General features: G+C 44.1%; 1 protein-coding gene across 1 annotated transcript; it reads left to right on the top strand.

Annotated features, from left to right (window-relative positions):
- Window positions 1-25,926: 25,926 nt before the first annotated feature.
- LOC311244835 (histone acetyltransferase p300-like) lies at window positions 25,927-48,541 on the top strand (the record flags this gene model as incomplete). Its single annotated transcript, XM_084334518.1, has 9 exons — window positions 25,927-25,971; window positions 30,190-30,277; window positions 31,700-31,855; window positions 33,817-33,972; window positions 34,209-34,412; window positions 36,920-37,013; window positions 40,025-40,153; window positions 46,480-46,600; window positions 46,818-48,541. 9 exons carry the CDS (start codon window positions 25,927-25,929, stop codon window positions 46,956-46,958), a joined length of 1,134 nt encoding a protein of 377 aa, XP_084190644.1. The 3' UTR covers window positions 46,959-48,541.
- Between the last annotated feature and the right edge of the window lie 18,231 nt (window positions 48,542-66,772).

Raw genomic sequence — 66,772 nt, 5'->3', positions numbered from 1 at the left:
GTACTAATACTACTGTACTACTAATACTATTACCAATAGTACTGTACTAATATGACTACTGTACTACTATTACCAATAGTACTGTACTAATACTATACTACTATTACTAATACTACTGTACTTATAATACTACTATTACCAATAGTACTGTACTATTACTACTACTGTACTTATAATACTACTATTACTACTGTACTACCAACACTAATAATACTACTGTACTACTAATACTACTATTACTGTACTACTACTACTAATACGACTACTACTACTGTACTACTATTACTACTACTGCTGGTACTACCATTACTGTACTATTACTACTACTGCTACTACTACTACTGAACTATGAATACTACTACTAATACTACTATTACTGCTGCCTGCTACTACTACTACTGTACTACTTCAACTGGACTTTGAGGAAGTTTGTACACGTTGACAATGTCGTCATGCAGTGACACACACATCCCGTCGTAATTCGCTAAATATATTCCATCAGATTATAGTGTTGGGTGTCTGAAGGAGAGTCTCAGTCTTGCATAAAGTGCATATCTGGCATTATACAATGTATGTAGACAGGCCATCATGCACACACTGCTTCATAAGGGTTTATTGTAGACAACGTCATTTCACTTGCTGGTCGGCGGGCTGTTGGAAAACACTTAAGACTCATTGCTTGGAAAAAAGGTCAAATTTGTGTTTTTGTCACGTCCACGCAATCTCCATTTGCACAACCTGAAAGTAGGCACTTCCGGCTGACTTCCGGTTGCCAATGGTACTTCCTGTCCCATCCAAATACATTGGTTTTAGCTACTTTTCTCCCCTTATTTAAACAACTTTGTCGTCACAGAGAGGCAATGAAACGTTTGTATTATTATAGTATAGAATGTATTTAATAAGCAAACGTTTGTCAGCAGGGTTTTTGGGCTGTATTTCATGTAAAAACGTTTACTGTTAGTTTCCTTGCTCAGCCAGCATTAGCCTTCATTAGCTAACAGAAGCTAGTGGTTAAACAGGCCGGATTAGCTTTGAGCTAACTATCTTTCCCGACCCATGTATTCATTCCATTCTAAACATAACGTTAGTTTACAAAACATGACCTGTCTATATAACGTTGAGGAACAAATTATAAGTGTGTGGGTGTGTGTTTTGGTGAACATTGGACTGCAAACAGAAAATGCATCACAGTTACAGACAGTAGCTACTGTTAGCTGCACTCAGACTGGCTGCACTCAGGCGGCGCGATCAGCCTGTTGGACAGGGAATGAAGATCTCCAGCGAACACTTCATTGCCTCGGATTATGTTGTTGGGGGTGGAAGGTTTGTCCAGAAGACCACTAATCAGCTGAAGCCTGATGCGGTTCCCTCGGTCTTCGACAGACAGACCGGCGCAGGCTCCCGGGAGCGATGGCTAGCTAGTTAGCACCAGCCGGGGACCTGGAGCCCCCGACTGGTGCTAACTAGCTAGCCATCGCTCCCGGGAGCTGACGCCGGTCCCCGGCTGGTGCTAACTAGCTAGCCATCGCTCCCGGCAGCTAACGCCGGTCCCCGACTGGTGCTAACTAGCTAGCCATCGCTCCAGGTCCCCGGCTGGTGCTAACTAGCTAGCCATCGCTCCCGGCAGCTGACGCCGGTCCCCGACTGGTGCTAACAAGCTAGCCATCGCTCCCGGGAGCTGACGCCGGTCCCCGACTGGTGCTAACTAGCTAGCCATCGCTCCCGGCAGCTGACGCCGGTCCCCGACTGGTGCTAACTAGCTAGCCATCGCTCCAGGTCCCCAGCTGGTGCTAACTAGCTAGCCATCGCTCCCGGCAGCTAACGCCGGTCCTCGGCTGGTGCTAACTAGCTAGCCATCGCTCCCGGGAGCCTGCGCCGGTCTGTCTGTCGAAGACCGAGGGAACCGCATCAGGCTTCAGCTGATTAGTGGTCTTCTGGACAAACCTTCCACCCCCAACAACATAATCCGAGGCAATGAAGTGTTCGCTGGAGATCTTCATTCCCTGTCCAACAGGCTGATCGCGCCGCCTGAGTGCAGCCAGCCTGAGTGCAGCTAACAGTAGCTACTGTCTGTAACTGTGTTGCATTTTCTGTTTGCAGTCCAATGTTCACCAAAACACACACCCACACACTTATAATTTGTTCCTCAACGTTATATAGACAGGTCATGTTTTGTAAACTAACGTTATGTTTAGAATGGAATGAATACATGGGTCGGGAAAGATAGTTAGCTCAAAACTAATCCGGCCTGTTTAACCACTAGCTTCTGTTAGCTAATGAAGGCTAATGCTGGCTGAGCAAGGAAACTAACAGTAAACGTTTTTACATGAAATACAGCCCAAAAACCCTGCTGACAAACGTTTACTTATTAAATACATTCTATACTATAATACAAACGTTTCATTGCCTCTCTGTGACGACAAAGTTGTTTAAATAAGGGGAGAAAAGTAGCTAAAACCAATGTATTTGGATGGGACAGGAAGTACCATTGGCAACCGGAAGTCAGCCGGAAGTGCCTACTTTCAGGTTGTGCAAGTGGAGAATAGGAAGTGTGTGTGAGAGAAAATAGAGTACAGTATATCCTGTGCTTATTGTGAGTCTACTACTGCTACTACTACTACGACTACTGCTACTACTAATACTATTACTACTACTACTGTACTACCAATAGTACAGTATATCCTGTGCTTATTGTGAGTCTACTGCTACTAGTACTATGACTACTGCTGCTACTACTACTATTATTACTATGACTACTATTATTATTATTATTACTACTACTATTATTACTACTACTATTACTAAGACTACTACTATTATTACTACTACTACTATTACTGCTACTACTATTACCGCTACTATTACTACTATTACTACTACTACCATATCTGTCTGAATATACCTCAAGTTTCAAGTTTCTTTAATAGTTGTCATACAGTACAGAATACTTTTATACAAAATGCTTCTTACTGTTACGCTCCAGAGACTGTGCAAGACAAGATAAGTATGAAATAAAATAACATAGTATAGCATGTAAATTAGAAGTAAAAAAATGAGGTCACAGTGTTCAGTATAGACATATGTACAATGTTCGATGCAGAATAGACGTAACTGAGTTACCATATAATATACAATACTGTGCAGTGTACTAATATACAATACTATATAGTGCAAGGCAGAAATGGGATGAGGTGCAATTTAGGTACAATTTACAGTAGGTGTACGAGTTGTAGTGCAAATGTTATGGTTTGTAACCGACCCCAATCGCACAACACAAGACAGGTATGATGGTTTGCCAAGAAACAGATATTTATTGAACAACAGGGAAATACAGGGAAAAGGGCACTGTCCCTTTAAGGGAGAATCACAAAATACAGGAATATAATATGAGGGGAAGGAAAGGTGCCTTTAAGAGGCGGGCAGGAAAAGGGAACACTAAGGGAAAGTAAGGGAACGCCTAAGGGAAGGTTAAGGGAACGCCTTGGGACAGAGGAACTAGAGACTAGGTAAACCAGGGACAAGGAGAACTAGGGAGAGAGGACTAGGGACTAGGAGAACTAGGGAACAGGAGAAACGGGGACTAGGGGAACTAGGGACAAGGAACTAGGTGGAACTAGTAGGGGAGAACTTGGGACCAGGAACTAGGTGGAACTAGAAAGGGGAGAACTAGGGAACAGGAACTAGGTGGAACTAGAAGGGGAGAACTAGGGAACAGGTACTAGGTGGAACTAGAAGGGGAGAACTTGGGACCAGGAACTAGGTGGAACTAGAAGGGGAGAACTAGGGAACAGGTACTAGGTGGAACTAGAAGGGGAGAACTTGGGACCAGGAACTAGGTGGAACTAGAAGGGGACTGAGGCCCGCGGAGGCGGGCTGGGAAACAGGGAGGAACTGGGAGGACTGGTGGAAATCATCTGGGCCGCTCTGCAGGACAGAGGAGATAGTTAATGCACAAAAGGGAAAAAACAGAGCAAGTGCAGAACAGTCCAAATAACAAAGTGAACAAAGTAATAATATCTTCGTGTGACAAACACACAGGGGGAGATGTAAAGTCCAAAAATACTATTCTAAGTGAGAACCAAAAACAGAGGCATTACGCTGGGAGATGAAATGTCCAAACTAACTAACAGAGGCAATACGCTGGGAGATGAAATGTCCAAACTAACTAACAGAGGCAATACGCTGGGAGAGTGACATCACAATCAAAACTCACCCAGGCGTATGCGTAAAGGTAAAGGGGCAGCAGCGGGAACGGGGGCAAGGGCACTACGCTGAGTGAGTGACATCACAATCAAAACTCACCCAGGCGTATGCGTAAAGGTACGGGGACAGCAGCGGGAACGGGGGCAAGGGCACTACGCTGAGTGAGTGACATCACAATCAAAACTCACCCAGGCGTATGCGTAAAGGTACGGGGACAGCAGCGGGAACGGGGGCAAGGGCACTACGCTGAGTGAGTGACATCACAATCAAAACTCACCCAGGCGTATGCGTAAAGGTACGGGGACAGCAGCGGGAACGGGGGCAAGGGCACTACGCTGGGTGAGTGACATCACAATCAAAACTCACCCAGGCGCATGCGTAATGGTACAGGGACAGCAACGGGAACGAAGGCATCGCCACCGGGGCGGCTGGCTGTCCGAGCCGAGGGAGAGAGTGCTGGAACAGTGGCGGTGACGAGGGCATCGTCCACCGGGTAGCCGCTGTCGGAGCCGAGGAACAGAGTGCTGGAACAGTGGCGGTGACGAGGGCATCGTCCACCGGGTAGCCGCTGTCGGAGCCGAGGAACAGAGTGCGCGCCACACCTTGGTGTGCGCGTCGGAACAGGGAGCTGGAACAGTGGCGGTGGCGAGGATGTCGTCCACCGGGTAGCCACTGTCGGAGCCGAGGAACAGAGTGCGCGCCACACCTTGGTGTGCGCGTCGGAAACAGGGAGCTGGAACAGTGGCGGTGGCGAGGATGTCGTCCACCGGGTAGCCACTGTCGGAGCCGAGGAACAGAGTGGCGCGCCACACCTTGGTGTGCGCGTCGGAACAGAGAGACGCATCGGGGTGCGTCTGCCAGGAGGAGTGTGCCAAGCACGAAGGTCTGGAAGATGCGCGTCTGTGCGCCGGTACGGAGGAGCGTGCCAAGCTCGAAGGTCTGGAAGATGCGCGTCAGAGCGCTGGTACGGAGGAGCGTGCCAAGCTCGAAGGTCTGGAAGATGCGCGTCAGTGCGCTGGTACGGAGGAGCGTGCCAAGCTCGAAGGTCTGGAAGATGCGCGTTGCGCGCTGGTCTGGAGAGCGTGCCAAGCTCGAGCGTCCTTGGAAGATGCGCGTTGCGCGCTGGTACGGAGGAGCGTGCCAAGCTCGAAGGTCTGGAAGATGCGCGTTGCGCGCTGGTCTGGAGAGCGTGCCAAGCTCGAGCGTCCTTGGAAGATGCGCGTTGCGCGCTGTGGACTGGAGAGCGTCTGCGCTGGTCTGGATGTGCGTCAGGACGACAGCTGCGCGGGGGGTCTGAAGTGGATGACTGGGATGCCTCCCGTGGAAGTCTAGGGAGCGCAGACCAGTCCCACTCTCAGGCAACGGCGACAGCAGGCGAAGGCTGGAGCAAACATCTCGACGCCGGAGAATGGAACAGCATAGGCAGACAGAGGATCTCCCGAAAGAGTCTAGATGTTTAGAGAATATGACTCGGCAAGTATACAACACGACCCCACGCCAAAACGAGGGGAAGCGCCCTGGTATTTAAAGCCCACAGGGGGACTAATTAGCCTGCCACCACAGGTGCGAGAGATAATAGAATATCAAACAGGTGTGGCCACTAAGGGTAAGGAACGAGAGGGTGGGGGCTAGAGAGAGTGAGTAGGGAATTCCTAACAGTAGGCTTAAAGAAGACAGAGAATAGGGAATTCCTAACAGTAGGCTTAAAGAAGACAGAGAAAGGTAGTGAGCAGCGGGCAAAACCTCACAGCAAATCCTTTATCAATAAATATAAAGTGTGTTTGTGTGATCTAAAGTGTGGAGAGTGGGTGCTGCAGTGTGTTGTTTGTTTAAGTGAGTGTGTGGGTGTGTGTGCTGTGTGCATTTGATGGTTGTTGCATAGTGTTTATTGTTCGTTTAGCAGCCTGATGGCCTGGGGATAGAAGCTTCTTCTGAGTCTTTCTGTGCTCGCCTTAAGACTCCGGTATCGCTTGCCTGACCGCAGCAGTTCAAAGAGGCAGTTGTTCGGGTGGCTCGAGTCCTTAATAATTCTCTTAGCCTTCCCCCTGCACCGCTTGTTGTAAATGTTCTGGAGGGTGGGAAGCCCCCCTCCAATTGTGCGTTCGGCTGAACGTGTCACTCTTTGTAGTCTGCTACGGTCTTGTGCAGTGCTATTCCCAAACCAGGAGGTGATGTTGCCAGTCAGGATGCTCTCTATTGTACATGAGTAGAAGTTCCTAAGGATCTTCTGACTGACTTGGAACTTCCTTAGGCGCCTGAGGAAGTAGAGGCGTTGTCGTGCCTTCTTCACAACACTGTCAATGTGTGTGGTCCATGTCAAATCCTCGGATATGTGGGCTCCGAGGTACTTGAAACTGTTCACTCTCTCAACCGGTGCCCCGTCGATGCTGAGGGGGCTGTAGTCCTTGACCCCCGACCTCCTGAAGTCCACAATCATCTCTTTTGTTTTGCTGACGTTCAGGGAGAGGCAGTTCTCCTGACACCACTGTGACAGATTCTCTACCTCTTCCAGGTAGGCCCTCTTGTCGTTGGCAGAGATCAGGCCCACCACTACTGTGTCATCAGCAAATTTGATGATTGTGTTGTTGTTCCGCTGTGCTACGCAGTCATGTGTGTACAGGGAGTAGAGGAGGGGGCTCAGAACACAGCCCTGGGGGGCCCCTATGTTGAGCGTGATGGATGAGGAGGTGCAGTTGCCTGCTCTTACCACCTGGGGTCTGCCCGTCAGGAAGTCCAAGACCCACTGGCAGAGGTCATAGTTCAAGCCCAGGTCCCTGAGCTTGGCTATGAGTTTGGAGGGGACTATGGTATTGAATTGAATTAGCAAATAGTTGTTTATTCAATTAATGCATGGAGCTGTTCCATTTTATACTAACTTCATTCATTCATTTGGTACTAACTACTCAGTTCATACAGATTTCAAGTATCCAAATATCAATGATGAATATTGCATAAGGTTTACACAGTTAATAGATCACCTGTTTGTTTTATATTCATGCTCAGAGAGGAGTAATAGTTAGATCTTTGTGTGATTTCAATGGTGTGCTTGTTTGTTACAGCCGGCCACTAGGGGGCAGCGTCTCATTAGTAGTGCTGATCAGCTTAGATGTGACGGTCACTCTGGGCTTATTTTAGCCAACGCGATGCTGACCAAATAACGTTATCATTCATATTATTATCGACATCACCATGGCAGAGATGGCACACACAAACGACCTCAGGTCCCTCCCTCCTCGGCCCTTCTGCCTGGCTGGCTACCTGAGGCTGTGTTGAACTTGTTGCTGCACTAGTATTATTGTGGATGACGACGTTGAAGCAGCAAACATGTCTGTGATTTTATTATATTTTTCAGCATCCACCTCTAGTTTTCTGATTTTTTCCGCCGGCAATTTCTCCGCACCCCCTTTACGTTTGTTCTGTTTCTCCATTTTTTCCTGTTTCCGCATCTGTTCTTCTCACACGAGAAACAGGTGAGAGAGGGGGGGGGGCTTATTAAGAGATGTGATTGGGCCGCAGCATAATGGGCCGCTGTTCCCAGCCTAGTGGGGGAGGGGCTTAGTAAGAGAGGTGATTATTGGGCCGGCCCAGTGTCAGTCAGTACCAAATGGGCCGGTCGTTGACCAAACGGCCCACGCGCAAATAGTTACCGAGGTCCGGACCTCGGTGACCTCATAGCTGGCTACGGCCATGCCTCTACTGTATTTAACTATGAGTGAACACAGCACTCTAACTTACCATGTTTAGATAAGTACAGTTGACAGCTGCGTTAACGTTACAATGTGTTGTGTTCACTCATAGTTAAAGACAGCCGAGGTTGAGTAGTTTCTTCTGATATCACTTTCAAACTCCAAGTGATTCGTTGCAACTTCCGGCTCTCGACATGAACGGTCGCAGAATATCCAGCTCTTGCTGTTCCCATGGAAACCAACAACAAAAATCAGCAAAAAGAAGATATACAGGAATATTTGCGCATTTCTTGCTCGCCATACTTTGGATTACAGACGTGTGCCTGAATTCAGCACAGAATCGTCAGGAAACGGCGGTGGAAGGCAACAAACGCGAAAATCTACAGTCCCATTGTGACTTTTACCTGTTGAATGGCTCGGAGAGTAAACATCCGGCTATTGGAGCGGCAACTATTCACAGACTGTTGACGGCGAATCCCGAAAGAAAGAGACTACCCCCGACAGGCAAGTTTGATAGAAAATCAATGTTTTTATTGTATTTGCTCCTGTCTGGAGACATTCATCAGAACCCAGGACCTGTTTTAACGCGCCAACAGGCGAAGAATCAACGGCCCATCCTCACACCGTCGCCGGCCGAGGACACAACGGCCAGCGGATGCACCAACCGACCAGCAGGCGGCGACATCCCCTCACCGAAGCCCAAGCAGAGGAGCCCAGAGGCAAGAGGGAGAGAGCTTGCAATCAGGGGACTCATATCAGCGCGGGACGTGAGCACCAGGGACCTGCCGGTTGACTCGGCTAGCCCCGCCAGGACAGCTAGACTAACCGGGCCAGCACATAGGGCTGACCCACCCCCCCTCCCCCACAACGGAGGGCCTCCAGACACATGATGACAGCAACCAGCTCCCCCCCCCCACGTCGCGGGCTTTCACACTGACCAAATACACCAGCAGAGGACAAAGGATCATCCCCACCCCCCCTCCTAACATCAATGAACACAGGACCCCATCCCCCCCTCCCCACCTACCGCCACAAGATCAACCACACACCACAGTGGAAAAACACTTTGAACTAGACGACATTAATGAAATAACAAACTCAAATGGACTTCACATATTTCACTTAAACATAAACAGCTTGAAACCCAAACTGGCTGAAATCAGACATTTGTTTTTAAACGGTAAGGCTAATATATTATGTTTCACAGAAACAAAACTTGACTCATCTGTTCAGGATCCAGAGATAGAAATCGAGGACTATTCAATCGTCAGGAGGGATAGGAACCAGTATGGAGGTGGTGTCTGTGTGTATATACACAAAGATACCAAATTCAGCAACCGTACTGACCTTAACCATGACGAGATTGAAACTGTATGGATTGAAATCTTATTTGAAAGGGCAAAATCAGTACTAATAGGCACAATCTATAGACCACCAGAACAGAGTGGCTTTTATGACACACTTGATGGGTGCTTAACTGGGGTGGAGGGCGTAGAAAAAATCCTTATTGGGGACTGGAACACGGACATGCTACGTAAAGCAGCACCCGTCTTCAAGGCCTTCAATAGGCTTTGTGATCTGCACAGCCTCAGCCAGCTAATCACCCAACCCACAAGGGTGTGTGAATCAACCCAGACTACCATTGACCTCATCCTGACCTCCGACAAGTCCATGATGACTAGATTACTGCAACAGCATCCTCTACGGCTCACCAAACACTATTCTCAATAAACTCCAATATGTCCAAAACTCTGCTGCCCACATGCTCACCTCCACCCGTCGCTCTGATCACATCACCCCTGTTACAAAGGATCAGATTAAACCGAATATATATATTTATTTATTGATATATATTGCATAGTATTTGTATATCGTTTGATATCCCCTGTATATTCCTTGTACATATACACGGAATATCCCTTTAGCCCAGACCATAATAGTTCATTCTCCTATTGGACAGCGGTCCACCGGCGCCAGGGACCGGCCTCCGGAGCCAGGTTCAAAGTCACCGTCAAGATGTGTCTGGACATGCCCGGCCTTGCCCAGGGATACGCGACAGAAATGAGAGTGGAACTAGTTTTGTGCACCGTGCGTATAAATACGGCGCAGGTGAATGTAGAAGCCCCTTAGCCCTTTACCTCCGTACCCTTACCTTCCTTAGCATGTTACCGATAAGTTGAAGCCTCACCCACGATACAACGTGCGGTGAAGTATGGCCTGTTTGGCCTCAGAATAGAGCATCGAGACCGCGTGCGAATTAGTAACTGAATTGTCAGAGTTTGGCGCTATACCGTCGAGTGCGACATATTTCTATTGAGTCTTTAATAGTCTATTTGTGTATAGTGTATCGTGCGGTTAGAATTCTATAGTGACCAGCATCTCCAACGCTTTCTCGTATTAGCTAGAGTTCTTATCCAGGCTGGGCCAACCGCATGGCGCTTTCACCCGAGGAGACCTAGGCGAGAGCCGTATGGACATGTACACTGGATTAATCTACCCGACGACTACATAGCCCTTTGCGGCTGGAATATATTTGCTTTGGTACTGTGATTTATGGAGCGGATAATCGCCGACGCCTGCACGTGTTGGATTTACCCCGAGAGGAGTCAAGTCGAGTCGGCGCTCAGAGAGCCTGAGGCCGCCTAGCTTTCTTCCCTGTGGAGCTACAGTCTACAAGAGAACCAAGCTGTATTCGTCTGTGGATCAAGAGGCTACTGCACCGGCTTCTGTACCTGAAGTCTCCCTAGTCATCGTTGACCAGACGTCCTACTACCGACAGATCTTCTACCCCCCCTGCTGGCTTACAACCAGTGGGAACCCCTTCCAGTGTCTCCCGCTATCACTAGTGTACCATAGATATAATTCCCTAAGATTCAGGTTGTATAATTACCTCCTGCGTAACCAGAGAATGGACATTCGTTATTGATTTGCCTACGCATACTCCTTTGCCTTACAAGTGCATTCAAAGAATAATGTAAAGTATCCTATGTACCTTTTGCTCCATTAAATACTTGATTAATACCTTTGACTGGAACCGATTTCATTGTGGGAAGTGTTCATCATATTCATATATCGTGTACTGTATGGCCAGTAATTAAAGTACATAAAGCGGTAGTGGTTTAATGATACCATACTTATCAATACAGTCAGGGAATTGTACCCCTCAGTTACAATTGGTCCTTCGAACCGGATGGTAACTAGTGTAATATTAATATAGTGGTATTAATATTGACATGGCCTATGATGAACACTCCACAAAACGGTTCTCCTAAAGTAGATCGCCCGCAGCGTAGACGGCAGACACCTCAGTACTTAGAGGATTACGTTGCCAGTATACTACCTAGCCTTCTACAGACGGCAAACGCGGAAAAAGTAGATAGTAAAATTATGTCCGACCCTATCGCCCAGGTTACCCCGCCAATAGAGGCCCTAGTGGGTTCTAATGTAACTGACCAAGCTCACGGTAGGGACCAGGAGGGACCTGACACGACTTTACCCCCCGCCAAGACCGAAGAAGTAGTCCCCGGAGAGCTCCAGGATAAAGACAGCTCTCCAGGGATGGAACTCTACCCACTACAAGAAGAGGAGAGCACCCAGGAGATGGATCTCCAGGACTCGCCACAGGAGAGCAGATCTCCAACGAGTACTGCCAGGAGCGGATCACCTCAACCAGCGTCTTCCCCCAGCGGGGCGGACAAGATGCTGGCACAGGCATTCCTCGCCAGCCTAGCAGCCTCTACAGAGCGCGATCGACTCCAAGCACAGATGCTTAGCGAGCGCGAACATTCTTCCATGGAAAGAGAACGCATTCAAGCGCAGCAACGGAGCGACGAAGATCGTATACGTCTAGAGATTAGACGCCTTCAAACGGAAGAGAATATGGTAAGAGACCGGGCCGAAGCAGAGCGCGCCGCCGCCGAAGCCCAAAGAGAAGCAGAGCGCGACATCGCTCTCACCAAGCGCGAAGCCGAGCGCGACCGATTACAAGCGCAGATAATGGAGCAGCTGATCGCCAGGGCGACACCCCCTCCCTCCGCACGGGGTTCCAGGGCCTCGTCAAGACACGGGTCAAGGGCACCCTCCCCTACCCGATCAAGCGACCCTGAGCCCGACCACCAGAGAGAGCCTATACCCCCCTCCGAACTCCTTCCCCGACCGGTCCACGCGAGGACCAGCTACAAGGAAGAAACGGTCTACACCGCGGAGAGGCTAAATAGACGACTACAGGATCTAGAGGACCTGCCAGAGCAAGAAGAAGAGGGAGAGGAGGAGAGTCAAGCCCGACAGCAGCACAGAACTCCACAGGACCAGGAGGTCCAGTACAGCCCAGGCTCTACCCCCGCGGCTCTGCGCTACAGACCCCCGACTCAATTCACGGGTGAGCTTGACGCACGACCAGCCCCGAGGAATAGCACCTGGATACACGGGCCATGGTACCCAGCAGGTACCAGCCCACCAAGAGGCGTAAGAGGAGACTCGCCTAGGAGGCCTCTCTTCCAACGCTCACCGATGTGCCAGCCATCCATGGCATCATACATTGGCACACCGACGTTTCCGGACTTCACCCACGAGAACAGAGCACAGTACACCGAGCTACGAATGTGCCTAGAGACAATGATGTCCGATGTAACTGACGAACCGTACAAGTATGCTATCCTACTGAAGCACCTCAAGGTGCCCCGAGCGCACAATATAGCGCTGGCCTATGCCACCTCTACTACCCCATACACAGCGGCTCTAGCAGCACTCGACCAAAGATATGGACGTATATGGGATTACGTAATACAAGAGATAAGGCATATTGATCGCCTACCCCCAGCCACAGACAATCGCTCACTAGATGACCTGTCTATCAAGGTACAATCCCTGGTAGGGATGCTGGGGGCGCAAAGAGAAAAGGGTATGCACGAACTGTACGCAAACTCTAATGTCGAGAGGATTTTAGAGAAGCTTCCGCCCGCCCGACAAGAGCGCTTCAGGCGGCAAAGAGACCACCGTGATCCTAACGGTCCCGAGCCATCCCTCCTAGACCTAGCCGACTTCCTAGCGAGAGAAGTCAACAGCCTACGGTTGGATACGTTCATGCGGAGCACCCCAAGCTCCAGAGAGGGACCTAGGAGAACAAACGATGGCCGAAGATTGGTGACCGTCATGCACCAATCAGAACCAGTACCGAGCAGCAAGAACCACAGTACCCCCTCGATGAAAGAGAAGTGGAAGATGGTGTGCCCGTACTGCGAGAAAGAACACTGGTTGTCACAATGTGACACATTCAAGAAGATGACCGCCGACGAGGTGGGTCAATGGATAAAGTCCAACCGACGCTGTTACCGATGTGCGCGCAGTCACATGGCAGCCGAGTGCCGCTTAAAGAAGAGGTGTAGTCGGTGTGACGGAGCCCACCTAGATGTCCTACACGACAGTAACAGAAGAAAGCCCGCACCCTCAAGCAGCACAAAGGCAAGTGTTATGTACATTGACCCCGCCAGCAGCGGGGTCGCCCGAGTGCTCTTAAAGGTGGTCCGCGTAACACTGAGTTACCAAGACAAGGTCATGGACACTTACGCCGTCCTTGACGACGGGTCAGAGAAGACCCTTCTCCTCGCATCCGCTGCGGCCCAGCTGGGGCTGCGGGGGAGCGAAAACCAGATGACGATTCGGACAATAAGAAGAGATCTAAAGACGATAAAGGCCGAGAATGTCTCCTTCACTATCGCAGCAAGCGGGCAGCCAGAGAGACGGTATAGGATTACTAATGCTTTCACCAGCCAAGAAATAGGCCTGTCGCAGTACACCTACCCCATCGCCAAGCTGATGGATAAATATGTGCACCTGCGTCAACTACCTATCCCGCTCATAGACGGTGCCACCCCGACCCTGCTGATAGGCTCCGACCACGCAGACCTCATAGTCCCGATAGACCGGGTCCACACAGGGCCCAGAGGCTGTCCTGCAGCAGTCGAGACCCGCCTAGGATGGACATTACAAGGCCCCCTCGCTAAGTCTCTTAACCGAACAGCAGCCACTAGCTGCCTCCACTCCAGAGTGACAGAAGAAGACACCACCCTCCTACAGCATGTCGAGAGGCTATGGACACTAGAGACAATGCCCTTTAAGAACGAAAAGAAAGACATTCGTTCCAAGGAAGACATTTACGCTATAGCCCTCCTCGAGCAAGGGACAAAGTGAGTCAAAGTCAACGGAGTGATGAGATACGCAACTCCACTCCTGAGGCGAGAGGGTATGCCTACCTTCCACGCCCCAAAAGAAGCGACGGAGCGGTATCTATTGAACACAGAGCGGCGCCTAGCCAGAGACCCCGCTCAAGAGACTGTGTACCGCGCTGAGATTAACAAGCGAATCACAGCGGGACACATAAAGAAAATTGACTGGCGACGTCGTGCGCTGCTCCGCGCCTCCCTGATCAAAGACGGCTTTGATCTCCGGCAGCGGGCCAGCAGCGACCCCCCAGTATTGCGCAGCCTCTCCCCAGAGGACAAGCCCCTGCTGCGGTTCCTATGGAGAGAGAGGATCAGGGATGAGCAACCAGCCATCTATCAATGGGAAGTCCTCCCTTTCGGAACCACATGCAGCCCATGCTGTGCTACGCTTGCACTGCAAAAACACGTCGCAGAGGACCCAGCAGCTGATGAAGAGGTCCGAAAAAGTGTAGAAAATAGTTTCTACGTGGACAACTGTCTGCAAAGCGTCTCGACGCCAGAAGAAGCCGAGGCCCTTCTACTCAAGCTCCGCGCCTCCCTGATCAAAGGCGGCTTTGATCTCAGGCAGTGGGCCAGCAGCGACCCGCAAATATTGCGCAGCCTCTCCCCCGAGGACAAGGCAGCAAGCAGCGAGACCTGGATGGCGACCATCCCAGGAGAAGCCCAAGAAATGACATTAGGACTAGTCTGGCGCTTCAAAACAGACTCGCTCCATTATAAAAACACACCCCTGACCAAGGAGCAGGGAAGGTCGACTGCACTACCGACCACCAGACGGAGTGTATACAGAACACTCGCCAGACAATATGACCCGTTGGGATGTATTCTACCTTACACCACCAGGGCAAAGATGATTGTAAGAGCGTTATGGGACAAGGACCAGGGCTGGGACGACCCCATACCCGAACACCTTGCATCCACATGGAGAGAGTGGGAGACGGAACTCAGCTCACTCCCAGGTGTTAACATACGCCGCAGCTACTTCCCACCCACAGTGAGGCCGGAGACGTGCCAGATGGACCTGCACGTCTTCAGCGACGCCTCCGAAGTAGCCTACGGCTCGGTGGCCTACTTGCGTGCCCGAGAGGAGGGAGGAGAAATACATACTGCCTTCATCCTGGCCCGCTCAAGAATAGCCCCACGAAAGCAACAATCTATCCCGCGTCTAGAGCTCTGCGCAGCCCTAGCAGGAGCGCAACTCGCCACGTTAATCCAACGTGAACTCACCATTCCGGTGCAAAGAACAATCTTGTGGTCAGACTCCACGACAGTACTCACATGGATCCGGTCTGATTCGTGCAGATACAAGGTCTTCGTGGGAGTCAGAGTCACAGAGATTCAAGATTTAACAGAAGTAGCAAGCTGGAGGTATGTGGACACAAAACACAACCCAGCTGACGTCATCACCCGGGGAATGTCCCTGGATGACCTCACCCGTCACAACCTATACAGTGACGGGCCAGAGTTCCTCAAGCTCCCGGAAGAAGAGTGGCCTACACCCACCCCACGGGAAGCGAGTAAAGAGGAGGCAGAAAACAAGAAATCTATGTTCTGTGGATTGAACACACTCGTCTCCACAGACCCCGACATAGACAATTGCCTCACCCTAGAGAGTGCGCAGCTAAAGACATTCCTGTGGCACCACCCAGAGGTTCAGCTCACTACTGACATTACTGCAGCTGACTACGAAGAAGCGGAACTTCTTCTACTACAACGAGCCCAAAGAGACTCGTTCCCCGATGAGCTAGACTGTCTACAGGGAGCAAAGCCCGTCCCATCAGACAGCAGACTGCTCCACCTAGCCCCCGAGAGCGACGCCCATGGTCTCATCAGAGTGGGTGGTCGTCTGCGGAGAGCTCCAGACTTACCGGATGACGTCAAGTACCCGATAGTCTTAAACAGCCGACACAAGGTCACAGAGCTGATCATAAAGAAATACGACGAGGATGTGCATCACGCCGGGGCAGAGAGAGTCTTCGCGGAGATCAGACGTCTTTATTGGATACTGCAAGGGAGAGAAGCAGTGCGGCGCTTCCAGCGAACCTGTCTAGACTGTCGTAAGTGGCGAGCGCAGCCCAGTATACCCCGGATGGCTGACCTACCTCCCTGTCGCCTCCGACTCGGCGACAAGCCTTTTCACTCCACCGGTATGGACTGTTTCGGCCCGCTGTATATAAAGAAAGGAAGAGGCACCGAGAAGCGGTGGGGTATTGTATTCAAATGCATGACCACCCGAGCGATGCATATAGAACTCCTTCCAACCATGAGCACAGACTCATTCCTTATGGCCTTCCGAAGATTCACATCGCGGAAAGGCAAACCGTCTATATTGTTGTCTGATCACGGGACAAACTTCAAAGGCGGAGAAAGAGAGCTGAGAGAGAGCTTCCAAGCTATGGGCCCAGAACTTAAGACCCACCTCGCTCCATACCAGATTGACTTCCAGTTTAATCCCCCGAACGCACCTCACTTCGGTGGAACTTGGGAACGAGAAGTACGTTCAATAAAGACAGCCCTGTACGCCGTGCTTGGGGCCCAGACCGTGGCGGAAGAAGTCTTAATGACAGTCCTCACGGAGATCGAGGGAGTATTGAACTCAAAGCCCCTCGGTTACGTCTCAAGTGATGTAGCAGATGTCGACCCAGTCACCCCCAACACACTCTTGATGGGGCGGCTGGACCCCGCGCTACCACAGACAATGTACAGGCCTGAAGAAGCGAACGGCCGAAGAATGTGGAGGTACAGTCAAGTACTGGCTGACAAGTTTTGGAACAGCTTCCTACTCCACTACCTACCGTCTCTACAGACCCGCCAGAAATGGGTGAAAGAGAGAGACAATTTGACAGAAGGAACAGTCGTCATGATTATCGACCAGTCACTACCCCGAGCTATGTGGCCGGCCGGCCGCGTAAGCAAAGTGATCACCGGTGCCGACGGAAAGGTCCGAGCAGCCGAAGTGCTCGTCCAAGGGCGGACCTACACCCGACCCGTGGCGAGGCTAATAGAACTGCCAAGGCTCCCCGATACCATCGATGACGACCATGACCCCATGACTTTGTGAACTGACAGACCCCTCACAGCAGACATTGAGTAGTGGACAGTGCGGTTAATCTGTCTCTGCTTAGCTAATTAGGTGGGACTAATTAGGGGGCGGCTGTTACAAAGGATCAGATTAAACCGAATATATATATTTATTTATTGATATATATTGCATAGTATTTGTATATCGTTTGATATCCCCTGTATATTCCTTGTACATATACACGGAATATCCCTTTAGCCCAGACCATAATAGTTCATTCTCCTATTGGACAGCGGTCCACCGGCGCCAGGGACCGGCCTCCGGAGCCAGGTTCAAAGTCACCGTCAAGATGTGTCTGGACATGCCCGGCCTTGCCCAGGGATACGCGACAGAAATGAGAGTGGAACTAGTTTTGTGCACCGTGCGAATAAATACGGCGCAGGTGAATGTAGAAGCCCCTTAGCCCTTTACCTCCGTACCCTTACCTTCCTTAGCATGTTACCGATAAGTTGAAGCCTCACCCACGATACAACGTGCGGTGAAGTATGGCCTGTTTGGCCTCAGAATAGAGCATCGAGACCGCGTGCGAATTAGTAACTGAAATGTCAGAGTTTGGCGCTATACCGTCGAGTGCGACATATTTCTATTGAGTCTTTAATAGTCTATTTGTGTATAGTGTATCGTGCGGTTAGAATTCTATAGTGACCAGCATCTCCAACGCTTTCTCGTATTAGCTAGAGTTCTTATCCAGGCTGGGCCGACCGCATGGCGCTTTCACCCGAGGAGACCTAGGCGAGAGCCGTATGGACATGTACACTGGATTAATCTACCCGACGACTACATAGCCCTTTGCGGCTGGAATATATTTGCTTTGGTACTGTGATTTATGGAGCGGATAATCGCCGACGCCTGCACGTGTTGGATTTACCCCGAGAGGAGTCAAGTCGAGTCGGCGCTCAGAGAGCCTGAGGCCGCCTAGCTTTCTTCCCTGTGGAGCTACAGTCTACAAGAGAACCAAGCTGTATTCGTCTGTGGATCAAGAGGCTACTGCACCGGCTTCTGTACCTGAAGTCTCCCTAGTCATCGTTGACCAGACGTCCTACTACCGACAGATCTTCTACCCCCCCTGCTGGCTTACAACCAGTGGGAACCCCTTCCAGTATCTCCCGCTATCACTAGTGTACCATAGATATAATTCCCTAAGATTCAGGTTGTATAATTACCTCCTGCGTAACCAGAGAATGGACATTCGTTATTGATTTGCCTACGCATACTCCTTTGCCTTACAAGTGCATTCAAAGAATAATGTAAAGTATCCTATGTACCTTTTGCTCCATTAAATACTTGATTAATACCTTTGACTGGAACCGATTTCATTGTGGGAAGTGTTCATCATATTCATATATCGTGTACTGTATGGCCAGTAATTAAAGTACATAAAGCGGTAGTGGTTTAATGATACCATACTTATCAATACAGTCAGGGAATTGTACCCCTCAGTTACAACCCCTATCCTCCACGACCTCCACTGGCTTCCAATCAAATACAGGATACATTTTAAAATACTACTCATCACATTTAAAGCCCTCAACAACCTTGCCCCTCCCTACCTGTCCGACCTCCTCCACCGTCACACGCCCACCCGTCGCCTTAGGTCTGCAGATGCCAACCTCCTAACACCTCCCACGACCAAGCTCCGGACCTGGGGCGACAGGGCCTTTGCTGCTGCTACCCCCTCCCTCTGGAATGCCCTCCCCAGCCATATCCGTGATGCAAACACCCTGACATCTTTTAAATCAGCCCTCAAAACCCACCTTTTCAATCTTGCTTTTGACCTCTAATTCTGTCGATTTTATTTTGTCATGTATTATTTTTGTTCTGTTTTGTTCTGTTTTTGTTTTTGTTTTGCCATAGTTTGTCTCTCCTGCCCATGTGAAGCGTCTTTGAGCACCTGGAAAAGCGCTATATAAAATAGATGTATTATTATTATTATTATTATTATTATTATCTCCAATAAAGGGGTTATAGCATGCGGGTTAAGTGATCATTATATGATATTCTGTTCCCGCAAAAAGCTAAAGCAAAAGGCTGGCTGTCACAAAACGGTCACATCTAGAGACCTCAAAACCTACTCTAGCGAGGCCTTTAACCTTGAACTGAAGAGCCTGGACTGGTCAGATGAACTCAATGGTACACTGGTTGAAGAAACCTGGCTTGGCTTCAAAACCAAATTCTCAACAATACTAAACAACATGGCCCCCCTAAGAACCACCAGGGTAAATAATCGCGCTGAGCCGTGGATGCACACTGAAATACTGACCGCTATGAAAGCCAGAGACAAAAAATGCTCTGAATTTCATAAAAGTCAGTCAAAGCTTACCAAAAGCACGAGCAGTGAACTCCAAGCCCACGTGACTGAACTCAAACTAGAAAGAAACAGACTAAGAAATGACGTAAACTCCATGATAAAAACTGCAAAAAAAATTTTCATCAATGACAAAACTGAGGAAAACTAAAATAAACCATGTGAACTTTGGAAATGACTCAATAATCAACTAGGCTGCAGTAAAAAACTTAAAACCAGGTTCTCAAACATAAACATAAAGACGGACAACACGCTCATCACAGACAAACTGGATGTAGCCAATTACTTAAACACTTTCTTCACAAACATAGCCACAACACTGGTAAACAAACTACCCTCCCACTCAGGGCAGTATGGGGTAGAACACATAGTAGCATACTACAAGAACCTAGGCGTCCACAAAGACGATTTCAAACTGGAAATGGTAACTACAGATGAGGTACTCAATAAACTGAGCGCCCTCCAACCGAACAAGGCCACTGGCCATGACAACATCCCCTCCAAATTCCTCAGAGACTCAGCAGCCGCCATCACCCCAGTCATCACACACATAATAAACCTCTCCATAAAACAGGGACACGTCCCCAAGGACTTCAAAATAGCGAGAGTAACACCCCTGCACAAAAAGGGCAGCAAATTAGACCCAGGCAACTACCGCCCTGTTTCTATCCTTACATCCATCTCGAAAGTCATGGAAAAAATAGTATACGAACAGGTCGAAAAGTACCTTACGGATAAAAATCTAATCTACGAATTCCAATCTGGCTTCAGAACATCCCACTCCACTGACACATGCCTTCTCTATTTGAACGACCACATCAAGCAAGAGGTGGACGCGGGCAAATACTGCGGCATGGTCATGCTAGACCTACAAAAGGCCTTCGACACTGTCAATCACACCATTCTGATTGACAAGCTAAAAGCAATTGGTTTTGATAGTTTATCAGTGAGCTGGATACAATCCTACTTGGAGGGGAGAGAACAGATGGTGGAGGTAAACGGTACCCTATCCCCCCCCTCACAGTGAACTGTGGTGTTCCACAAGGAAGCATACTAGGACCACTACTGTTCCTAATTTATGCAAATGACATGTCGTCAGCTTGTGACTGCAACTTGTTCCTGTTTGCGGACGACTCAGCCCTGCTGGTCTCTGACAAGAACAAGTTACAGGTTGAAAAAACCCTCAGCTCGGAACTAGGCAAAATCTGCATATGGCTCGCCGACAACAAACTATCATTACACATGGGCAAAACAGAGTCCATTCTCTTCGGTTCAAATAACAAACTCAGCAAAACCGACGGCTTCTCAGTTACAGTGGGTGACAATATTGTCACCTGGGTTCCATCCTAGAGGCTAATCTTTCCTGTGACAAAATGGCATCCAATGTAATAAAAAAAGTCAATCAACGAACTCGATTCTTGTACCGGATCTCCTCCCTGGTAAACAAGAATACCCTGAAGACTCTGGCAGGAGCACTCATTCAAGGGTACTACGACTATGCTTGCACCTCATGGTACCAAAGCACCTCAAAGGCACTAAACCAAATTACAAACATCTCAAAACAAACTAGTCAGACTACTGCTTGACCTGACTCCTAGAACCCACCTCACCCCTGCACACTTTGCCAACCTAGGATGGCTTAGAGTAGACGACAGAGTACAGCAACTTGCAATGGGCCTGGTCTACAAGATACACTACACGACCAAGGTACCCATGTACATGACAAAATACTTCCCAAAGGTCAGTGAATACCACGATCACAACACCAGAGGGAGCTCCACAAATCATGTAAAACCCAGATTCGGCTCAAACAAGGGACTAAACACGTTTCGCAATTATGCCACAACAATGTGGAACGCCCTACCCAAAGCTGTAAAGGAATGTGAATCACTACCCACCTTCAAAAACACTCTCAAAGAACACCTACGGGAGACTGCAATTCAAAACTGGCCCCTACAAATGTCCTAACCCAGTTGTACAATAAAGACCAAGCATGGCTTTGTCAGTATTCCAATGTACAGCCCCACCCAACCCCACCCCACCTACCCAACCTCCTCCAATGTACAGTTTCTATGTCAAATGTATGTCAGTATTCCAATGTACAGTGTCCCCCCCCCCCACCTCCAATGTGCAGCCCCACCCCACCTACCCAACCTCCCCCAATGCACAGTTTCTATGTCAAATGTATATACACTCTTTTTCTGGATTTTTTTAGTATCACAAACAGTACTGTATTTGAAAATCTGGTATGTCATAAATGTATAGATGTAGCAGTACTGTCTATCTGTATGTCGTGTGTGTCATATGATGAATTGAAAATGGGGGACCCTGATGGAAACAAGACGAAAGTCTTTCTCAGGTCTGCATCCTCTTAACAATTGTATGTATTGAGCTGTACTGTACTGTACCCATTCTGCAATCTGTTAATAAACTTTTCAATCAATCAATCAATCAATCAAGCAATGTACGCGGAAATGCTGCGTTGTGTTGCAATCAGGGGCGGACCTAGCACATTTGGCGCCCTAGGCGAGATTCACCACAGTTCTCTAACGTTAGTCTTTCTTTCCTCAATGCTCAATTCTATAAACACTTGACCGATACCCATCAATGCACAGCGCTCTAGCATGTTCTGACTGTGAACACCTAAAGCTGAGGCTCAGACCGACCGACCGTTTTAGATTTTTGGCTCATTTTCCCTTATGTTAGAATTTCTTTTATGTAAAAATAATGGTTGCCGATATAGAGGGGGCGCCAAAACTGCACAGAGAAAAAAAAATAACGGTTTGCGTACGGTTTGATTGATTGATTGAAAAGTTTATTAACAGATTGCAGAATGGGTACAGTACAGTACAGCTCAATACATACAATTGTTAAGGGGATGCAGACCAGAGAAAGACTTTCGTCTTGTTTACATCAGGGTCCCCCATTTTCAATTCATCATAACATATATGACATACATGACATACAGATAGACAGTACTGCTACATCTAGTATACATTTATGACATATCAGATTTGCAAATACAGTACTGTTTGTGATACAAAAGTGTCCAGAAAAAGAGTGTACATACATTTGGCGTAGAAACTGTACATTGGAGGAGGTTGGGTGTGGTTGGGTGGGTGGGTGAGGGCTGTACATTGGAGGTGGGGGGGTTGGGTAGGGGACACACACACATTTTACACTGTACATTGGAATACTGACAAAGCCTTACTTGGTCATTTACTGTACAACTAGGTTAGGACTAGGTTAACGGCGGCCGACCACTTGTTAGGGTATGTGCCGCCATCTACTGGTATCCTTTACCTCCTACAAAACCCAATTCCCCTCACCTTCTTGGAGTGCAACTAACGCTGCTACTTCCCAATTGAGCCCCCCTCTGCGAGACACTCCTTGCCCCCTGCTGCCTGACTCTGTACACCTTGGTCCGTTAGGACATTTGTAGGGGCCAGTTTCGAATTGCAGTCTCACGTAGGTGTTTTTTGAGAGTGTTTTTGAAAGTGGGTAGTGATTCACATTCCTTTACAGCTTTAGGTAGGGCGTTCCACATTGATGTGGCATAATTGCGAAACGTGTTTAGTCCCTTGTTTGTGACGAATGCGGAAGCATTCTTGCACTCTTCCGCTGGCAATAAGCAGTTAGTGTTGTGTTCATTCATAGTTAAAGACAGTAGAGGTACATTGCATAGTATATTGTATGGTACAGTAACAGTCTCTGGAGCGCAACAGTAAGAAGCATTTAGTTCACTTCCCCTTTCACACTAAGCGGACCCTGTTATTAACGTCACGACTCACGACGTCACGACGCGCCACGGAAGAATGTGCCACAGAGGGACCGGAAGCAGTCGGTTAAACCGCCGGATGTCGCTGTTGTTGTTGATCATCGCATCAACATCATAACCAGAGCCGTATAATTAGAGTTGCGCCACTCTCCCACCCGCTTGTGTTGTTATCGTGGAATGCGGAAGTAAAGCGCCTCAGGGGGGTACGTACATAGATATCTATGGATACGTAGTTCAAGCTTTCAGGAACGGTTCAACATCTGGGTATGGAAGGTCTGACATTGGAGGAGGTGGTTAGGGAATTGAATAAGGGGGCAGCGGGTGACCAAGGTGTGCAGGGGTGTCAAACTCATTTTCACAGAGGGCCACATCAGCATTATGGTTGCCCTCAAAGGGCCAAAGACCGTATAAATGTTAATGTAATGTAAAATAAATGTAGCTACACATTTACATATTGTTAAACATGGTGTTTCTGTATTTATTACTTATTCAAGTTATACATATTGCATATTCATTTGCATAAATGTAAAAATATATGTTAGCTTATGTTATTTTAACAAATAATTTTAGTTTATCAGTACCCCATATTACTCCATCAATCAATGATCAAACCATTCAAGTAAATAACAAAGAAGAATATCATCAAATACAAGCTATGACATTAAGTTTGTTCAAAACCTTTTTGTCACAGTCAAGAGGGGCAGAACTAACAACTGTGAGCTGCAAAGAACACGTGGGACAGATGTAGCAGATGTTACAAAAACAAATGGCTGCACACAACCTTGCAGAGGCCATACAGTACATCCAACTAATGGAAGATAGTTTAATTAACTTTAATTAACAGATTGCAGAATGGGTACAGTACAGTACAGCTCAATACACACAATTGTTAAGGGGATGCAGACCAGAGAAAGACTTTCGACTTGTTTACATCAGGGTCCCCCATTTTCAATTCGTAATGAAATTGCTATTATGTGTTTGCATGAACACACAACTGTAACTGTACTCAAAAATAACAAAATAAGGGTTGTCTCAGTTCACAACTATATTGGTCAAGTTTTGGGTGGGACTTGTTTGCGTCCCTACAGCTTCTTATTCAATTGAGCGAGATGCTCGGTTATGTCACACAGCCAGTTTGCATCTGACAGTTCAGACAATATTTCTTCAACCCTTTGTTACCTATTCCGCCTGGATATTTTTTGTATTTTGGGCTGTAAAATTGTCAAAGAATGTCTGAGGAGTAAGTGCTTTTGGCTTTTTTCCTTTGTTACCTCAGATGTTCAACATACATGTATGTGTAAGAATGTGTAATAACTAAGGCTGTCAAAGTTAAAGCTTTATTAACGCATTAACCCACAATTATTTTAACACTGCTATTTTTTAACCCAATATTAATCTAAAAAAAAAAAAAAAAAAATTTTTTTTTACCTGAGCTCTTGGGGGGCCACATCAAATGACGTGGCGGGCCGGATTTGGCCCGCGGGCCGTGAGTTTGACACCTATGGTACAGAGTCAGGCAGCAGGGGGCAAGGAGTGTCTCGCAGAGGGGGGCTCAATTGGGAAGTAGCAGCGTTAGTTGCACTCCAAGAAGGTGAGGGGAATTGGGTTTTGTAGGAGGTAAAGGATACCAGTAGATGGCGGCACATACCCTAACAAGTGGTCGGCCGCCGTTAAACCTCAATAAGAAGAAGAAGAAGAAGAGCTTTCAGGAAGTTTCAGCTCATCGCCATTCATTTCATTGTTGCCGAGGCGCCACTCGCTCGTAAGTTTACTTTACTTTACTTACTTACTGCATTTTTTTTTTACATTTTAACGCATTAGCAGACCACTCATGGATGTAGTCAATATTGGTATTTTATGTAGCAATCTTTAGTTTATGTTTATCATAAGTTAATAGCTTGTTAGATTCTAAATGCAGTTAGATAACGTTACTATGTAACGTTAAATGTATATACACTCCTTTTCTGGACACTTTTTGTATCACAAACAGTACTGTATTTGCAAATCTGGTATGTCATAGATGTAGCAGTACTGTTAGCCCCTTTCGTGACTTTCGGTTTGCAAGCCTGTGGCTTTTGTGACCGGAGTCACTTGCCCACCCGCCCCGATCACCCAGTAGCGAAACGACCAAGCGTCGTCAAGGGGCTCGCGGTGTGTCAAGAATACATCAGATCTGAATTTCAAAGATACCCAGCGTACAATATGGGTCTAACACCGCTTCACGATGGGGTCTGGAAGCTCGGCGTTGCTAATAAACAGTTTAAAACATTGTTACTCGACGAGTGGTATTTACAGACCGAACGTCCATCTCCGCCGTTGGTGTCACAGCGCATGCGCACCATGCCGCGTTCACGTTACTGGGAAGAAGCGGAAGAACCAGTTTCCGACTGGGAAAAACCATTCACGTCAGCCTCCTAGTGGTAATTCCCATAGATATATGTGTTCTATAGATATCTATGGTAATTCCTACTAGGACACATGGGATTCTTTTATAGACCCCATATCTCCCACTTCGCGTCACGAATTGCGGAAGTATGGATGTGGGCGTTTCATCCATAGATATATATAGAGTCAAAGCGTGAAGGCTTCCTAGTTGTAGCAACGAGATGTCCTCTGGTTCTTCCGCTTCTTCCCAGTAACGTGAACGCGGCATGGTGCGCATGCGCTGTGACACCAACGGCGGAGATGGACGTTCGGTCTGTAAATACCACTCGTCGAGTAACAATGTTTTAAACTGTTTATTAGCAACGCCGAGCTTCCAGACCCCATCGTGAAGCGGTGTTAGACCCATATTGTACGCTGGGTATCTTTGAAATTCAGATCTGATGTATTCTTGACACACCGCGAGCCCCTTGACGACGCTTGGTCGTTTCGCTACTGGGTGATCGGGGCGGGTGGGCAAGTGACTCCGGTCACAAAAGCCACAGGCTTGCAAACCGAAAGTCACGAAAGGGGCTAACTGTACATCTGGTTATAATTATTACTCAGTAGTACTCTTTATATATTTTGTATCCAGTCTAATCACCTGTACATTGAATATTGCTATTGCACGTTACTGCTATATTTGCACTCCGGTTGGATTATATATTAAATTATATTTTTTAAACATCCCCAACGCTGCAACACCCCCATTCCTCCCAGGTGTCAGGCTCCTCATTCGCTTCCATTCATTTTGGGGACCATGTTTAAATATCATACTTCTGAAGTATAAACAAACTATATTGCTGTGACGATTTCAATAACACAGACCATTCTTAGAGTCAATGGTATGCAAAACTGTACATTGGAATATCTAACATGTATTTACCACCTTCCTCTGCACAAGGCCACAGATGGGTTTTATGTAACACAAGGACAATGAATGAATGAATGATGAATGAAAACTTTATTTAACAGATTGCAGAATGGGTACAATACAGTACGGCTCAATACACACAATTGTTAAGGGGATGCAGACCAGAGAAAGACTTTCGTCTTGTTTACATCAATTCAGTGCCACATACACACAGTCCTCATATCCCTCCTAGTTACACACAGTCATCATTATCCCTCCCATACAATACGCACAACACAACAGACTAACTCGTCTTGCTCAATACTTGTTTATGAGTTTTAAGAGACAGCACTGTAATCTCTCTCAACCAAAGCTCTACTAGTTAACAAAGATCTCCACCTTGCTATCTGAAACACTGACACCATTATCAACCTTAATAATATCAACCTGATAATATTGAAACATTATCAATATAACGTTAGCTACCAACTTTAGCAGGGCTCCTAATAACACAAGATACATTTCACTATGAATTGAAAATGGGGGACCCTGATGTAAACAAGACGAAAGTCTTTATCTGGTCTGCATCTCCTTAATAATTATGTGTATTGAGCCGTACTGTATATTGTACCCATTCTGCAATCTGTTAAATAAAGTTTTCATTCATTCATGCCTTTTGAAAAGTGACATGGTCGATGTAGGAGTTATGATGCGGTTTCAATTCGGTTACAGTAACGTTACACAAACTGACATTCTAAAGCCAAGAAGACACGACTTACCCATATCGTTGAATAGTGCAGCTTCTCCATGTGACGAGTCCGACTCGAGCCGCTTGCATTAATCCCATGGAAAATGTAAATAATAGTGCATCGCGAGCCAGCTTGTTGCATCAAATTGATGTTTGGCTTTTGTCTCCCGAGTGACGTTAGAACTACTACACTTCGGCTGCGTCCAGGCTAAGCACTGCAGGCTTTCGTTTTACAACGACTGAGATAAAAAAAATATATATCATCAAACGATGCACAATGGAGAGGCATTGTTGTTATTGATATCATCTTCATCAATGTCATCAGCCCTGTTTAGACATTCACAAGACTTGCGTAACGACAAGTTATCTTCCTGAGATAAAAATTATTTTGAAAACAAGCTCGCTGCAGAGCCACAGTACGGCACAAGAGAAACCATTATCTGATTGGGCCACAAGGCTGTCAATCATGCTAGCTGCAGAGCCACAGAACAGCCAAAGAGAAACCATTAGCTGATTGGTGGATTGAATGATTGACAGCCTTGTTATCCATTCAATGGCAAGAGTTTAACTGCACAGACCGTGCTTAGATGAAGTTAATAGCCTATTTTGATTCGCTGTTATTTATTATTTATTAACAATGGGTCACACCTGTGAAGTTTTCTTCACGAATAATTACTGCAGGCAATACTGCAGTGCAGGTCTGCTCAGAGCTGTCAATTCTGGCCATTTTTGAAGAAAAAAAATTCACTGGCATTTTTTTTACAGAGGAAAACATTTATAATAAAAAAATTATAATAATAATAAAAAAAAAAATATATATATATATATAGGTATATGTAAATTAATAATAATTATGAATTATGAGTGAATTTGTATTTCACGTGTTGTCATAGAGAAACCTCCACTGATTCAGCAATTCTCTCAGCCAGGTCAGTGTGCATCTTTGGACCATCCATTTGGATATCTTTGTTTTACACTGGAGCGGCTGTGGACATTATTTTTCTTTATCAACGAACGTACTACTCACGAGTAAGTAATTTTAACCAGTAGAGTGGAACATCGGCCCTCATAGTACTGTATCTACAAAACCTTCTGTTGAATCATCTTCCATTGATTAAATTGCTTAGATTTTTCAGGTCTGATCAATTTGAGCATGGTGTTATTCACAGTCAAAGATACAAAATTTTTTATTGATATTCTCATTTGGTTCATTACAATTTACTCAAGCCTAGTAACAGACACAGTATTTCTGACACTGGAATACATTCCCTGAGATCCATAGATGTCCCTAGAATCAGATACCAAGAACATGCAAATGGACCATATAAAAAAAAGTCTGTAAATGTGTATTCTACGTTCTTATGGAATGAATGATATTTTTTTTTATTTTTTTTTGTAATTTCATTTTGAGTTAATTTTCATAACGCGATAATTTGCTGTGTAATTAATTAATCTAATTAACGCGATAAACTGACAGCCCTAATTAGAAGATAACCATTTGCATTCGAGGCACAAATGTCTCTGACTTCTTTCCATGTGCAAGCCTGCCAAGATAACTCAAATCTCTGCAGGCTTTCTGGATTAAAGGGGTTAATTGTGCTAGCCGTGTTGATTAAAAAACAACACATCCGACCAATACGATTTTAACCCTCGAAAGTGTTGCATGCAAATCTTAAGAGGGCCGGCCAACGATTGCGTGGCCCACAATCTATAGGCGTGGGATTGAAGAGGGTCTGGCTACAGTCCCTGGATCAGTGGGATCAGATAGGCTCTGATCATAACTAGCTAGTTTTTCTGTCTTTATTCGACATTATTATTGCCACACTGCTCACGCCCGACTTCCACCGGATAGGCGAGGCTTAACACAAACAAGAGACATTATTACTCCTCTTGTTGAGGACCTTTCCTGCTTCTTCTGGCCCTTGGTTGCCGGGGCGCGTGTATCACTTCCGCAACGGATTTAGTTGGCACTTAGTTAGCACCGAGGGATACAGCACAACAGTAAGAAGCATTTAGTTCACTTCCCCTTTCACATCGCGCCACGCTGCAGTTAGTGTTGTGTTCATTCATAGTTAAGCGTGGCGCAATGTGAAAGGGGAAGTGAACTAAATTCTTCTTACTGTTGCGCTCCAGAGACTGTTACTGTACCATACAATATACTATGCAATGTACCTCTACTGTCTTTAACTATGAATGAACACAACACTAACTGCAGCGTGGCGCGATGTGAAAGGGGAAGTGAACTAAATGCTTCTTACTGTTGCGCTCCAGAGACTGTTACTGTACCATACAATATACTATGCAATGTACCTCTACTGTCTTTAACTATGAATGAACACAACACTAACTGCAGCGTGGTGCGATGTGAAAGGGGAAGTGAACTAAATGCTTCTTACTGTTGCGCTCCAGAGACTGTTACTGTACCATACAATATACTATGCAATGTACCTCTACTGTCTTTAACTATGAATGAACACAACACTAACTGCAGCGTGGCGTGATGTGAAAGGCGAAGTGAACGCCAGCCTCACGGTCAAGTTCACGCCGCCGCTGTCGGTCGCCACGATGAGCAGGTTGGCACCTTACACGGTCGCCTCCGCTGTCGGTGTGTGAATGGGTAAAATGGGAGGAACAAATTGTAAAGCACTTAAAACGCAACATTTACCAGTTACCATTCACTCAAGACTGTAGCACTCTGACTCAAGTTCAACACTGTTTGATGAACAATGTTACTTTCCCTTAGCTGCCAGAGTTGTATCCTTCCTGCTGACTTGTTGTACAGGACTTGTGAGTCGCTTTGGATCAAGGCGTTCAGCTAGATGACTAAATGTAAATGTATTCGCTCACACGGCTGTATTTGCTTTTTAATGACAACCCTCTTTTTTTCCTCAGCAATACAAATACAGAGAAGTGACGGTGCGTGAGATAACTAATGTCATCTCCCAGTACAAGGACTTGAAGCCGGTCATGGATGCCTATGGTGAGGCCACAGTTACTGTATGCTTTTTTATCTCGGACATGGTGTGTGAAAAACATACAATATATGTTTTTTGGTTTGTAAACATAGTAGCATAGTACATAGTAGTATTCGACATATTAGCATTAGTAGGTAGTAGTATAGACATAGTAGCATAATACACAGTACATGGTAGTATAGACAGAGAAGCGTAGTAGTATAGACATATTAGCATAGTAGGTAGTAATATAGACATATTAGCATTAAGATGAGTTTATAAAAACCCTTTACATGTCAACAGCTTTTACTGTAGATATAAATGGATGATCCCATGTTGTAGAGCATGCTCTTGGCATCCTACAGTATATGGTATATTGGATGTTGGAATTTGATGCAGGCAACCTGGTGATATGGACTTTAAAAAGTATAGTTTCGGATAGTATAGCGATCAGCCCAAGCCAAGGCAATGCTGACTCAGGGAGTCGAGAGCGCAGTCTCTTGCATTGGTGACGAGCGCAATCTCCGCTACGCCACCTGACTGCCCTAGGATGATTTTTTTTAAATGAAAATCGAATTTCTTTTTCTTTTAATAATTATTTTTTTAATAGTCACCTTTTATTTAACAAAAAATAATGTTTGGTGAAAGTTATATTTGCACTTTATTAATCCCAATAGGGAAATTCATTCTTGTTTGATGATCAAGAGGCACTTTTTTTTTGTTTTAAGTGAAGTTTGGTGAAAAAGCAAGTTATTGCACTATTAATCCCAATAGGGACATTCATCTTTGGTTGATCAAGAGTAACCTTTTTATATATATTATTATAATTTTCTTTAAGTGAAGATTGGTGAAAGTTAGGTTTGCACTTCAATCCTAATAGGGAAATTCATCTTGGTTTGATAATCTTTTTGTGTCAAATAAAAACAAAGCGTATTTGAATGATTTTCTTGGTGTTTCTAGTTTTTAAGAGAAACAAATTGATTAAAATCGTAAATCGGATGTGGTGTGAAAAAATCACAGATTTTATTTTTAGGCCATATCGCCCAGCCCTAGCTGTGACATTACTTCTATACTAGTTGACATGACCAGTCTAGTCTTGATCACCAGATTGATTCTATACATCTATACTGTTAAGCTAAGCTTACTAGTGAGGTTGCTGTACTGAGGAACCACAGGGGAACCAGCCGTATGTTTTCCCTTTTAGGTTCATTAGTTTGATTTACAAAAGCTTTTACTGAGCAATCTTTTGTCCCATTTCTCCCCTTGGCCCTACCACTTGGCCCTACCCCTCTGTTATGCGCGTTCCCGTGAAGTGTAGGGTTGTCTCATTTCATTTCGGAAAATATCGTATCGTTGTCCAAAGAATCGATATCGTATCGTGATGAAACTGGTGATTTCCCACCCCTACTAACATGACTGTGTTCATCTAGTGTCTCTCTTCATCCCAGTCGACTGCCCACGGCCACGCCTCCCTCTGCGTGGCTGCCCACGGCCATGCCTCCCTCTGCGTGGCTGCCCACGGCCATGCCTCCTGCGGCAGGCACGAGGAAGAGCTGGCACGAGGACATCACGCATGACCTACGGAACCACTTGGTGCACAAAATGTGAGTATTTTTTTATATATAATTATTAGTATTTATTTGATAATGATACAAGACAAAACATACATGAATATAACAGAACAAAATGTATATACACACACACACACACATCAGGGGTCGCGCTAGGATTTTAAACTGCCGGCCAGAATGTCGAATGATTACAGTTTGTCGGACAAATGATAAATAAAAAAAAACTGCCATATCTATTTTCAATGCATGAATGACAGGCAGGTGCATTTAACACTTCCAGTGCCACGCCTCTTCCGGGAAGTTACTGCCTCATGCCAACCATTAACCCCATGTAAACGGTCACCTTGTTTGTAGAGCTATAACCATATTCTATATTATAGCTATGGATACGGTACTATAGTCATTTGACACTGGGTTTCTTCCGGTCAAGATGCAAAAAAGAAATAATTTTTCCATCCATACGTTCCCGTGTTATACCGTGGTGAATATAAGTATGGTTTTAGAGCGGTCTATCGTAATCCGTGAAATGCTGAGTTATAGTCCTACACGTCGATTACATTGTAGACGCTAGCGTTCTTCGCCTGAACCCGAGAACAGAAAATGAAATCCGAGACCTGGGGTCATTCCACAGCCCAGGATACAATGTTATAAATGTAGCTCGATAGCGCCGCCTGGTAGGATGCGGCCGGTACTGCACCTTCGGATTCCCACTATGCATTTGTCAGGCAACACACAGCATCCTAAGATTGAATAGGGTATTAAAATCGGAAAAAAGGATAAAACGACCCAGAAACGAGAATCTTCGTTTATGGCACTGAACGGTTGGGGCACAGAAACAAGCTTTTACAGAGCAATCTTTTGTCCCATTTCTCCCCTTGGCCCTACCACTTGGCCCTACCCCTCTGTTATGCGCGTTCCCGTGAAGTGTAGGGTTGTCTCATTTCACTTCGCTAAAGACAAATATAATACCATTTTAGCTTATGGAGATGACCAATTTTAACTCAAAATAACATTCTGTTTCAGAACCTCAAACTGTAGACCTGGACCACACACATTGACAGTGTAGTCAAAAAAATCGAACCCTAACTAACCTTACTGTCATGCACTTGTCCTAATAAACTAACCTACACTGTAGCATTCAACACTTTGATGAACATTGTTGCTCAGCTGAGTTGTGCCCTTCCTGATGGCTTGTCGTACAGAACATGTAAGTTGTAAATAAAAGCGTCAGCTAAATGACTAAATGTAAATGTAGATGTAAATGTAAGAAGGCACGGCAACGCCTCTACTTCCTCAGGCGCCTAAGGAAGTTCCAAGTCAGTCAGAATATCCTTAAGAACTTCTACTCATGCACAATAGAGAGCATCCCGACTGTCAATATCACCTCCTGGTTTGGGAATAGCACCGCACAAGGGTATAGAATTATAAATTAGTACTACTGGATATAGTGCTTGTCACTGTATGTACAAAGTTGTAGTATTAATATGTACAGTGATACAGCTATGAAGACACTGGTAGTAAATCGCAGCGTAACTAGTAAGAGTAGGTAAGGGATATGTACAGATATAGATATAGTATCTACAGATTTGTAAAAAGGATTATAAGCAGGTATGCACAGACGGATGTGCGTAGATATATATATACACGGTAAGAATAAATATATTTATGCAGTATATACAGCATTATTATAAGTTATGATGATGTACTTACATTATGATGTAAGTACTTGGTTCGTCAGTTGAGTTTTTGTGATTCGCAAGCTATAACACTGAAGAAGGAATACATATTTCCGAAACATGTTTGTTTCAGGCTGCCATTAAATTTTGAACCTGAGAGTGCTGGTCTGGCTTCACTGCTTCTTTTATGTGATTCGAATACAACAAATCTGTGTTTTCGTACATCTGTTTCTGTGCCCCACATGATCACACCCTTCAACCCTGTCACCCCCCTCTCTCTCTCTCTGCCTCTGTACCTCCTCCCTTCTCCCCTCCCAGATGGGTATGATGGGGCTCCCCGGAGGGCAGGGGAACCTGGGTCTGGGAGGAGCAGGGCTGGGCCCTCAGCTCCAGAACAAGGGCCCCATGGCCAACAGCTTGGCCCAGTTCAACATGGACAAGAAGAACCAGCCCATGCAAGGCATGGCGGCGATGGTAAGACATTTAAGACCCGACCGCCGCCTCTGTGACTGGAGAAAGTGGTCACTGTAGAGTCGTAGACACCGGAGAATGTGGTGGTGGGGCAAAAAAATAAATCAAATTAGTAGTTCAGAAACTACAAATAATCTTGTGCACTATTAACTATTTTATAGAGGTTGAAAATAACAAAAGGGTTTGCAGATTACACAGGGTATCTGCGGGATATTAAAAAGTCTTACGTCTTTCCGCAGCTGCTGCCGGGGCGCCCCCTACGGCCGACCCGGAGAAGTGCAAGCGGATCCAGCAGCAGCTGGTGCTCCTGCTCCACGCGCAAAAGTGCCAGCCGCTGGGGCAGGCCAACGGGGAGGTGCGACAGTGCAACCGGCCACACTGTCAAACCATGAAGAACGTCCTGAACCACATGACCCACTGCCAGGCCGCCAAGTCCTGCCAGGGTGAGTACAGGATGGAGGCTGGGTGGGTAGTGAGTCCTGTCAGGGTGAGTACAGGATGGAGGCTGGGTGGGTAGTGGAGTCCTGTCAGGGTGAGTACAGGATGGAGGCTGGGTGGGTAGTGGAGTCCTGTCGGGGTGAGTACAGGATGGAGGCTGGGTAGTGGAGTCCTGTCAGGGTGAGTACAGGATGGAGGCTGGGTAGTGGAGTCCTGTCAGGGTGAGTACAGGAGGAGGCTGGGTGGGTAGTGAGTCCTGTCGGGGTGAGTACAGGAGGAGGCTGGGTAGTGAGTCCTGTCAGGGTGAGTACAGGATGGAGGCTGGGTGGGTAGTGAGTCCTGTCAGGGTGAGTACAGGAGGAGGCTGGGTGGGTAGTGAGTCCTGTCGGGGTGAGTACAGGATGGAGGCTGGGTGGGTAGTGAGTCCTGTCAGGGTGAGTACAGGAGGAGGCTGGGTGGGTAGTGAGTCCTGTCGGGGTGAGTACAGGAGGAGGCTGGGTAGTGGAGTCCTGTCAGGGTGAGTACAGGAGGAGGCTGGGTAGTTTGAGACATAGTGAATGGATTGATATAGTGTAGGGATTAGGGGTGGAACGGTTCACACAATTCACGGTTTGGTTGGTATCACGGTTTTCGGTTCGGTTCGGTATACGTTTAAAAAAATAAAATAAATTGTATGTAACACTCCAAAAATACCATACACCAGCATAAGATATATAGCCTAAAATAATCCAACTTTTCAGTTATTCTCAAGGACATAGTCATGCAAAAACTGAAAGAATGAGGCAGTTTAACATCAGGCACATTATTTTGACAGTGACCGGTTAGAGCTAGGAGAGATTTTGGTACAGCAAGAGAGGGGCATTGCTGATTTAAAAATGCTTCTCATTTATTTGGTAAAAAAAAAGGTTTACAGCGGTTTGCCTTAAATAATGTTTGGCACACAAAGACCGAACTGACTGAAAGATATAGGCAACATTTGTCAAAGTATTAACTTGGTGCAAACAAACTAAATAATTCTATTTTTGTGGCCACATTATAGATAAAGGCCATCAACTTAAAGTATTGATTGATTGATTGATTGATTGATTGAAAATGTTATTAACAGATTGCAGAATGGGTACAATACAGTGCAGCTCAATACACACAATTGTTAAGGGGATGCACAGAGTATGCATATGCTCAACCAGCACTAGACTTTCTTATCAAAAAGGAAAAGTCACATAAGTCATGTGTACTAAATATATATTTACTTTTTAATTGCATGAAACATTATGAAGTATTTTCTTATGCCGCTTTTCACTGCATGGTGCCCAATCGACTCGCTTTTGCTTATTGACTCTTGGTAGCTGTATTTGAAGTGACGTCACACCAGGAAGTAAATAGTCAACAGTAAGACACAGCGTTGGAACGGGAGCATGTCTATGTTCCCCGGGTCCTATGTTCCCCGGGTCCTATGTTCCCCGGGTTCTATGTTCCCCGCTTTGATTGATTGATTGATTAAAATCTTTAGACCACCAGCCCTGATTCCAAACTCTAACCTTAACCAGTTCGAAAGAGGGCCTAAGCTTAACCGTTCGAAACAAGGCGGACATTAATAATTAATAAAATAATAAAAATTTATAAAATTTTCAATCTATTAATCAATCAAAGCGGGGAACATAGAACCCGGGGAACATAGAACCCGGGGAACATAGGGATGATCCCGTTGGAACCTGGAGAAGCCCTGATGATATAATATAAGGGTGTTAGTTATCTTTGAACCTCTGTTGTCAAGCCTCGTCAATATACCCCCCCTTCCCCACTAATGGAACTGGTGTCGTGGAGTCACTTCGCTGTGAGCGGTTCCACGGTTAGCTTGCAGCTAACGTTCGTTAGCTTGTGGCTAACGTTATAACCGAACAATACACCCATGCCCCAAACCGCGGAGGTCATACCGAACGATGTACGGTTCGAATGCGAACCGTTCCACCCCTAGTAGGGATGCACTGATGGATGCCTAGTACCAAACTTGACAATATCGCCTGACAAGAGTGCCTCCGATCCCACCCATTATTCTTACAGAGCAATATAGACTTACCATTAGTTTTGGTGCATTGTACAAGACTAATTGAGATATAATCAATTTATCTCCCATTAGAGAGATCTAACACGCGTCTATATGCCAAGAATGCAGAAATCCAAGTCGCTTGTTACACACATTTTACACATGGCCCTAAGTATCTGATTTTAGTATTGGGGGGGGGGATCTCGAGATATCTGATACCAGTGTTGTTATCGGTGCATCTCCAGTACAATGTGGCGAGCAGCTTTCTTTCTGTTTTGTTGCCAGTAAGTAACTTGCTGACATCTGAGGGACGTCTAAAACGTGTGTCGACGGAGCATTTCTGTTTCCCCGGCGGTGATGTTCAGTAGGTGTTAATAACATTTCATCCCTGTCTTTCTTACCCTGTCTCTTTTTCCCCTTTTTGTTTGTTTGTTTGTCTGTCTTTCTCTCTCCCTCTCTTGTCCTCAGTGGCTCACTGTGAGTCTTCGAGACAGATCATCTCCCATTGGAAGAACTGCACGCGGCACGACTGTCCCATCTGCCCCCCGCTCAAGAACCAGAGGTAAAGGCACAACATATTCCAGTTAACGGTATATTTTTTTAATGATTTGTTACGGCGTAGTCGTTCTATATAAATTGAAAATGGGGGACCCTGATGTAAACAAGACAAACGTCTTTCTCAGGTCTGCATCCCCTTAACAATTGTGTGTATTGAGCCGTACTGTATGGTACCCATTCTGCAATCTGTTAAATAAAGTTTTCATTCATTCATTCATTCAGTCAATACTTCCATGCGTATAAATTGAGGAAGCGAGCAAGTCCGCGGCCGCTCGCTCTGCCGCGTGCGGCAGAGCGGTGGATAGGGGGGCGGGTCACGTGGGGGTCGCGGCGAATCAGAGGAACCCGGAAACCGAATTCCGTTGCGGAAAGGATACACGCGTCCCCCACCAGGACATTTTTTGTTACAAAGACTTTATTTCCTGCATTCTGGTGTAGAATTATTTTTATTTGTACCCTTTAAACACACGGATCAACGCAATATTGGTAATATTATAGAGTCCTTACCTGGTCTCTGGTGTACTGCAAAAAGAATAATCCAATTATCTGATCGCCATTCCAGATATCCACAGCGATCCTGTCTCCGACGTTATCCGGCATTGCACATGAACGGGCGGGCGGGGTCAGTTGTCCAAGCCATCCCTACAAGCCCTTGTTTTGCCGTAGTGTTTAGACCCCGCCCCCACGCCGCAGCTTGGTAGAGAAAAGAAACCACATCGTTTCAAATGGAGTGCAATAGCGGCCGCAAGGAGTTAGGCGGCGGTATTGACCGTCTGCGATCTCAGACCGTCTGCGATCTCAGACACATTCAGTACAGCATGCACAAGGTGCCTCGATGGATTATGAATGGCGACAGCGAATAAAAAGGAAAACCGAGACAAAAACGTATAGATCTGCGTTTCCGGCACTCAACCGCGGCTAGGCCACAGAAACGTAAATCTAAGTGAACGGCAACCAATGTGTTAAAGGGGAACTATTGTTTTTTTTTGTTTGGCTGGGCTCCGCCCATACTCACAATGTGCTTTGAGTGACACCTCCACTGGCAGATAACTGGGAGGGGGAGAGAGAGAGAGGGGAGGGACAGAGAGGGAGGGAGAGGGAGGGAGAGGGGAGAGAGAGAGACAGACAGACCGAACGACAGACCGAACGACCGACCAGACCCTCTTTTGAGGAAGTGCAAGTGTCTGACAGGGAAACCGCTTCCGCATTATTTCCACTCGTTCCGTTTTTATTATAATTTCAACGTGTCACAGTTGATAGTGTAAATTCTGAATGGCTTGGTTTTTAGTGCGGGAGGATCTAGTCTCAGCTGAACTGGAGGAATGGGACTGAATGAGAATTTCACATCTAGTCAGTGTTGGGTACAACCCCCACATTGCTAGAAAACAATGCAAACCACTGGAAAAGGCCATTTATAAGATAGGGGACCTTTAAATTAGAATTGATTAGAATACTAGTATTTCAAACAAATGGATATCTTCAGCGATAAGTATGTGGTAAATCTACTCAAGGGGGACATTGCTTTCCTTCATATGGCCATATGGCCAACAACACATGTCAGAGTTGTAGCTGTGTGTGAGGCGTCAGCGTACCCTGACATGTAGGGGTGGGACGACACATCGATCCAGATCGATATATCGATCTATTATCAATGATCAAATAGGATCGATGCAACGTAAAAAGATCGATTCATATTGCGCTACTCTTATTTTGAAAATCCCCTGGTGAGCATATCCGCCCGGCCGCCACAACAACAGTAGCTCAGTAGCAGCGTGATGTTAGACGTTAGACAGCATTATTACATGGCGTTTTCACATTCGCCGAAATGCTTGCTTGTGATTGGTCAATAGCGAGCGTCAGAGGTTCGTTATCACACAATAATGACCGCTGTGGGACAATAATGACCGCTGTGCGCAGCTGTTCGCAATCAAGCCCCACTGACACACTGCCTCAGTGCAGCTCAGCATATGCACAGCTGCACTCAGTCATGCAATCAGACCAGAGACCACAGACCTGCCGGCTGCCGAGGCGATAATAATAATCACTTTATTTGGGCTGACAGAGCCACAGAACAACTGCGTCTTCATTTGATCTAGTCTTGTCGATGAATTAGGTATATTGTTAGTAAGTTAGCCATGTAATAAGCGGGATAATGTATAGCTATACTCGATCATTGTCGCAAAATAATTGACCTTCACTGACGTTTAAAACACCTCGGCGCTGCGCCTCGGTATTTTAAACTGTGTCGGTCAATTATTTTGCGACAATGACCTTACATACATTATCCCTTACTTGTTTCAGAGTCCGCCTATTTTGCGACCGGAAATAAGTGCCTGTTGTTTTTTTCCCCCCACAACGGGTCAAATGCATCTAAACACGCTTTGCATCCTCGCCATTCCTTTATGCCCACGTCGCGTTAAATACCGAAATTAACGTTGCGTTAGCGTAAGCTAACTAAGCTAAGCTGATCAGAGCCATATAGAGAGAACAGCAGAGGTCCACTAGGGACTGGGAAGGGGGGGGGGGGTTACTGCATTCTCGAGATAGCCCCACTACCAGGATCTGGCCGGTACTGCACCTTCGGACTCCCAATATGCCTTTTCCAGCCAAAATACAGCTCTGTGACAGTGAATAGGATATTAATATCGAGGGGAAAAAAAGAAAAACAAACCAAAAACAGTGAACAGGAGGTCTATTTGTATTAAAAACAATAGATTGTTTTTCATTTAAATGTCTGGAAGAGCTCAAAAATAAAAAATTTCAAATGATATTTCCATTGCCTGTTTTGTTGTTGATTTAAATGTGACTGATTGTGTTAAATGGGCATATAATAATATCGTCTCGTATCAATCGCAGGCACCTGAATCGAATCATATCGTATCGTGGCAGACTTCGTGATATCGGAAAATATCGTATCGTTGTCCAAAGAATCGATATCGTATCGTGATGAAACTGGTGATTTCCCACCCCTACTAACATGACTGTGTTCATCTTGTGTCTCCCTCTTCATCCCAGTCGACTGCCCACGGGCATGCCTTCCTGTGCGTGGCTGCCCACGGCCACGCCTCCCTCTGCGGCAGGCACGAGGAAGAGCTGGCACGAGGACATCACGCAGGACGTACGGAACATCTTGATGCACAAAATGTGAGTATTTTTTTATATATAATTATTAGTATTTATTTGATAATGATACAAGACAAAACATACATGAATATAACAGAACAAAATGTATATACACACACACACACACACACACACACACATCAGGGGTCGCGCTAGGATTTTAAACTGCCGGCCAGAATGTCGAATGATTACAGTTTGTCGGACAAATGATAAAAAAAAAAACTGCCATATCTATTTTCAATGCATGAATGATAGGCAGGTGCATTTAACACTTCCAGTGCCACGCCTCTTCCGGGAAGTTACTGCCTCATGCCAACCATTAACCCCATGTAAACGGTCACCTTGTTTGTAGAGCTATAACCATATTCTATATTATAGCTATGGATACGGTACTATAGTCATTTGACACTGGGTTTCTTCCGGTCAAGATGCAAAAAAGAAATAATTTTTCCATCCATACGTTCCCGTGTTATACCGTGGTGAATATAAGTATGGTTTTAGAGCGGTCTATCGTAATCCGTGAAATGCTGAGTTATAGTCCTACATGTCGATTACATTGTAGACGCTAGCGTTCTTCGCCTGAACCCGAGAACAGAAAATGAAATCCGAGACCTGGGGTCATTCCACAGCCCAGGATACAATTTTATATATGTAGCTCGATAGCGCCGCCTGGTAGGATGCGGCCGGTACTGCACCTTCGGATTCCCACTATGCATTTGTCAGGCAACACACAGCATCCTAAGATTGAATAGGGTATTAAAATCGGATAAAAAGGATAAAACGACCCAGAAACGAGAATCTTCGTTTATGGCACTGAATGGTTGGGGCACAGAAACGAGAATTCTCGTTTTTGGCAATTAATGTGTTAATGATGTAGCCTAACAATAACAACATATTATATTAACTATTAACACATTCTGGGCCATTGGGATGCGTCTAATAAATCTCTAGAGGAATGGCAAATGTAAACAGACGTGGGGCTGTTTGTAGAGCTAAATCTAATAGATACTAACGTTATATCCAATGGCATTTCCGTTATACAGATGCTACAGGTAAAACTCAAACTGCATATGATCGGCACGATCCTCAAGCATGTATGCATGAAAGGGGGGGGGGGGGGCGGGGGACGTTGTTTCTTATTATTGATTACCAATAACCGTGTTCGTCTAAGTAGCCATAGGCCTATCGTATCGTATCATAACAAGGCTCGATCGGGCTGTAATTTACATGAAAAAGATCGTACCATGAGCCGGTTGGATCCCCCCGAGCATTTCCCCGTTATCGATCGCCATCTGGTAGATCGATATGTCCATTGGCTGATGATAAATCCCCTTATTGCATAGTGAAATCCGCAATCCAAAACGTAATCCAAGCTACATGCTGCACATCCAGAATCCAGCTAACTGAAAACTCCATTGAAAGTCAAAAAAAATAATGCTCCGTTCAGCCACAGGGCACACTGCATTATCGCGATAGCGCCCCTAAGAGGATCTGGCCGGTATTGCACTTTCTCGAATTCAAAGAGTAGGGTACATCTGCAGTGCATCTCGGCGACCTTGAATAGGTTATTAAAATGGAATACAAGCAAAAACAACTTGCCACGGATATATCCGTGCTTCTGTCCACGGGTGGAATGAAACACGGAGATCTCGCGCATTGTGTTAGCGTATTATATTTTGGACTGAAAACGATTTGAAAATAAGGGAATAATATATTAGCCTACAGCTTCGCCTTGCACAAGCGGATGGATTGGGGTCCCCATTCCCAACCTTTTTTGCACCACGGGACTGGTTTAATGTTGGCATTATTTTCACGGACCCGCCTTCAAGGTGTGGCAGCTTCATAATAAACTAGCGATTTAATATGGAATTCAACGTATTATAGTCAAATGAAATATACAACTCACCATAACGCAGAACCAGTGGGAGCCCTGGGCTTGTTTCTCTGCAACGAGATGGTCCCATCTATTGGTCCCGTTCTTTGCTCACGTTTCTTTCTTTCAAAACACATTTAATCCAGGGTGCTTGGTATCGATGTGCGGAAGCTGTTTTGAAGGCTTCATTGTCTCGTTAGATCTCTCGTCCTCGTCCTCAATTTCTTATATCCTTAACTGGTTAATCAGGCGATATAACAATAAGAAATGGATCCAACACAGAGAGGGTACTTAGTAACGTGACTTTACTTCGTTGGTAGTCAAATCATAACAACCACAGGTGTGCAATCGCAACGTGCCAACTCGTGGTGAGCATGGCAATAGCACTGGGACAAACCTAACCCATAACAGTTTGCTAGTTTGTTGCAGCGATTTATGCAGAGGAGACTTGGCGCGAGTCACCTGTGGAAGAGGCACAGGCGAGAGAAAAGGGAGAGAGTTGTTACGTCGGAAAACATCCGGTCGTTTTTTTCAAAATAAAACACCTTTCAGACTAGAATAATCAAGACAAATTACTAGGCTATATTGCAGAGTTTTTTTTTACCGGTCCGAATGTCCGGAGGGAATTACATTTTCCGGTTTTGACCATAAAAAAACTGTCAAAACCGACAATTACCGGCCATACGTGACCCCTGACATACATACATATATATATATATATATACATTTAATTTCATTTGAAACCTTTATTTAAACTAGAAAGACAACTGAGGTTTCCCTCATTTACAGTCACGTTGAGTGTACATAAAGAAATAAGCAAAATAAAAAAGCATATAAAATCCTAACATTCCGAGCAAACTCAGGGGACATTAACTCATTGGCTGCCATGCTGTTTCCGGGATATGGCTATGCGCTGCCACGCATTAAACCAATGGAGTCAGTCACCTTGTTTGCAGGGCTATAACTATATTCTATTTTCTAGCTATGGATGCAATACTATGGCCCATTTGACATCAAGTATCTATCGTTCAATATGTGAAAAATTATATAAAAATTCCATCCATACATTCCCGTTTTATACCGTGGTGAATATAAGTATGGTTTTAGAGCGGTTTAGGGTAATTCCTGGGAGGCTAGTAATAGCCTGCGACGTGTATTATACTAAATCCATTGGCATTTGGTCCCTACACACGCTACAATAAAAAATTCAAATGCATATATGATCTGTATTATGTACCATCATGAATGCATGAAAGGGGGGGGGGTCGTTTCTGATTAATTGATTGTCAATAACGGCATTCGTTAGTACAACAACATACACTGACTGAAAACATGGCTATGAAAACAAGGCACAATCAAGCTGAAATTGACGTTAAATTGCTCTTACCTGTGGCCGGTGGGATTCCAAAAAGAATATTCCAATTATTTGATTGCCATCTGGTAGATTGTATGTCCATTTGGCCCATGACATAACCCACCACAGCATAATGAATCGGTGGTCCCGAAAACGATTCAATGCGATCGGATGAAGCCCTAGGTTCAGGTTACTAGAAAAGTCCGCCTGGACCAATATAATCGACGCACAGCCCAATACAGAGTTTCGAAGGATGTGCAATACCGGCCACATCCTACCAGGCGGCGGTATTGGACTTTTGCGATCTCAGACTCGTTCCCTATGATAACACCAGGCTCCCTGGATGGATAATAAATGGAAATACATATACGTATACATGACATACATGGACAAGACACAACAAACTGAGTATTAACACTTTAAGTGCCGAAAACGTGTTTAGGCGTCTTTCCTAGCCATGCTAAAGTTGCCGAGGACGCCCTAACTCGTCTTTAATATCAATATTTCAAAAATCTGTGATCGGAATCATATTTCCCCTCTGCAGCCTTCACACACAGTTCTGAGCTCCTCTCAATCCTCTAGCGGTTCAAGAGCGCCATCTGGTGGCCGATCGGCAGAAGCGCCAAACAGGAAGTCATGTGGATGAAGTGGTGATCACCCATATTACTTCCGGGCACTCGCTATAGTTCCCGGGTCTCGAGCTCAACACAATACATAGCGATCTGTTGCCAATAACTCGATAAACAACATGATTTGGACGTATATACTATTATACAACCTGGAAATGGACCGGGTATTTCGACATCCCATAATGGAGAACTGTCTACCCCACGCTGATCGCCCAACGGCCCGCGGAGACTGGGGTGAGTTTTAGCGTGTAGTATTACCGTGTTCGACACTAACTGCTATGATGAACATTTGACCCACATTAGATGAATGGTATAACGTTGCCCACGGAATTATAAACGATCCCCCGCCCATCCGGTCATCATCAGATGATACGTAGAAACTTCTAGAAGCACGTCCATTTGAAATTTTTCATCTGGCACCGATCGCTACCAAACTGTATTTGATCATCAATATAATGCATTTGGGGCTATAAATCACGTTCTGGAGAAAGCTGCAGAAAGAGATGAAAACATACTTATACTTTAGATCATATTTTAGTATGAATATGTGAATGAAAAAGTTTTACGTTCATACACCCTGAACAATACATATAGGACATTGAATGGGCCCTAATAATGGCAATCTAGCAATAGAATTTAAAAAGTTATAGCCCTGCAAAGAAGGGGAACTTCTCCATAGACAAATAGAGCTGGCAACGGATGGTATATCATGAATTTAACGTTAGGCAATCAAAGTGGTAAAAACTAATAATAAAAAATCAAAAAAATGTTTTACTTCGATTTGTGTGCGTGCGTGTGTGTGTGTGTGTGGTGTGTGTGTGTGTGTGAACTACCCATCCCAGTTAGGACAGCCGAATCCCGTCCAATCTTTCGCCGTCGACTAAAGACTCACTTCTTCAACCATTATCTGAAATGATAAAAAAAAAAAAAATCTAACCCTAACTAACCTGACTGTCATGCACTTGTCCTAATAAACTAACCTACACTGTAACACGCAACACTTTGATAAACATTGTTACTCAGCTGATAGAGTTGTACCCTTCTTGCTGTCTTGTCGTACAGAACTTGTAAGTCGCTTTGGATAAAAGCGTCAGCTAAATGACTAAATGACTAAATGTGTGTGTGTTGTGTGGTGTGTGTGTGTGTGTGTGCATGGGGCCATTGGGTGGGGCCGGGGGACAAATACACTGGAGAAAAGTAACCCAGCTCAGCACTGCCCAAATTATATCATCACTATTGCCTGTTTGAAGGATATCATCCTCAAACACATATACACCTACATGCCTTGTAGAATTCCACACATAAGAAAGAAAGATACTGGGATGAATAAACAAAATGGGAAATAAAATGTAGAAATGCATGCAATACATAAATAAATATGAATCTCCATATATGAAATAGAACATTTAGATAAGGTGCTACTGAGATTTTTTTTTTTTGGTGGAATTAGCCCTTCTTAAAAATGCATGAACATTCACTGATAATTGGTCTGTAGTGGAGTCTACAAGGTCTACATTGCCGGACCATGTAGAATCCGGACCTTGTAGACTGACATAATTCTGTGCATAGTTTAGTCTACACAGGCCATATTTCAAATAATCAAAATCTTACTTCATTCATCTTAAACATTCTTGATTTGGGGGATTGGTAGTTCCCATGAAATCTGAAGTTGTTCAAACGACAACAGCGATCCACCTTGAATTAAATCACACAGCCGAGTGAAACCTTGTTGGCTGCGTCACAGTCACGAAAGGGGCTACTTAATTAATTAATCCAACCCACTTTATTTATAGAGCACATTTAAAAACAACAAAATTTACGAAAGTGCTGTACAAGTCCCACAACATAAGATTATAAAAAAAAAAAAATCGAAGCTTCGAATTAAAATCGAAGCTCGGCCCCGAAGCTTCGATTGCCAAAAAAAGCTTCGAAGGTCAGCCCTAGTACCTAAACACATGGTCGTTCTGCTGCCCTCTAGTGGTTGATCTTTAAACCACGCTGCACACTCTGACATCGCAGAGTGCCTCTGTTGGAGGTACTATCAGTCTGTAAAGAAAAAGAAAAGAGGCACGGTGACAAAAAAAAGAAAACCACACTCACTATGTACCCACTGTTTTACCAACCACTGTTTGACTAAGAAGTGGTTGTTTTCAGTCCTCATTCCCCTGACAACTAGTGGTGGGATTCACCAGAGGCCCCCCACAATACGACTAAAATAGCACGAGACAAGAGTCATGATATTGTTATATTGCGATTTATTGCCTTTTTTTCCAAATTATGGCAAAACTTAACTGCAATAAAATAATTTGTATCGCAGCGAAGTTAGATTGAGAATATCCATATATCGATCGGCATGCAAAATATTGCAATAGATTGCTGTATCGATCCCGCCCCCCCCCCCCCCCCCCCCCCCCTCCCCCCACCCACCCCCACTGACCTCTCTCTCTCTCTCCCCCCCCCCCCACACACACACACACACACACACACACAGGATGCAGGTCATATTCCCCACTAGTTCGGACCCTGCTGCCCTGAAAGACCCGCGGATAGCGAGCCTAGTGGCCTACGCCAGGGAGAAGGAGGGAGACATGTACCAGTCTGCCAACAGCAAGGTAAGGAATTCTCTCTCAACACTTTTTAACAAATGGTGCGGAGCCTGGAGGACGGACACGTCCTTGACTTCACTGCTTGTTGAACACGTATTGATTTGTTCCTCGGTGGTGTTTTCTTTTCTCCCGTCATCACCTCCACTTGTCGTCTTGTTCCTACATTTTCCTCCCTCCTTCCCGTTCGTCCCCACCCTCCCCTCTCCCTCTCTCTCTCTCTCAGGCGGAGTACTACTACCTGTTAAAAAGGCACATGTATAAGATCAAGATGTATAAGATCAAGAAGGAGCTTGAGGAGAAGAGGAGGACCAGGCTCATGAGACTCATGAGACTACCCCCCACCCGAATGCCTCCTGTAGGCTAGATGCCAAAACGACACGCACACACACACACACACACACACACACACACCAGGGTTTCCGGTATAGCTGGTAAATACAGGCCAATGGCCGTTTAGAATTTAAATTGGCTAAAATAAAATATATATATATTAGTGCTGTCAATCGATTGAAATATTTAACTCGATTAATCGCATGATTGTCCATAGTTTAATTGCAAATTAATCGCATTTTTTTCTATCTTAAGTTAAACGGATCTCTTTCAAATTCCAAGTTTTAATACTCTCTTATCAACATGCGAGTCAACAAATGCTTGCTTTATGCAGCCATTTAACACAAAAGGATGACCCTCATGCATTGCAAATGTGCATCAAATTCAAAACAGAGTGATGCACAAACTAACTTAAAAAGAAAATAATCATTTAAAACGATGAATAAAGTGTGCATGAAATAATAGGGGAAAGAAAACGTTAGGAACTTGTTACATTCACCCACACAAGGGCTGAGTAATCACACCCCCCCTCTCTCTCTCTCTCTCTCTCTCTCTCTCACACACACTCTCCCAGCTCTCTTTCTCTCTTGCCCCTTCCTCATCTCTCTCACCCCCCTCTCTCTATATATGTATCTCACACACACACACACACACACACACACACACACACACACACACACACACACACACACACACACACACACACACACACACACACACACACACACACACTTCAGAAACAAACATAGTATCAATGAGAGCATCAATAATACACCTGAGTGAAGTCTAGTTAAAAAAAAGAAAATTATAAAGTTAATCGTGAGTTAAAAAAAATAGTGGCGTTAATAGAATCGGGCGATACCGTGTTAATACCGCGTTAACTTTGACAGCCTTAATATATATATATAACATTGACTGTGGCGATTGAATATGCGTTAGTGCGTGGCAGCCGTGGCTTACTGAGTGCATAGTAGACTACTGCCCTGTCCTGTGATCAGAGTGCATGTTCTGGCAGTGACATTACCTTCTGGCGACACGCGACACACACATTTGCAAGTTCAACAGCAATCACAACTAGGGATGTCCGATATTATCGGCCGATATTGGCATACAAATGTGATATCGGAAAATATCTGTATCGGTTTTCCAAATTTCTTTATCAAAATTTTTTTTTTTACATTTATTTAACCTTTATTTACCCAGGCTCCCCTACATGCACCAGATCTGGGAGAGCTGTCGTGCCGCCTGTGAGATACAGCGACAGCGATTATGTCACGAGCCAACGCTGAAGGTTGAGCTCCACCGGTGGGCTATGTTCTGGAACCTCTGGCCCCAAGCAACTGATACTGACAATATGACTTTATTATTTGTTACATTATTCCTGTTGGTAAGCTATTGGGAAAAGTGATTGAAGTATTTTGCTAATTCTGGTCTGCAGTAAGAGAGTAATAACTTTTACTAAAGTAATAACTTTTCCTTAAGAAAGGGGGATGTGATATATGGTACTCGGGTTCGATTAAGAGTACCGTGTTGAAGAGTGTTGTGATCGACTGATGATGTCTGTTGTGCATTCCTGACCTGACGTGCACTAAACCTGTTGCTGTGGCTACCAACTGAGCTTGTGTGTGTTGTCAAGTTATTGCTATACGGAACCCAGTCAAAACTACAACACAGGCAAGCAAGTAAGAACAAATTATTATTTTATTTATTGTCAAAGTATGCATAATGTTGTGTTAATTACACGACAAGAGATATGTAATGTTAATTACCTGAAATTATTCAGTTTTTGCATATATGGGTATCGGTTGATATCGGTATTGGAAATTAAGAGTTGGACAATATCGGTATATAGGTATCGGTAAAAAAGCCAATATCGAGCATCCCTACACAAACCCCTCCGTTGCGGCCCGGTTTCATATGCTTCTATGGTTTTGTTGGACTACAGTAAACGGATGGCCCTTTTATACAAAATCCCTCTACTACTAACCACTCGACAATGAAGAGGGACATGTGGAAAATGGTGAGACGGCAAACAAAACGGAAAACAAACTTTCAGCAAGGCAACAAGTATGTAGTACACGGGCCGAGCTACACTACTATGTTTGCTAATTATGTTAATGTTAGGTAACGTAGCGTTAACAGTATTGATGTGAAATTCTCCAAAAGAGTCCGTCTAGATTTACCATATACACCAGAGAAGGAATTTATTCACAAAATCATCAGGATCAACAGTTTTACGTTATTGAAGACTCCTGCCTGTGACCGATAAGTACTTATGATTAACGTTACTTCCCCTATTGGGCTGCAGCTAACGTTACATTGATCCGTTGTGTCGGTCTGTCTACATAATTCTTTTTCCAATACATTTTCAATAAGGAGTTTCCGTTTGTTGGACAGGGCTGATGCTGAGTCCATCTCTGCCAGATTTGTGTCCACAAAGTCATGTCCGTGTTTTGACGGATGTGCCTTTGTTGTTTCTGCAAAGGCACGATAACATTGGGTTCTAATAATAATACTTTTTTTTTTTTTAAATGGACAAATTTCTTGTCAAATGTCTTATCCGTTCGTTGACTTATCAATGTAGCCTGGCATTAACCATGTTTCCATGCATTTATCTGACCACTGAGCACATGAAGTCAAAATCCCTTTTGGGTGGTAAAAATAGATAAAAATGGGCATAAAAAATTTATCCAGAATTTTCTTTACATGAAAAACGGAATTTGAGAAGACATAATATATTTTATGAGGCCCTACCTAGATTGGATTGGCTTTATTAACTTAAAACGGACTTGAAATGTGCAGCTGTATCATCTATAAAAACACAAATATCAATATTAAATGAATAACGCTTGATCCCTAACTGTGATAACCGTAGCATCAAAATGTAATAAGTTAGAGCATCTCTTTCTCTCCCTCACAACTGGAATGGGGACACGTTATAATAAGAGGATTCTGATTACATAAAGGTTTGATTTAATTCAAACAATTTGTATTTAATCTCAGATTCGTTCAAACTTGATTGTTTAACAGTGACCGCCCTAATGACAGTGATGACTGACACTCATGACGCATGACATTACCAGTGTATTATTACCAGTGTATGTGGTGCTTCGCATCTAACACATTAAGAACAAACAAGAACACAAACTGCAAAGAATCTATTCTTTGGAACTGACGGAACCAATGGAGGGATCAACATTTTTCCCCACCGAGATTCTTCACGAATGCGCCACAGTTGTTTTGCTCTCTGCCCTGCGTGTATCGTTGGGTCAACAATACCCAAAATGTTCACAATGGATCTCTCTCTCTCTCACACACACTCTCCCAGCTCTCTTTCTCTCTTGCCCCTTCCTCATCTCTCTCACCCCCCTCTCTCTATATATGTATCTCACACACACACACACACACACACACACACACACACACACACACACACACACACACACACACACTTCAGAAACAAACATAGTATCAATGAGAGCATCAATAATACACCTGAGTGAAGTCTAGTTAAAAAAAAGAAAATTATAAAGTTAATCGTGAGTTAAAAAAAATAGTGGCGTTAATAGAATCGGGCGATACCGTGTTAATACCGCGTTAACTTTGACAGCCTTAATATATATATATAACATTGACTGTGGCGATTGAATATGCGTTAGTGCGTGGCAGCCGTGGCTTACTGAGTGCATAGTAGACTACTGCCCTGTCCTGTGATCAGAGTGCATGTTCTGGCAGTGACATTACCTTCTGGCGACACGCGACACACACATTTGCAAGTTCAACAGCAATCACAACTAGGGATGTCCGATATTATCGGCCGATATTGGCATACAAATGTGATATCGGAAAATATCTGTATCGGTTTTCCAAATTTCTTTATCAAAATTTTTTTTTTTACATTTATTTAACCTTTATTTACCCAGGCTCCCCTACATGCACCAGATCTGGGAGAGCTGTCGTGCCGCCTGTGAGATACAGCGACAGCGATTATGTCACGAGCCAACGCTGAAGGTTGAGCTCCACCGGTGGGCTATGTTCTGGAACCTCTGGCCCCAAGCAACTGATACTGACAATATGACTTTATTATTTGTTACATTATTCCTGTTGGTAAGCTATTGGGAAAAGTGATTGAAGTATTTTGCTAATTCTGGTCTGCAGTAAGAGAGTAATAACTTTTACTAAAGTAATAACTTTTCCTTAAGAAAGGGGGATGTGATATATGGTACTCGGGTTCGATTAAGAGTACCGTGTTGAAGAGTGTTGTGATCGACTGATGATGTCTGTTGTGCATTCCTGACCTGACGTGCACTAAACCTGTTGCTGTGGCTACCAACTGAGCTTGTGTGTGTTGTCAAGTTATTGCTATACGGAACCCAGTCAAAACTACAACACAGGCAAGCAAGTAAGAACAAATTATTATTTTATTTATTGTCAAAGTATGCATAATGTTGTGTTAATTACACGACAAGAGATATGTAATGTTAATTACCTGAAATTATTCAGTTTTTGCATATATGGGTATCGGTTGATATCGGTATTGGAAATTAAGAGTTGGACAATATCGGTATATAGGTATCGGTAAAAAAGCCAATATCGAGCATCCCTACACAAACCCCTCCGTTGCGGCCCGGTTTCATATGCTTCTATGGTTTTGTTGGACTACAGTAAACGGATGGCCCTTTTATACAAAATCCCTCTACTACTAACCACTCGACAATGAAGAGGGACATGTGGAAAATGGTGAGACGGCAAACAAAACGGAAAACAAACTTTCAGCAAGGCAACAAGTATGTAGTACACGGGCCGAGCTACACTACTATGTTTGCTAATTATGTTAATGTTAGGTAACGTAGCGTTAACAGTATTGATGTGAAATTCTCCAAAAGAGTCCGTCTAGATTTACCATATACACCAGAGAAGGAATTTATTCACAAAATCATCAGGATCAACAGTTTTACGTTATTGAAGACTCCTGCCTGTGACCGATAAGTACTTATGATTAACGTTACTTCCCCTATTGGGCTGCAGCTAACGTTACATTGATCCGTTGTGTCGGTCTGTCTACATAATTCTTTTTCCAATACATTTTCAATAAGGAGTTTCCGTTTGTTGGACAGGGCTGATGCTGAGTCCATCTCTGCCAGATTTGTGTCCACAAAGTCATGTCCGTGTTTTGACGGATGTGCCTTTGTTGTTTCTGCAAAGGCACGATAACATTGGGTTCTAATAATAATACTTTTTTTTTTTTTAAATGGACAAATTTCTTGTCAAATGTCTTATCCGTTCGTTGACTTATCAATGTAGCCTGGCATTAACCATGTTTCCATGCATTTATCTGACCACTGAGCACATGAAGTCAAAATCCCTTTTGGGTGGTAAAAATAGATAAAAATGGGCATAAAAAATTTATCCAGAATTTTCTTTACATGAAAAACGGAATTTGAGAAGACATAATATATTTTATGAGGCCCTACCTAGATTGGATTGGCTTTATTAACTTAAAACGGACTTGAAATGTGCAGCTGTATCATCTATAAAAACACAAATATCAATATTAAATGAATAACGCTTGATCCCTAACTGTGATAACCGTAGCATCAAAATGTAATAAGTTAGAGCATCTCTTTCTCTCCCTCACAACTGGAATGGGGACACGTTATAATAAGAGGATTCTGATTACATAAAGGTTTGATTTAATTCAAACAATTTGTATTTAATCTCAGATTCGTTCAAACTTGATTGTTTAACAGTGACCGCCCTAATGACAGTGATGACTGACACTCATGACGCATGACATTACCAGTGTATTATTACCAGTGTATGTGGTGCTTCGCATCTAACACATTAAGAACAAACAAGAACACAAACTGCAAAGAATCTATTCTTTGGAACTGACGGAACCAATGGAGGGATCAACATTTTTCCCCACCGAGATTCTTTACGAATGCGCCACAGTTGTTTTGCTCTCTGCCCTGCGTGTATCGTTGGGTCAACAATACCCAAAATGTTCACAATGGATCTCTCTCTCTCTCACACACACTCTCCCAGCTCTCTTTCTCTCTTGCCCCTTCCTCATCTCTCTCACCCCCCTCTCTCTATATATGTATCTCACACACACACACACACACACACACACACACACACACACACACACACACACACACACACACACACACACACACACACACTTCAGAAACAAACATAGTATCAATGAGAGCATCAATAATACACCTGAGTGAAGTCTAGTTAAAAAAAAGAAAATTATAAAGTTAATCGTGAGTTAAAAAAAATAGTGGCGTTAATAGAATCGGGCGATACCGTGTTAATACCGCGTTAACTTTGACAGCCTTAATATATATATATAACATTGACTGTGGCGATTGAATATGCGTTAGTGCGTGGCAGCCGTGGCTTACTGAGTGCATAGTAGACTACTGCCCTGTCCTGTGATCAGAGTGCATGTTCTGGCAGTGACATTACCTTCTGGCGACACGCGACACACACATTTGCAAGTTCAACAGCAATCACAACTAGGGATGTCCGATATTATCGGCCGATATTGGCATACAAATGTGATATCGGAAAATATCTGTATCGGTTTTCCAAATTTCTTTATCAAAATTTTTTTTTTTACATTTATTTAACCTTTATTTACCCAGGCTCCCCTACATGCACCAGATCTGGGAGAGCTGTCGTGCCGCCTGTGAGATACAGCGACAGCGATTATGTCACGAGCCAACGCTGAAGGTTGAGCTCCACCGGTGGGCTATGTTCTGGAACCTCTGGCCCCAAGCAACTGATACTGACAATATGACTTTATTATTTGTTACATTATTCCTGTTGGTAAGCTATTGGGAAAAGTGATTGAAGTATTTTGCTAATTCTGGTCTGCAGTAAGAGAGTAATAACTTTTACTAAAGTAATAACTTTTCCTTAAGAAAGGGGGATGTGATATATGGTACTCGGGTTCGATTAAGAGTACCGTGTTGAAGAGTGTTGTGATCGACTGATGATGTCTGTTGTGCATTCCTGACCTGACGTGCACTAAACCTGTTGCTGTGGCTACCAACTGAGCTTGTGTGTGTTGTCAAGTTATTGCTATACGGAACCCAGTCAAAACTACAACACAGGCAAGCAAGTAAGAACAAATTATTATTTTATTTATTGTCAAAGTATGCATAATGTTGTGTTAATTACACGACAAGAGATATGTAATGTTAATTACCTGAAATTATTCAGTTTTTGCATATATGGGTATCGGTTGATATCGGTATTGGAAATTAAGAGTTGGACAATATCGGTATATAGGTATCGGTAAAAAAGCCAATATCGAGCATCCCTACACAAACCCCTCCGTTGCGGCCCGGTTTCATATGCTTCTATGGTTTTGTTGGACTACAGTAAACGGATGGCCCTTTTATACAAAATCCCTCTACTACTAACCACTCGACAATGAAGAGGGACATGTGGAAAATGGTGAGACGGCAAACAAAACGGAAAACAAACTTTCAGCAAGGCAACAAGTATGTAGTACACGGGCCGAGCTACACTACTATGTTTGCTAATTATGTTAATGTTAGGTAACGTAGCGTTAACAGTATTGATGTGAAATTCTCCAAAAGAGTCCGTCTAGATTTACCATATACACCAGAGAAGGAATTTATTCACAAAATCATCAGGATCAACAGTTTTACGTTATTGAAGACTCCTGCCTGTGACCGATAAGTACTTATGATTAACGTTACTTCCCCTATTGGGCTGCAGCTAACGTTACATTGATCCGTTGTGTCGGTCTGTCTACATAATTCTTTTTCCAATACATTTTCAATAAGGAGTTTCCGTTTGTTGGACAGGGCTGATGCTGAGTCCATCTCTGCCAGATTTGTGTCCACAAAGTCATGTCCGTGTTTTGACGGATGTGCCTTTGTTGTTTCTGCAAAGGCACGATAACATTGGGTTCTAATAATAATACTTTTTTTTTTTTTAAATGGACAAATTTCTTGTCAAATGTCTTATCCGTTCGTTGACTTATCAATGTAGCCTGGCATTAACCATGTTTCCATGCATTTATCTGACCACTGAGCACATGAAGTCAAAATCCCTTTTGGGTGGTAAAAATAGATAAAAATGGGCATAAAAAATTTATCCAGAATTTTCTTTACATGAAAAACGGAATTTGAGAAGACATAATATATTTTATGAGGCCCTACCTAGATTGGATTGGCTTTATTAACTTAAAACGGACTTGAAATGTGCAGCTGTATCATCTATAAAAACACAAATATCAATATTAAATGAATAACGCTTGATCCCTAACTGTGATAACCGTAGCATCAAAATGTAATAAGTTAGAGCATCTCTTTCTCTCCCTCACAACTGGAATGGGGACACGTTATAATAAGAGGATTCTGATTACATAAAGGTTTGATTTAATTCAAACAATTTGTATTTAATCTCAGATTCGTTCAAACTTGATTGTTTAACAGTGACCGCCCTAATGACAGTGATGACTGACACTCATGACGCATGACATTACCAGTGTATTATTACCAGTGTATGTGGTGCTTCGCATCTAACACATTAAGAACAAACAAGAACACAAACTGCAAAGAATCTATTCTTTGGAACTGACGGAACCAATGGAGGGATCAACATTTTTCCCCACCGAGATTCTTCACGAATGCGCCACAGTTGTTTTGCTCTCTGCCCTGCGTGTATCGTTGGGTCAACAATACCCAAAATGTTCACAATTTTCCAGCTATAAATCAATAATACATTTTTGTTGCAATAATCACAATCGCTCAGCAAAATCCTGGTGGGTCGGGTGAGTTTAACAGTTTTGTGCCACCCCTGAACTTGGCTAATATTAGCTAGTTTAGTTGTTTACTTGGACTTGGGTAAGCAGCATGCAGGGATGGATGATAATCTCAAAGATGCTGAAGCATGTTAGATGCTGTTGCACAAATCTGATTCAAGGTCCTTGACCTGGCATACCGTGCTCCCTCCTACCTCTGGTCAATGGTCTCTAACTCTTACTACTAGGGTTGCAAATTGTAAGCATGTTCCTTACTCGATAACGTTAACGATCAATTAATTGTAACAGAAAATAACCAATTTATCAAACGATAACAAATGTCCTCAATCAAAAGGTTTATTGATTCGCCATTGTCGAACGTTAGTTAGCTGTACTGCTCACTGCTGCTCGCTCCTTAGTGCTTTGGGAGCTCTCGCTGCGGCGTGGAGCGGCCCACACTAAACTGGCCCATGCAGTTCATAAGGTAGGCGATACTGCCACCTGTCGGGATTCAATCGTTATTTTAATTATTACGTAGCCAGAGGTCCCAGGCACACTATCAAAAGCCCTCACGAGTGTTTAGAATAAGAACATCGAAAAAAGGGAAAAGGAACTAAAAACGAGATATCTCGTTATTGGCGCTCAATGAGTTAAAGGAAAATGCCAACTTTTGGGGAAATTAGCTCATTTGCCATCTACCCTGGAGTTAGACAAGCAGATACATACCCTTCTCTTCTCTGTGCATGCATTAGGCTTAGGGAACAGCCAGACCGTTAGCCTAGCGTAGCGTCATTCACTGGAAGTAGGTGTGCCAGTGTAGCCTAGTTCCCAACAGTCACGAAATAAACTCCAAATCCAACTCCAAAACGTTCCTGTAAACATGTTGTGACCTGTATATTTACCACGTGGAGAAAAAAATATAAAATCTTTTACATTTTCCTTTTATAAGCAGATATATACTCTGAAATGTTTTTTTTGCCGAACCACTGCTAGCCTGGGCGCAGTGATTTCATCACCTCAAAAGCCCAGTTTTTCAAAAAAAAAACAGGGCTTTTGAGGTGATGAAATCACTGTGGTTCGGCAAAACATTTTTCTGAGTATATATCTGCTTAGAAAACAAATGTAAAATTATTATAATTTAATTTTTATGTGGTAAATACGCAGGTCACAACATGTTTACAGGAATGTTTGAGTGTATTGGGGGTGACTGTTGGGAACTAGGCTACACTGGCACACCTACTTCCAGTGAATGAAGCTAGGCTAACGGTGCGGCTGTTCCCTAAGCCTATGCATGCACAGAGAAGAAAATGGTATGTATCTGCTTGTCTATGGTAGATGGCAAATAAACTAATTTCCCAAAATGTTGGCGTGGTCCTTTAAGCGGGCGAGTTTAAAAGAGCACAAAAAATCTAAAGCAAGTATTTAACCAGCCGCATTTCACTGTATACCTGTATGCCGTGACAATTAAAACTCTTGACTTGACTTGACTTGACTTAACAAACTCAAAACATTTCTAAACACGTTTTTATCACCGTAATTTCCAAAGCAAGGCTGAATACCATAACTAGATACCGTAGCTTCTAAAAATATATATTTTTGGTGCAGTTAGAAATAATGAAACTGGGTAATTCCAACCCCCTCTGTGACTATAAGCTGACAGAATAGTAAACAAAAATCACGAAGGTAGTAATTTCTGGCAAAAGAACATCATGATTTATTTATTTTATTGTATTGTTTGTGATCTTCCAGTTCCTGCCTGGTTACTCATCCCGCAGAGACCATCTAGCCGCAGTCACACTTGTTGTGCAGAGAGAGAGAAAGGGGCAGATGGAGTGCAATCGTTTGGGGAACGCACAAGATGCCCCTTGGTACCAGTGTCATTTTGATTCATATGTATTCTCATTTTTAACCTTTATTTAAAGGGATCTTGCTATTCCTTTCACTATTTGGGCAACTTTACACAATTCCTGTGAGTCTATGGAACACATCTGTAAAAGAAATTTCAAACAATTTCATTGTTTTGTATTTCTAATCAAGTACTCTAAAGCAGCATTTTTCCACTTCAAGATTTCAAGCTGTTTTGGGCTGGGCTCCTCCCATAAGCGCTTTGAGTGACAGTCACCCACAGTCAGACAGAGGCAGACAGAGAGAGATATAGAGAGATTGAGGGGGATACTAATTAATTTCGCTGCGGGGGGCATAATCCCACGGGACAATGCATTGGTAACTTGTTTCCAATGACAATATATATACCCCTGTGAATATTATTTCACAGATCGGTCCCGGGGAAACACCAAATTTCTCTTTTGAGTCTCGAGCTGAAAAAGTTTGGGAACCCCTGGTTTAGGCTATGAGGCAAAGGTGGGGTGGGAAACTATACATTGGAGGTGGTTAGGTGGGTGAGGGGGTTGTGATTGGGTAGGCGGGTGGGGGGGAACTGTACATTGGGTTGGGTTTGTAGAATAAAGCCGGAAGCCGGACCAGCACTCTCAGATTTCAACATGTTTCAGAACCTATGTGTTCCTTCTTCAGTGTTGATGGCTAGCAGTATTCATTTAGACAAAATGGTGGTTATATACAAGGTCGGCAGGAAATTACATCAAACACAGGTGTGCCTGGGATTACTGGTCAACTTTGACCCTAAGAAGGACATTTAAATATAGAGTCAATTCCTAAATACATAAATACAAGAATACCAGAAACAAAATACATCTTACCCATAGTTACTAGGGCTAAATAGATGAGCCCAATGCCATATTTGCAAAACAAAAATTCTCTTATGAGCAACTTTAGAAAACATTTCCTCATACGTAAAAACAATAATAATAATCATGAAATCATAATAATGATGGTAAAAAGTCACTTATAGGAAACAGGTTAACACGTTCTCTTCATTCATTCCCCTTGGTTCAATGCAATTGAACAAATGAATATAATAACATTCACGTTGCAATAGTAACTTATGCCTGTCACCCCCTCTAGAGGGCCTGTGGACTAACTCGAGTCCCATGTATTTAAGATCATTGACGTATTTAAATACATGGGACTCTACTCACGCATAACTATTTCATGTTCCAAGATGAGAACTATCTACAAACCAAAGGCGTGAGTATGGGAAGCAAAGCCAGCCTGTCCATAGCCAATATTTATATGGGTCTTTTTGAGCAGAATTATGTATTCAACTCTTCAGAAAATGTGTTTTTATCATACATTAAGATGTGGAAAATATATATAGATTATATTTGCATACTGTGGACAGGGGATGAAATGACACTGATACAATTATTTAATTACCTCAATACTAAAAATGAACATCTAAAGTTTACTATGGAGTATGACCAACACCAAGTGAATTTCTTAGATATTATTATAAAAAAAGACAATGGTACATTCCAAACAGATGTATATGTAGCACCCTGAAAATATGGCTATTATTCAGAAGTGCTGACTTGCCTTTTATCTCCCCTGGTACACCAAGACGTATTAACTAGTTTCCATTAATATCCCCTCGATCAATGACGCGGGTTTCTCCTTCTCCTACCGGCTGGAATATGGATTATAAACAATAACACTGGATCATATTCTTCCACCCAGTGTTTCCCTGTGGGGCTAGTAGGCGGTACCAGCAGGGGGCGGCGGTGGCAGGCAGAGAGCGTACGAGAGAGACGGAGAAGGAAGCAAGCCAACTGAGATGGAAGAGGGAGGAGCGAGCCTCTTCGACAGTGGACTTGGATGTGATCGGTCGTGTCTTGACGGAGCCCTGTGGTGTACCACACGGGTGAACGTATTGAACTTGAGTATATTACGGGTTATCCTAGAAAAGTAACCGTAGTGGAGCGTTGCATGTTTTCCCCACTGAATAACCCTAGTGATACAAGTTATCCTAGAAGAAATGCGGTATAGCCAAGTGTGGCTTAAGTTAAAGATATTCCCTCTAGTGAGGTGCCCCGCCAGCGTGGCTTGAAAGAAGACCGGTGTTTAGAGACACCCTGCGTCATTATATATCACGGCTAGCAGGAGGGCTGTTTGGGACCCTAAGAGTAGCTTCAGTTAAGGAAGGGCCAGAGTGTTGCTGCGCGTCTATCCAGCACCGGCCGTCAACAACCAGTCTTCGCCGGCGTGGATGTCTGCTCTGCACCGGCGTTCTTCAGCCCAGCACGGGAGTTCTTCCCGTCCAGCAGAGGCGCCATCATCCAGCACACGCTCCCAGCCCGCTACTGCTTCCTCTGCTCCAGCCCTGCTTGCTAGTGCCCGTGACGAGAACGTTCGACGCCATCTTGCTACCCCGAACAGTGGTGGCGCGGCGAGGACGCCATCTTGGTTGAGTACATTAGAGCGCCAGTGCTCTGGATCTTATTGCACAGTACACAGTGTAATGCGGCCTACGGGCGAAGCTAACGTTGCTAAATCCAGTTCATAGGGGTATCCCATACACATTATATGCCGGCATTAGTATAGGACTTTTGTTTTGGTACAGTGGGCCCACATTTTTTATTTCCTTTGAGTGTGATAACGTGTTGGTTCTTTAATAATAATTTCCCATCTAATCAACCCTTTCCCAGTGGGGAGGTTACAGACCTGAGGTATTATTCCTACCATATAATTAAAGCCTGATAGAGGTATTATACATGGTACTGACCCAGACGTGGGTGATGAGTCAAATACATTAAAGTATCTTATTCCTGGTGCTAACACAGAGGTGTGGGTAGAATATACGTGTACATAAGGTATTGAGTTACAACTGAGCAGTAGTAGGATTTCATTCCATTGGACCACTCCTATTAAACTTTTGTAATCAAGCGTACCAATTAACATAAAAACATTAGATGGGATTCTGTGTGCGTGTCCATTACTGTGCACAGTATTAGCTATTTTGGTGTGGGTAACGCTACTATAATTAACCCCTTCCTATTCCACCTTTCCCTTTTTATTGTAAGGTTTCTAGTGTCACTGAGGGAGGGTACTGCTTGCGGGGGGAACCAAGTTATTTATTTACAATTCAGTCACTAGGTGTGGGAGGGTTAAAGGAGTAATTGGGGGAGGTGAGAGCGTGTTGGGGAGTACTGCTGACCGCCCTGAGAGGGAGAGGAAGACCAGAGTACCAGACCAGGTTGGTAAATCCCGGGCCCCATCCACTCCCACTGCCAGCCTCCAGTTGGTGCTCCAGACCCAAAGACGGAGGTGCAGTCGGACAGAGATCTACTGTGTCTCGCTACCCAGTGGCTGTGCACACCCGTTCCCACGAAGCAGGGATAATCCACCCTGCTACATACACATAAAACCTTGTTACAGAAATTCTCTGTTGAGAAGTGATTAATTTCATCCTACTCCACTAAAAAACAGTTTACCTATCAGCCAGTTCTATAGGATCCGTAGAATCTGTAGTACAGATGAATGTTTTCAGGAACAGACAGATACTTTAAAAACGATGTTTAAAACCAGAGGATACACACAGGACATTGTAGAAAAAGCAGCTTTGAAAGTAGGTCATAAAACCCAAGAAGACTGCTTACAATCTACAAGAAACAAAACTACCTCTGTACAACCTATACAGTGTGTTACACAATACTCGCCTCTAGGCAACCTTTTTAAACAAACTATTAAAAAACATTGGCATCTTCTCAGTTCTGATCCAACATTGGATAAATCTTTTCAGATCCCCCTAGATTAGTCTACAGGAGAGCACATAACATCAGAGACATTGTGGTTAAATCAGACCTGCCTCCTAAAAAAAACACACTTTTTTAGATGACCTGCCAGATGGCAACAGACGTTGTGGTTCGTGTGCTCAATGCCACTTTACAGAAAAATGCACTGTTTTCTATCACCCAACAACTGGGAAAGAGATAAAAATAAGAGGCAAAATAACATGCACAACTACCAATGTAATCTATATGCTTAAGTGCCCATGTGGTAAGGCATATGTCGGTAAGACAACACATGCTTTAAAAACACGTATTGCCGGACACAGGAGTACGATACGGAATGAGGATGAGAAAAGCCCAGTAGCTTTACATTTTAAAAAGGCACGCCACAATGTCTCATCACTAAGATACCTTGGAATAGAGAGGGTGCATCTTCCAAGACGAGGGGGAGATATAGATCATCTCCTACTGAGGGGAGAAGTATGGTGGATCCATTATCTTAAAACTATGGCACCAACCGGACTCAATGAAGACTTTGACATTAGACCTTATTTATAAATGTAACCTATAGAGGGAGACAGTCAATATACTTTGTTTTTTGTTTTTTCATTTTTGTTTTTGTTTTCAGTGGCTAGGATTTGTACCTTATACACTACTGCCTGTTGCCTATCTGTAAATTATGCCTATCTGTAAATTATGTCTTAATCATGTAAATATATCAATCATGCACGTTTTGGGACCGCCCCCCAGATCACCAGGTGGGGCTGATTTTTCACTTCCTGTATAAAAAATATGTCATTTTGTGTTGTATGCATGCTTGAGGAAGACCGGTAAGGTCGAAACGTTGCAGCTACTGCCTGTTTTGTTTATTAAAATCACCCTGGAACTACAAGTGAGTTGCGAGCCCCGCTTTGTTCTTATGATTGTCACTCATGATTGTCACTCATGTCCTGTCTTGGGTTGACCTGTGTCGTCACTTGTAGTTCCAGGGTGACATAAAAGGTCAAATTTGTGTTTTAGTCACGTCCACGCAATCAATAGGAAGTGTGTGTGAGGGGCGGTCAGGTGGCGTAGCGGAGATTGCGTTCGCCTGTTCGAATCCAGCTCACAGCTCCGGGGTTGTCACCAGCTTGGCTGGCCGTTCACACTAATACAATTGGCAGTATTAGAGGTTGGGAGAAGCTGGTGGGGTGGGTCCGGGTCGTTGTAAACAGCGACTCCTACAGTTCGGTCGGGGCGCCTGCTAAGCGCGGATAGGATAGTGTGATCCTTCCACACGCTACGCCCTCTCAGTGAGAATCCGCGCTGCCAGGTGAAAAGAAGCGGTTGATTGGCTAGACGTGTGTCGGAGGAAGCACGTGATAGCCTCCACTCTCCCAGACCGACTGTGGGGGGTAAGTGCGCAGCGACCAGGAAGGGGATTGGGAATTGGCATAACGACTAACATTGGGATGGGAGAAAATCGGAGGAAAAAGGAGGGGGAAAAAGATAAAAAAAAAAAAAAAAAAAAGGGGAAGTGTGTGTGAGAGAAAATAGAGTACAGTATATCCTGTGCTTATTGTGAGTACTACTGCTACTATTACTACGACTACGACTACTGCTACTACTACTACTGTACTACTAATACTATTACTACTACTACTACTGTACTACCAATACTAATATAGAGTACAGTATATCTTGTGCTTATTGTGAGTCTACTACTGCTACTACTAGTACTATGACTACTGCTACTACTACTACTGTACTACTAATACTATTACTACTACTACTGTACTACCAATACTAATATAGAGTACAGTATATCCTGTGCTTATTGTGAGTCTACTACTGCTACTACTAGTACTATGACTACTGCTACTACTACTATTATTACTACTATTACTACGACTACTATTATTATTATTACTACTACTACTATTACTAAGACTACTATTATTACTACTACTACTATTACTGCTACTACTATTACCGCTACTATTACTACTACTACCATATCTGTCTGAATATACCTGCATATATCCTTCTATATACCTACTACTTATACACCCACATATAACCCTACTACTGCTACTACTACCACCACCACTCTGCTGCTGCTGCTGCTGCTGCTGCTGCTGCTGCTGCTACTACTACTACTACTACTACTACTACTACTACTACTACTACTACTACTATACTACTACTACCACCACCACTACTGGTACTAATGAATGAATGAAAATTTTATTAACAGATTGCAGAATGGGTACAATACAGTACGGCTCAATACACACAATTGTTAAGGCAATGCAGACCAGAGAAAGACGTTTGTCTTGTTTACATCAGGGTCCCCCATACTGCTGCTGCTGTAACGGAGGTACCACGTGTCTATCCACAGTCACGATGGACAGTGTAGTGAAGTGACTGTGGACGTTAAGCGGTACTGCAAGTAAACTCACTCCCCAGAGGCATCCAGACCCATTACCAAGAAGTGAATTCACCTCTTGGTATAGTGGTCTGTGATGCCGCCCGCGGCGCGGGAGACCGGGGTTCAACTCCCACTCAGGGCATGTCATATGAGACCGGTTACACTACTACTACTGCTGCTGCTGCTACTACTGCTGCTGCTGCTGCTGCTGCTACTAACTTCTACTAACATTATTGTTCATGCTGGAGTTCATATGGGGTTATGTGGGTTCAAGTAGAAAATGTGCAAATAATCTAAACTGGTGATGCAATTCATGAAGAGATGGTGAAAGGATCACTTAGTAAACCATAAAAAAAAAACAGCACACCATTCATTGGCCTGAATCTTTCATGATATATCATCCCTGTGATTGTCCCACAGGGATAATAAAAGATAACAGCTGATCCATAAAGCGTTATAGAGGAAGAAACTGAACAGAACAGGTGACCAGGAAACCATATGTCACACTGGAGTCTGGTCTCAAATGCAACAATCATGGCACACTATGATTGTGTGGCTTCAATCAAGAAAATGCTCCCAAAGGTAAAGAAACGTTTACTACTTCTTTCTCTGAATTGAATCGTATGTCAGAGAGACAATAATATAACCAGTTTAATCATCTGTACATTGTATATTACTATTGCACTTTACTGTTACATTTGCACTCTGGTTGGATGCCAAATTTATTTTCGTTGTACTGTACTTGTGCTGCATGATGACAATACATTTTAATCTAATCTAATCTATTGCCTTTATGTAGACATATCTCGAGAGGAAGTGTGTGGCACATGAAACATATGTTACACTAAGTCACTACAGAAGCCTTGTACCTCGGATGGAGAAATACAGTAAGTACAGCTGCTAGATTACAGCTTGTTACTATAATAATTCATGTGTAGTAAGTACAGCTGCTAGATTACAGCCTGTTGCTATAATAATTCATGTGTAGGGACTCTTTTAAGCTGGAGTTATGTTATATATAAATGCTTACACATAACATATATTCAGATTCAATTATTTTATTGCCTATATGTATTGTAGTGTATAATATAACTGATACAGACCCTCATCTATGCTTGCACCTCATGGTACCAAAGCACCTCAAAGGCGCTAAAAACAAAATTACAAACATCTCAAAACAAACTGGTCAGACTACTGCTTGACCTTACTCCTAGAACCCACCTCACCCCTGCCCACTTTGACAACCTAGGATGGCTTAGAGTAGACGACAGAGTACAGCAACTTGCAATGGGCCTGGTCTACAAGATACACTACACGACCAAGGTACCCATGTACATGTCAAAATACTTCCCAAAGGTCAGTGAATACCACGATCACAACACCAGAGGGAGCTCCACAAATCATGTTAAACCCAGATTCGGCTCAAACAAGGGACTAAACACGTTTCGCAATTATGCCACATCAATGTGGAACGCCCTACCCAAAGCTGTAAAAAGGAATGTGAATCACTACCCACTTTCAAAAGCACTTTCAAAGAACACCTACGGGATACTGCAATTCGAAACTGGCCCAATGTCCTAACCCAACCCCCTCCAATGTACAGTAAATGACCAAGTATGGTTGTCAATATTCCAATGTACAGTTTTGCTTGTACAGTTGTACAGTGTTCCCCCCCCACACCTCCTGCCCAACCCCCCCATCCCACCCACCGAACCACCTCCAATGTACAGCCCCCACCCCACCTACCCCAACCTCCCCCAATGTACAGTTTTTACGTCAAATGTATATACTCTTTTCTGGACTCTTTTTGTATCACAAACAGTACTGTATTTGCAAATCTGGTATGTCATAAATGTATAGATGTAGCAGTACTGTATATCTGTATGTCATGTATGTCATATATGTCCTGATGAATTGAAAATGGGGGACCCTGATGTAAACAAGACGAAAGTCTTTCTCTGGTCTGCATCCCCTTAACAATTGTGTGTATTGAGCTGTACTGTATTGTACCCATTCTGCAATCTGTTAATAAAGTTTTCAATCAATCAATCAATCAATCAATCAATCAATCTGCATCTTTGTTTACACTGTTTATCTTTCTCATATTTTTATATTCAGAGTTAATTATATTGTTTACACTGTATATTTTTCTCATATTTCTATTTCAGAATTTTATTGCTTATATTTATGTCTTTCTACTATTACCCTGCCCATACCTGTATACCTACACCCCCCCCCCCCCCCCCCCCCCCCCCCCCCCCACCAAGGGAGGTGTAGTCTGACGTCACTGGTTGTTCCACCCGTATAGGGATTTATCATTGGGAAAATGGATTATCGGCTATTGTAACAATTCTGCCGCATGGAAATTGAAAAGCTTTCCATTTTTGCACAAAATGAGTTCCCTTCTATCACTAACATTATTGTTTAAGCATTTTTGGTTGAAATAAAATGTGGCGATTTTTTTTTATGATTAATTGCGAATATTTTCATGTTGAGCTATAGATTGTGGATGAATACGCACAGAAAGGTACACCATGCAAATGTTAATGCTTTATTTAGAAATGGGCAATGGGGAAATACATTGTGTTGGACAGAGGGTGGAACACGAAAAACGGCAATGATGTAACCACTACACCTCCCTTAAAGGAATATCTTATTTTATCTTTTTCCCGGCACAGTTTTCAATGATGGCACCACTAAGAAACTGATGGGCCTTTCGGGAACTGTCCCTGTGTGGTTTACCGGTAACGGTTGCATTTTATCATACTTTTATGACTGTTATGACTATAGGTAAATTATTAACAGAATCCCAAGTAAAGTTGATGAGAAAACACACTTCTTCAATCAATATCTGAAATAGAAAAATACATTAAAATAGATTACTGTATTTTACTATTATGCACTTTGCTACTAAGTAAAGTACCTTGCCTATATTTTTACAAGATTTTATTTATCCAGGAATGTCCCATTGAGATACAAGATCTCTTCTTCCAGGGAGT

The sequence above is a fragment of the Notolepis coatsorum genome (genome assembly GCF_963971535.1).
Source record: "Notolepis coatsorum genome assembly, chromosome: 18".
Classification (NCBI taxonomy): Eukaryota; Metazoa; Chordata; class Actinopteri; order Aulopiformes; family Paralepididae; genus Notolepis; species Notolepis coatsorum.
The sequence above is the reverse complement of the archived record's forward strand: the minus strand, read 5'-3'. Positions and strand labels throughout refer to the sequence as shown.